Source organism: Temnothorax americanus, unplaced genomic scaffold, assembly GCF_048541705.1.
Source record: "Temnothorax americanus isolate GAGA-0224 unplaced genomic scaffold, ASM4854170v1 Scaffold7, whole genome shotgun sequence".
NCBI classification, from domain to species: Eukaryota; Metazoa; Arthropoda; class Insecta; order Hymenoptera; family Formicidae; genus Temnothorax; species Temnothorax americanus.
The window spans coordinates 6262368-6334456 of record NW_027509792.1 but is presented as its reverse complement, the minus strand read 5'-3'; the positions used below and the strand labels follow the sequence as shown (position 1 = coordinate 6334456).

The following is a 72089-nucleotide window of genomic DNA, read 5'->3' as shown; positions in this document are numbered from 1 at the left end:
AACATTTTCTACGTTGTTAGATACATTTCTCCATAAGAAGCACGGTAGGCGAAATGGTGAAATATTACTCTCATGTATTCTACATGAAGTTGAATTTAATTAATATTTACTACCTCAAAATACATTTATGCATTCAACCGCATTATGAGAAATGAAAATATTTTCACGCAAACATAATCTGTGCTACCGTCGTATGCAAATGTTTATTCGCGTAATCGTTAGTGTATTACCCGATCTGGTTTCGTGCAATGTACCATTCATTTTTCGTAAAAAAAAAACACGAGAGAGTTGAATGACCGGCCTATAAATTTTATATCTGTTAAAAGCTAGAAAATTTATTTGTGCGGATAGAATTTTTTTATTGCAGAAGTTAATTGCAAACCCCTCTCGTCTAAGGAAAATGGGACAAATTTCTTCGCAAAAAGGAACAAAATAATAAGATGTACATAAAGATAACTACACCGGCGAACGAACACGCATTAATGAATGAAGAAAGTATTTATTTTTCTTTCGTGACGACTACGGAATACAATTGTATCTTTTTCATTGTACAGATGAGTAATAAAGATTTATTTATTAAGAGAATTAGATGTGGCGAATGGTACCCTGAGTACCTCGGTCATTATCGCGATGCGCCTCGTTGTTTCAGCGCTTCTCCGAAAACAGCACGCCAAAACTAAACTGAGATAACGACGTGCTTTCGTAGCGCGCTTTAGACGCGAGCGCGACGAAGAGGGTTTGGAGCCCTTGGAGTCGCAGCCGTGTACAGAGCTATGCACCCAGCAAAACTACATTATGATTTAATTAAAATCAAACCTCTCGCTTGCCAAGCGATGAACGTGCGCGCACCATTTTGAGATATAAAAGGGTGGATGCGTAGCCGCTTTTTGTTACGACACTGCACGCTAGCTAGACGCAAAACTGTCGGCCAATTAGTGTATCTTTTCCCCTCTCCCTCTCTTATACCAGTTTCACCGCGACTCAATAAACTTTTCCATTATCAAATTTAATTAAAGCTCCCTGTATTCTATGCGTTCCACATCTAACCCCGACAAACCTTCTTGTAAACGTGATGAATTTAACAGGACGGCCACTAATGAAGCCAAGTGCGTAGAAATGAGTTACCATGCAGAAACGCGCTTCTCATAAATTCAAATTGCACTTCGATATAACGGGATTATTAAAAATCCCGATGCATAACGCTAGTGGGGATTGATATCATAACTTGTGTAAGACGATAAGAAAATAAAAATGGATGTCTATGTTGAATAACGTAGAGGAGGAGGAAGTTTAAGGAAACGGGAGAAGCTTAATCTCATCGTTATTCACGCTGGTAAATTTTTCGACCTCCGGATATATTGAGACCTCCATTATGAACACATTTATGGTATATCTTTAAGTTATCTCTTTCCATAATTTTCACCTAGTTTTCCACAATTAAAATAATAGAATCTTGCGCACGCTTCTATTTTGCAATAAAATTTCAATGATAGCGCATCCATATGTATGTTGCTGTATACGTTTTAATTAAATTATCGAGCGTTTTCAAATAAATTTAATAGGCGCGGTGCTTCCACCGGAGAATTGGAATTATAGCAGAACATCAATTTAATTAAAATATACACAAATAATTAAGTATTTTATTACACTGCAAACATTTTATTACGCTGTAACAAATATTTACGTAAAGTATCTTTTCTAGCCTCTATTTTTGTAACACGAAAAATTTATGGCGTGCGATACTTTTGCATATTTGCATTTATCGATACCCTAACATCCAATGATTTTGACGAACATATCGTTGCGCCACGTTTGTCTCACGAAAACCCGAGGTATACATGCGAGAACAGTTTCACGCGTAACTTTGCACGTTTAGGCATCCCATTTGTTTAATTTTTTTTTTACCACGCTCGTATTTTACACGCGTTCCACGCCACGGCCGTACCGTGCACAGCATCGACTACTTTTTCGTCCCCTCGCACGAAAATTACAGTTTCCACAGAGTTTCGTCGTTAAGTACAGCCTGCACATCCGTGTTATAATGTCGGTGCCTGTGTCCCTACTGACGAAACTTACGACTCCGGTAATACGTTTTCCATTACCAGTGTCCCCGGTCTGAAATGCTCGATTTACTTTTATCCCTTAGCAGAAAAAAAGAACCGATCACTCTCTCCGCAACATTTAGTCGGACAATTCCATATAACTATATATATTTTCGAATTAATTGGTTTAAGTACCTATGTAATTTATATATTTTTTTACAGACATTCGGCGCAATGATATTAAAATTATTTACACTGAATATGTGTAATAATATTAAAATAAATAATTTTCACACAATTTATTGTTCCGTGACACAATACTTTCACACAATTTATTTTTTAGGTGACACGTATATACGTCTATGGACACGTGCTTCGATAAAAATTAGACAGTTTATCCAATGATTTATTGATATGTTCACGTGTGATTATTATACCTAGGTGCTTTCAGACATTACAAAATAACCTCCATGAAAAACAAATCTAGAAAATCTACCATTACCAATAAAAACCAGAAAATACATAACAAAGATGATTGGCAGAGCGCGTTAGATTCCATATCGATTAATGACGATCACTGGTGGTGTATAGTGACGATGATGGTGGAGACAATTGTCGAGCACGGCCGCTACATTTTTCTCTTCAACGAAGCCGTTGAAGAAGACGAACAGTCGTGTGTTTATTCCCTTAGCTATCAAAAAACGATAGACACGGTGAGAGCGCTGTCGAAACAGGATCCAGAGAAATGTCTTGCTGTCGAGAGTATCTGTCATTACGCGAATATGGTCTTACGCGAAAACAATGGCCATCTCTCTACCTGGCTCATTGCACGGCTCATAAAGTATCTGATCTATCGCGCCAAAATCGAGCACGTTGGGAGACTTAAAGTACAGGTGGATCTAGACCGCAAAATCGACGAAGAATGTCGGACAATTCAGAATACTGACGGCTCAAGTAAATGATATATGCCAGTCGTTTTTTTTTTATTTCAGAATTTCAGACAATTCAGAACTTAAAGATAAATCCTTAACATGATGTAGCTCTGTTGTATGTGGTAGTAAATACGTCTCATTGATTTTTCTGTTTGATAAGTCACAGTTAGCGAAATGTATTGACTTATTTCTTTCCGTTCGCGCGTTCTCTCTTCGGCACAGCTTGCATAACGGTAATAATTTCATTATTCAGCTTCTTTGCGAAGCACTACCGAACCTCGAAGAGCCTACAGCAACGAGACCGAATACATGCTCAATGGCAAAGTGAATACATGTTTACATGTGGATAACGTACCTTTTGACGGAACGAAACTCTGCATTGTACTTAGCGGGTTTCGCAATCCCGATTTACTGCCAGAATTGTTAAACGTCGGAGTTCCTTTGACCTGTATATTAGAGATTAAGCATTCTGGCGAACAGTACGTTGCGTATCGCGAAACAGAGGAAAAGGATACAACGACCCGAGATAAAACGTATTCCTTTGAAGATTGTCGTATCGATAAAAACGAGCTGCTCGAATTTTGGAGAGTTACGCACGAACGATTTGCTAATTTGTCGGTTTATCCGACGTATTCCAATATAACTATCCTCACTGTTCGTCCATCAGTCTTTCTAAAAATGATTAACACTACCGAGAAAGAGTCTCTGAAGCGAGACATGTACGATAAAGTACTTCTCACTTTGTATCATTTGAACGATCTTTGCCGACAGCATGAAAAGTACCTTAAAAGTATGAAACTGGAGGAAGGAATTGATAAAACAGACGAGACAATAGACAGTAAGATTTACGAGGATACCCTAAATGGTATACCCAACGAATACATCAATGTTCCATTGATATTGAGCGCGATACTTCTGCAGGTCGAATACAATCTTGCGACATCATCCGATAAACGTTCCCATGTCAATCACGATACAGGATTTAACGATGCCGATACGAGGCACGAGAATACATCAACGACAGCTGAGCGAAGCCCTGTATTCAATACGCAGGATAAGCTGAAACTACTCGATCTTGAGCACGAGCTTACCGATGAATGTGTTGACGACCCTAGTCAGAGAGAGTCGTCGCAGCCTTCCGATCTGGATGTTATACCGTATGGAGACACTTTGAGCATGATTGTCCGTCATTTCCTCAATGGTAGACCTACTCATCTGGACGACGCAGTTCTGCGAGTTCTGCGGGATCCGAGAATAATTAGCGTTTGGCGGAATCACGAAGCGCCGACGAGATCGAGATCCGACATGTGTTTCCGCCATATTGACAATATCGCGCGCGCGTTTAATCAAGAGCAAGCGGTTAGTCGCGAGGAAGTTATACATTACTTGCACCTCTTGATGTTCGATCAAATGATCTTTTCCGAAGGCAGTCGCGTGGCAAAAGCACGACTCTCGGTGCAATCGCCGAGGGATGAATTGTCAGAATTAAAACACGAACGATCGAGGATAAAAAGAGCACGTAGCGTGCCAAATTTTACGTCGCTTCCGATCGCTATATCCAGTCCGCGTCGTTCTAAGAGCGACACCGAGATTGATTATTGTAAGTCGGTAGTCGCATTCGCCGAATGCCCGCTTTTGTTCGCGTTAACAGACGCTAGAGAGACATTGCTTCCGGAATATCTGCGCAAGAATGTCTACGAGAAGAGAAGTTACGAAAGACCGAGTCTCGAAGAATACGAAGACGTCGAGTTACTCTCGAGCCGAGTTTTTCCTCAGGTCGCCCACGAATGTTTCCAAAGTTTCGATCGCTTCGCAGCTAGATACTTTGAGCCGACGGATTCGATGCTGCTTTACTTCAGCGACAACAACGCGGTGGCTAGCGCGTCCGAGGAGAAGTGCTTATCAAGTATACGCACGCCCGTCGGGCTCCATGAATTCTGCAAATATATCGCGAAGGAGGAGGAAGAGAGTTGGATGAAACGAGAGCAGGAGACGCGCCAATCGCGTAAGATGGACCTGACAGGAAGATTTATGAAGAAATCCACTGAGGTGGAAAGCGACGCGATCATATTCGATGACGAGTGCTTCATGCTTCCGGATTCTCTGAAAACGCGTCATCTGAAGAAAGCCCCGAGTCGCGACGGGCGAAAGAAAATTTTTGAAACGAAGGAATTCGAGGAGGCGACGACGACGGCGAGGAACGTCGAGAGAAAGAAAATGACGAGACAGAAACGAAACGAGGCGCCGATGGCGAACAACGGAAGTAAACGGGCGGATGGAAGAGTTATGAGTGGAAAAACGTCAATGACGGAGAAAAAATCGGACACAAAGATAAATGATGCCGATACGTCGTCCTTCTTACCGGTGAAAAAAATTCTATCGTCCCAATGTGTCGAGACGAACGGGCCGTACGACTTCGTCGGATACGATCTCGGAGGTCTTCGTGTTCAAGTGATTCATCATAGCAAAAAGTTTCTTTTGGACGACGATACATCGGTGCGGGTCGAGCTCGAAGACTGGCTTCACGGGGACCGCGATTTACGCATCGCTGTTACCCTGCCACGCTGCACTTTACGATTGTCTGACGGAGTTAGTCGCCGTCAGTCGGCAGACACGTTTCACTTAACTACGAAAAGGGGAATTGTATTAGGTTTCCACCGAAATAGGAGGAAGCTAGGTAATTAATTACTTGACTCTAGGAATCATTAAACGTTAATCAAATAATGGTATATAGTCGGAAAATAAATATAATGATTTTCTCGCGCGAGAGCAGACAGTAGAAAAGAGATGTCTTTATTAGCTGAGTGATTTCTTTTGTCCTCCGTGTTCCGCAGTTGAAAACTCATCCGATTCCCATTGGCGAAATTTGACTTTCGACTTTCGGGCTTCACGGCCTTCGGGATTATTGATAGAATCAACCATCGGGGACGGCGCCAAAAATCCATTTTGCATTCGGCAATCATACGTTTCGAAACGTCCCGGGCGCGCAGGTGCAGCCCGTGAAATTTGCCGGAACTTTCTCAGAAACGGAACCGTCCTAAAGTATCTGGACGACAATACCGTCGTCATCTTCCGCCCCAATGGCGTCATCGTGACGTGCATGAACTTCGACAAGCCGCAATCGCGCGATGAATCCATCCGCGAGACGGCCCCAAAAAGTATATAACGGTGAACGCGGGTCAACTGCGGAGTGAACCAGAATTTTTCAGTTAAATTGAGGATTCTTCTGCAGAATTTAGGATCGAAAAGGGCAACTCGAGGCAATCGGTCGCAGCCGAGCGTAGCGGTAAAATCATAGATTCCACGGAGACGCGTTCCAACGGATCGATCGTCGACGTACAACCGTCGAAACAGCGTGTACCGCTAGCGAGGGAACTCGTGACTGTTAAGTCTCGTTCCAATTGGGACTTTGGGACACAAATTGAATGACTTGATAATTGAAAATTTTGAAGAAAGATTTAATTTTATCGTACAGTTGCATTGTCTTTCTCCAAAACACTGGTTTTTGTCCATCGGTATACAGTTTAATCACTAGGGATTAAATGAAATGGGTGATAAAAAAACAATGTAAATTTGGAGAAAGACAATGCAGTTGTACGATAAAATCTTTCTTCAAAATTCAATTATCAAATCATTCAAGTGATTAAGGTGGGTTATAAAAAACTAATTTCTGCAGTGTTGAACCATTTTCAAAACAAAAATTTAGAATATTCTTTTAGTGGTACAGAAAAATTAATTCGTATATAATCGTTGTAAAAAATGTTGTAAAAATTGAGATAAAAACGGATTATAATTGAAACACAAAAATATTTTATTACCTTTTCCTATCTCTTCTTTTATATGGCCTTAAGCCAGAAACTTTTGGAAAATTTGCTATATAAATCGAGATGGAATTATATGAAGCTTGCTGCGAGAAACAATAGTGTATATCATTTCTAAACGCTTTTGTCTTTAGACGAGCAACGAGCACGATTCATTGATAACAGGAGCGTTCGCCGCGGGTGAAGTGTTACGATACTCGGTGGTGAATTACGACGGTCGATGCTACGAGGTGCTGAACGATCTGGTCGTAAGTGAACACGATCGATTGCTCGTTAGGACAACGTTGGATTACGAGGTCAACGAGGTATTCACACGTCGTGCCGATGGTACTGATACGTTACTTCGTTCAAATGGAGAATTGGTCGTTACCTTCCCCGGTACACATATATATATATACGTTTAACGCGCTAAGAAATATATTTGGTATGCTTTACCGTCAAATTCCGTTTCTGCCGTCGATATTTCCCCTTCAGATGGCACGAGCATCATCACCGGTTATACGATAGAGGAACAACCGGTAATTTGCGAATGGACGGAAAACGAATTGCGGCGATATTTTGGAGTCACGGAAACGAAAGAATATGGTGATCGAGCTATCTCGGCAATATCCTCCGACAGTGAGTTCTCGCGCGTAGATTCCGCGCCGTACGTCGTCGGACGCCGAGAGATACCGAGGGGACTATCGATCGCGGACGGTTTTGTCTCGATCTTGTTGACTTTCCGCACGGAGCACAAAGACCACGCTACCGTGTCCTACGATCAGTCAGCAGTTGGCTGTACTTTATCGATGCCCGACAATTTCCGCGTCAGCATATCGAGAAGAGGTCATTACAAAGTTTCAATAGGGGACGAAGTTAATCTGAAGGTAATCAAAGTCGCGCGTACCGGTACGCGTATACTTGACGTAATAACGTAAATGTAGTATCGATACGCAACACTGAAGTTCCTTGTACGCTACCGTCGTCAGATGTAAACTTGCAGTTATCTCGCTATATTCTCCTTACAAGTGTTTCAACATTAATTATCACCTTTGTTTAAAAAAATCTCACGACGTCGTTAGATTTCCGACGACGACGTGATATTCTGGAAGACATGCGCTACTTGCGGCGGAAGCTCGACGTCGACTTATAAGTTTCGGGAATCCTCCGAAGTCGGTTTACGAACGATTCTCACGACTGACGATATTCTTGGGAATGTGCTTGAGGTTAAAAGTGACGGTACCACGCGTTATTATCGAGGCGACGATCGCCGATATGTACGAAGGGGACGCGAGTGCAACGACGACATTCTCGAACGCGGCGATGAAAGAAGAAGCAACGATGAAGAAGACGCCAGCTCAGGGGCAAGGATCCATTGCAAACACGAACGATATTGCGAAACGCTCAAGTTTCCTGCAAGAAGTCAATACAGAATTTTCGCGATGAATCGCGATCTGACAGCCTGTGAGTACCTTCATCGATCGGTTAGACGCGAGCAAGAGGTGGCGGCGGCCGTCTTTGGCGACGAGATGAGTATGATCCAATATCCAATTTCACGTCGACCGGAACTTCATCGTTTGATTACATTTGTGCCTGTGAAACCGGAATTGGGATCAAAGGAAATATTCTGTCAATACCGGGTTAGATAATGCTAACATTACGTTCTTTCATAATTATTAATAAGTTATTATTGCATCAGTTGGATTTCTTGCAACTATTCGATGCAATTTTATATATAAAAAATTAGTAATATAAGAACAATTACATTATATACATATATATAATATTAACGTTTATTAGAATATTCCTGATTTTTTCGTGATAAGTCGTAAAAGTGACTTCAGTAATATTAAAATCGACTTCAAGATAATAAGAGCTGGTAAATATCTTAACAACAAAACCGTGCGCAGGCTACGTCTGACAAACGGACGGATTACGATAGAATTGAATTACCGCGAAGCACTTATTCGTTTCCGTACAACTGGCTGTTCCCCTTTGGCAAAAAAGTAGTTTCTGAAAGAACTCGGAACGAAGTTTTAGCAAAGCGAAATGAGCAGTCGCTGCCCAAGTTATTGCGAGTGCGCGTTTTCTTCGGCATTAAAGGAGCAGACAGAAGCGTCCTGATCGATATGCAGAGAGCTATGGGACGCTATTGGATGTCCGTAAGTAAAGAAATTTAATAACGCGAGTTCGTTAAAGCTGCGTGCTCTCTCACGTATGTTTATGTTATAATAAATATAAAAAAAAGAGTTTAGAGTTCAAACAAATTCTACTTCTTTCGCAACTCTCCGACAATTGATCTTTGTCCGATAAGGATATTACGCAAGATTACTCGTTTCCTCCGATTACATTTCTCCCCTGGACTTTTCCTTCCACCCAGGTGCTACATGATAGTGACAAATGTCGGCTATTTTACGCGACTGAGAGCAGTCGACCCTGCGAAGTAGAAAATGATTACAGGAGTTCGGAGGACGGCCTACGAGAACTCGCTGTAGGCGTTAAGGGAAGCACCGACGTCGAGACGTACGTCAGAAGCCTTCGTGGTAAGCTCATTAAAGTGAGCACGAAAGCTCCTCGGCAGTCGAGCCGTCTTGCGGAGTTACTTCGACAAAGAGGCTCGATGAAGGAGGAATATGAGTGGTATAAACAGTGCATGAGCAAACGAATTATTGTACCGTACTTTAAAAATATTGCTAACTCGTGTTATTTCTTAATGAAAAACCGTACCGACGGAGCGGTATCGAGGAAAAGTCACCCGCGTGTCGTCGCGGAAGACGAACTTATCGATACAAATAAAGAAAGTTGTTGAAATGTATTATATAATACGGAATAAAGTTTCTTTTTTAATTAGATTTAACTGTTCGTGTTTGCGAAAATATTTCCTTTCTTGATGTAATGAATGTTTTACTGTAATTTGTAAAATCAAATTTGACTTGCTAGTTTTAATAACGTTACTAATAATTAGTTTAATAACTAGTTTTAATAACATTACTAATAACAGTCCCATATAACGTGACGTACCGTATCACGTTTATCATAATGAATTTTCTAAGTATTTTTCTTACATTTTTGACTTTTTACTTTTCGATTTTTCTACGGTGAAAAAACACGCTATGCGCTTGTTATGTTTTACGATCTTGCGATGATTTCTCAGCGCAAACTTTGCTTACATTGCTTAAATCTTTTATGTTACACTAAAGATAAAAAGTCTGATAACACACTTGAGACGTTTTTGTAATAATTTTTTAATATAACACTTCGACACGAACACATTATTGCGGCTCTGAGTCTCTTATCTATTCAGTTGAGAATCGTCTGAGCTTTTTGGTACTTACAGTAATTCGTATTTATTTTTCGTTATAGATTTTTGTTTGTTGATAAAATAACACGCAAAAATTATTTCTTACCCTTTTTCTCTTTAAATGCAAATCTTTTGTGTTTTTCTCTTTTCTTTACAACAACGGAAAATATTTGTAAATATCGCAACGTTTCGAGAGTCGTTGCACTCGTCTCTCATTCGAGTTTTTATCACCTGGTGATTTTGGCGCGCGTGGCCTGAATACCGAAAACGTCGAAGGGTAGAAGTAGAAGCAAGTGCTGTAAAGGATGAGCGACAGCCGCCACAGTGCCATATGCCTCGCACATTACGAAGAGTCGTAAAAATATGGCACGCATTTTATTCTTTCGTCACAACCGCCCCGTTCCCCGAGAATGCAAGTAGGTATATCCTTTATTCTGTCTTTAATGATAAATATTTGTTTGCGCACTTGTTATCTTTCTGACCTTCCGCATAATCAATTTTCAGCTACGTTATATTTCAAGGAACAATTGGAGAAGTTGATAATCGCTGAACAAATTTTTGGTTCGAGAAGAAAGGGACGAGATCAATCGAATTACATAGCTCGATATATCAATCTGCAGTTTGTATCGCTTTCCAATACAATTTCGCGCGCTGTCTTCTTACAATTACCTATATATAGTTGTGTGTTATCCAACGGACATCAAACGCAATTCTATATATATCTTCTCGTGTAATAATACGCGCGTGGCTTCTGATATACTGGCCATATATCTATCTCGGGGGAGATTTTTCGTAAAAGCGCGATATAGCTCCCCAGCTCGATCCTTTTCCTTTGCCGGAGTCTGTCGGTTTTCGTTCGAGAATAGGAACTCGCGACGAGATACTCCGTATTTCCGACTGGCTATGGGGACGCGCGTAAAATATTTCGCTCACGTACTTTTAACCTATATCATTTTCCCTTCCAAACGTTATACTCTCGCCAATAGGAAAGAGAAAGAGAAAAAAAAACGCGCTTGATGTGTGCGCTATATTATAGGTTTTTCCGCGCATGTTATACTGATCCCGCAGGGTCACCCTTCCATTCAACACAGCGACGTTCGCACACGTAAACGTCGCGTATGTTATAAGTTTTTGTCACAAAAGTATTGGTCACATTCGCAGTATTATCTTTGTTTCTTACGTTATTTTTAAGCCAGTGATGAGAAAAAGCTCGCGTATAGGGGATTCAAAAATTTTTACGGACAGTAGGTAGTTAATCTAATCGCGCGAGAAAGATATGATTCTGTCGGACGGAATATAGCGCGAAATACAAATAGAGAAGGAAACGATAAAGTTCTGATACGTGCAATTTTTATTCCAACATTATATCGACGCGACGTGCAACGTTAAAAGTTCCTATTTATTCTTTTTTTCATTTTCGATACCATTTGAGATACTAAAAAATCTCTTTGGAACTCGATGTACCTGGACAAAAAATATACGTGCATATGCACGCGAGGCTTTTTCATTTCGACGATGCAGAATTGGCCGAACGAGCCGAAAGCCGCGCGGACTGCTCTTGCTTTCCTATCTCGATTTTATACGATGTTTTGCACCCGGAGTCTCGTGAGCGCTCACCGGCGCTTCTGGTTACGACAAAGAGCCACTTTTGAAACGCATCGGCAATTCGCGAAAGAATAATGTCCACCGACTGTTCTAACGTATAGAGATCGGAGCCGAAAGGATATAGAGAGCCGAACTGGGGTTTTTCCCCAGTATTCGCACAAATATATCTATCTGCTCGGGATAGGTTTCGCTGGCCGTGTATATATACGGACGTTTACGTATCGCGTTATTGGACAAAAGTTGCACCATCGGTTTTAGACGCGACGCGATCTGATATATCGCCGGGAACGGGATTTTTCGTTACGAGAGGGAGAAACTACGAGACGGGTCATTTTTCTCAAACTGCAGCTGGATGTCGTAACACGAAAAGCGCTCTCCCTTTGCCTTGGCACCTCTCTTTCCCTCTTTCTCTCCCTCTTTCTCTTCCTCCCTCTTCCCCTCCCCCCCCCTTGCCAAGACAACGAAATATATGAACTCTATACACTTTACGAGCCATCGGATTGCGAATCGGTCTGATCGATGCTCCCAGCATCGGCTAAGTACGATCGGCGTATATGTGCGTTTTTATTTCCCTTACAGGTACATTTGTGTCGAGTGTTTCACCTTTGCTCTCTATCAAATTTGGAATAAAGCAAACACACAATTTTGAGCAAATTAAACATTCTTATTTTTCCATAATAAATGCGTTTTATGTATCGTGCGATATTGTGTATGAATAAAATTTATAAATACATCGAACATTTTATTTTTGTACCTGCATAACATTATATTGACGACGAAAAATATATATGGGTTATAATACGAAAGTTAATTAACGTGCTTGCATTATCAATGTGTTAGCTTTACAAGCGACGCGAGTGAGGAAAAATATAACCCCTTCGTTGTATATATATTTATACAGATTTCCATGTGTAAAACTGTTCCAAGTTATTCACGTACACGAATGTTCGGCATATTTGTATGCGTATTATTATTTACGTTCGATCAATAGCGTTTCATGTTGTTAGCTATATTATTTAGTGAGGCTGGGCGTGATATGACATTAAATTTGCGTATAACCCATAAAACATTCATTTGCAAATTTTCATTGTTTCACCCAACACTCGATATTATTTAAAGCGCAATTTATCAGCTTTACGCTTATTGTTAGGAAATATTGGGCGGTATCAATAAAGCCCGTCATAATTTAATCTGGTGCATTTACAAGTTCTAAATATATTTTTAACTGACAGACAGGAATTAATCTTTCCGCGAGTTTGTTTTTATATATAAGAGCAACTGTGTCACTTATTTATGGTATCAGGACCTTTGCCTTTATTATATGAATTTTTATTAAGCATATAATTGATACACGGAAAAAAAAGGATTAGCTACTAGCAAATTTAGTAGTAAAATATGAGATAACCAACATTTTTTTGCAGCAAGAGCTATAATTTAGCAATATAGTAGCAAAATCTTTCTGCAATTATTACTAACAAGTATTAGCAAAAGATTCAGTAAAATTTCAACAAAAAATTTTGCTGCTTTTCTGCTCCTTTTTTTCCGTGTATACAAGCATCGATTTAATCTGATTTAAGCATCGATTTTGTTTTCTTCTCTTCAAAATTCGACATCAGCCGAAGTACACCTACGAATTCACTGCGCAATAAAAATCGGCGCGGTAAGACATTTCCAATAACTGCGTGTTAAAGCGGACTACTTCAATCCACAAATTCCTATTCCACCGTAACAAGTTTGAAGCAACCGAGTTTAGTGAGATTCGAGCATGCTCCAAGTCCAAGTGTTTCGGTGCGTAATATTATAAATGAAAGTATTTGGAGTTAATTCGAGCAAAGTAATTAGAGAGTTAATTTGCTTATGAAGACAAGTGCCTCGCCTACTGCTCGTTTTTCGCGGCGCAACTCCGATGCCTAAGCCGATTAATTTTTACTATATCCCAGCAAAATAATGGCGCATTGCGGCAGAGGAAATAATTTACTCGTTGATTGGCGATTACCTACTTAACTAAACAGCAATGGCAGATACCGACGTCATTATTATATCGTATTGCGTTGTTCTTAAGCATCATAAATCAAGTGTTAAAATTTTTAGAAAAGGCGCTTACTGCGGAAATGTTAATAGAATTTAGAATTTTAATACAAATTGAGAATGAATTTGATAAAATATATATAGATTTTTATATAAATTATTCAAATACACTGAGAAAAAAATATTTGGTCGAGGTTCCTATTTTTATAGTTATTATTGCTATATTAGTAAATATAATCTTACACTGAGAAAAAAATAGCTATAGTTATCACAATTTCACTATAATTCTTAGTTGTCTCCGCCGGGAAGACACCCTACCATAATTATTTTACTATGCAATTATAGTTGCAAATATTAAATATTTTTCTCTCAGTGTGTAGTTCATATCCTTTCGTAACGTAAGTGAAGTCATATCAATCGGAAGCTATTTTAATTTAATAAGAAAAAAAGCTATTTAAACGTATAAAGAAGGATAAAGGGGTACGTCAGTAGAGAGAGGTTTATTGTGATTGGACGATTAGACCGCATTTGGTATCGGCGCTTGCGTTTCAGCAGTAATCTCGTCAATCAAAGATCCAATAAAACGCGATTTCCGCTGAAACCAGGACTTTAATGAGAATCCGATTTCGAGGTGCAGCGATAGCTTCTCATTTGCTTCCAGCGCACGTAATAAGCGTGCCCGCTTTCCCCGCTTTTCTAGGTGCCACGGTCGTTCATGCGATATTCCGGGGAACTACCCCCTCGTGGCTATACACGCCTCAACCCCCGAGAAAGAGTACGCTCGACCGCAGGTGAATAAGGGATGAGAAAGCGGGTTGGGATTTCTGGTGAAGCGGGCGACGACGGGATCGGTCTTTGTGAGGTGAACTTGGCGTCTATAAATTTCCGCTGAGTTGAACACGGGTTTTTAAATCGCGCATCATCGAGTAACACGAGAGAAACGTAAGCGTAAGAGACTAGAACTGAAATTGAAAGTATTTAAAAAAATACATCGTTCGGTCGCACTTAAAATGTTGAAGAATGTGATTCGGATATGTGCCAACGAGAGCTGTTCAGCGTCTTATTACAAGAATTTCTTTACTGATTGCGTTTCTGATTCATGAAGAAAAACATTCGCAAAGCTATGGTTTGCCGGGAACGAACTTTAAACTCGCCGATAAAAGTTACGATGTGAAATAATGTAGAAATTTCATTTTGCCGTTTTAACCCGGTTCATATAATGAACGTACTGCGGCTGTTCTCACGCGTTCTTCTACCTTGATATCACGTTTAATTTTTTATTTCAGCTGTACTTCTTTAGAGATATTTGAAAATAATGTTTCTTATATTGTCTTTGTTTCAATTTCATATTTAGATAGCAACAACGAAATTGTTTATTAGCAGATAATTTAATGGGATAATTTAATGGAATATTTTAAAATAATAATTATTACAGTACATTATAGTTACATATCTGTTTTGCGAATTATATAAACATATATTTATATAATTATTTCTATATGATTGTTGATCATGGTAGAGAAAAAACAGCAATGGATTTAAACAATTATTAATTTGAAAGATATAAATTATGCGAGAACAGAAATACACACATTATACGGTACATATTTTATAACAGGCGCGAGAAAAGTGACGAATACCTGTTCGCTTATGTCACTCCGGATATATTGAAAATCCAAAAGAACTTAATCGTGTGAATCGAGCTAAAACGCAGAACTGCATCGATTTTACGGTTTGAGTCGATTCCAGAGTTTTAAATTCTGCGTTATTGAAGCATGCAGGGTCGAGATCGGATTGGCCGGAAAGGTACTGAATCTGAAGTGAGCATTACGTGGAGTAAAGTCCCTTCAGAATGTAAGCAATCTCTAGCAATCGCTGTTACAACGTAACATGCACGGAAACTTCCATAGAAGTAATTAAATAATAAGGTAAACGCATCCTACCAGCATTGATGGGTTTGCGAAAATTGTCCAAGTTCTCTACGGCTTCAATTATATTCATAACATTCCATAAATAATTAAAACAATATTGTAAACTTCTAATGTAAAACTGCGAGACACTTTACTTAGGAATAATTACAAGATGTCTTGTACTAATTTTACAAATTTAAAGTACACATTTTTTCAAATACTTATTCTAACTTATATCTTCTTTTTTATTAGTTAATTTTTTTTAATCTATTCAATCAATTACATTATTTAATTTTTTTTCACACAATCCCAATTTATATACAAAAATTTCCGAGCTTTCTTGCAAAAGTCTTGCATCAGTTTTTACGCTTATAAAAGTATAAAAGATCATCATTGGAGGTAGGTTACAGTTTAATAAGTCAAAATACAGGTTTTATATTCAATTCGATTATTTTATAGTTAGGAACAAACTTTTCTGCACGCTATTGAAATTTTATGGAAAATTTTATCCATCAACTAAAGCAGCTGGTTAACTTTCGAGATCTTGCTCCAACCGCCACTTCTTTCCAGCTAGCAAAATAAACAATTGCTACCCGATGAATGCGACGGATCGATAACTCCTCGAGTGCTCTCGAGATTGAATAAATTTTATCTCGATAAGAAAGTTCTGACTTCTATCGAACTTCCGTGCTCAAGCTTTTAAATAAAGGTTGTTATCAACCAAGTATTTTATTTCCGGTGAGAAGAAAAAAATATGATAATGCAAGATTGGAAATTATTCGCTTAACAGGTTTTATATGTATGATAAATATATCCATATACAAATAAATCCAACGTATTAATATTACTAATAATGCACATATCTTTATCTTTTAATAAGCTTTAATAAATATGTAATTAAAAATTAAAGAATACCATATGCAGATACAAGGTAAATATATTTTTAAGTAATTACAATTAAAACAAGTAGAAACTTGCACATTGTTTCCTCGTAGTTTTTAATTGTGCAAGTAGAAACTTGCACATTGCTTCCTCATAGTTCCTAAGTGTGCAAGTTTTTATTTTATTCGAGGTATAATTATCGGTATTTATTTGTTTTGGCTTCCTCATAGAGGAAGCTTTGTTAGCAAAGGTTCTGATTTCACACTTAACTCTTTTGGGGACTGCGTAAATAATTATATACATTCACTAAAAAATAATAAAAATACTTGTCCACTTAAAACTAAAACAATACTTTATCGATAAAAAAAATCAGCCCGATATTATAAATATTTGAGATAGCGATTTATTTTTAATTCTATTATATTTTCCAGTCTTTTCTACCCCTATTTCATATATAATTGGTTAAAATTTGGTTGATCAGATCAAGTTTTATAAAGCTTCTATGTATGTACGAATTCTTCGAAATTTCAAATGTGTGTAATACGAGATCTGATCAATCAAATTTTAATAAATTATATATGAAATAGGGGTAGAAAAAAAACTGGAAAATATAATAAAATTAAAAATAAATCGCTATCTCAAATATTGAGAAAGCGGCAGCGTAAAACACATTTTTCAAAAAAAGGAAAATCTGCATAAAATCTATACCGGTAGACCGATTTCAATAAAATTTGAGGAGGACATACTTTCTATAATACTCTATTTGTGTGCAAAAATTCAAACTGGTATCTAAAAAATTGTAGAAGTAGATGCGTGTACAAAAATCCGTACACACACACACACACACACACATACATACATACTTCCGGACATTTTTTACTAATATGATTTTTCGACATTTTAGAACATTCTAAACCTATTTCCATCAAAATCTCGAAAAAAAAATTTTTCACCATTACAAAGCTTCCTCTATGAGGAAGCAAAAGTAAAATTGAATATATTATTTTTTAAATATATTATTTTATTATATAAAATGGCGTGTTATATAAATAGAAATCGACGATTCAAATATCCACTAATAATCTTCGGACTTTTTCAAGCAAAAAAAGGAACGCCGTTATTAAAATGAAACTTTAACCAGAAGATAATAATATCATTATGCATTGGGATAATAATCGTTTCTCGATAGCTCATTTTTGTCAAAGAGAAGAGTTCCGATAAAACAAGGTTGAATGAGACTGGCAGAAAAATCGTTATCGAATAAGATCTCGTTCCGTCCTACCTCGAAGGAAAATAGGACAACAATATCGTGAAACCAAAAATAATTCTGTGTATGTCCTACGGTCGCGCGGGATATAACAGATACGTAATAAAGACGATGTCGATAAACTCCTAAAAGTAGAATAGACTTTTGGGCAAACACACACGCGCGCGCGCGCGCGCAACTGCTAGAAATCATTCTCGCAGGTACGTGGGATTTGAAAGGAAATATTTCGAGAAATTTTTTTATTTCAAAGCCCCCCAGCGGAGACACTTTCAGAAATTATTCGAAGCCGTTGGAACTGCATTCGCTACAATAGAAAAGAACATACAAAGTGCGAAGGTGTGTCAAGTTAGGTGAGATTTTCAATATAGCACTCCAAGTATTGGATATATGTATCGTACGTGGGTTTATGTGTAAGTGTATACGTGAATGCACGTCCTTGTTGGTCCATCTGCCTTATCCTATCCGCACGACTTGGCGTGTTCCCACGCATACAAATTATCAGACGTGTCGTAGAATATGCCTGACATAACTCGAAGCGCATCCTCAAAATTCGAGGCTTATAGCGACTTAACTTCAAGGAGATGAGAAACTCATAAATGGACCGCGGGCGAAAAATGGGAAAAGCCGCGAAATAAAGCTGCTTCTTTTTCATACAATTTTGACCCACCTATTACGCTCTCGCCTCGGAACAATAAAACGATCTCTCGCGAGCGGAGTAACAAATAAAATGATAAACCCATAAGTTTTTTGTAACAACTGCAACATTCTCTGCTGCATCCGTGCTATTTTTCATGACGGTCTGGTGGCTGGAAAATGTCACGAAGCAATGTTTCCCACGTATAACGTTCGCTGACAAGCACAGCAGTTAAAAATTCTGACTTATATAAATCGTTGCAGTCGGTTCGATTCGTGATTGTAAGGTGCGCCGTATAAACTGGGATGACACACGACGATAACGTTAACGTATGAGAAACATTTCGTTTCTCACTTGTAATAATCGTTCTTTTTTTCTTTTTCGAGGAGCAATCGGGAACCTAGCGATTCTGCACACGTATCGACATCGGCGTGATCGGCACGATATTTGCATAATGATTGAAAATGATCCGTTTACAACCGTATTTGTCAATTGGCAAAGGAATATTGGAACTACAGCAACGCAAGGAGACAGGAGCTCTTCTTGTTCGTCATCGTCACTTTCGCGCACGTGTGGAATTGGGACACGGAATGTAATTTCGAGGGAAATCGGGCAACCCGTTCGTCGATTGACTTCGACGTGACTCTCCGCTCCACTCCCACGTAGACACACTCTCTTTCTTTCCTCCGCTTCGCGCACCCGTTTGTGCAGGTACTGTTTCTCCGGCGCTATAACCGTCGGACCTTCGTTACACCAACTAATTGGGACCTGATTAATTAGGGAACTTTGGTTGAATTACAGCACGACTCTACGCGTCGCGGTCTACGTCGGAAGCCTCGAAAATGCGAAGAGTATTGCGGTTCTGCCAAAGCGTTGTGCATGGGGTGAGAGTTAATACGGCCGCGAAAGGATTGCTGAAACAAAGAGGAAAATTAGGCCAGACATTCCTGAATTAAGCATAATAAGGCAGATTAATCCTGCAATGGATTAACACCATTGCTGGCAATAGAAAAGCAATAAAGTAAGAAAGAAATTTTTATTTTATTGGAGGAGATATCAGTTAGATATAGATAAAATTAGTGCTGCCGCTAGACAAACAAAGAGTCTATTGATATTGGTATTGATGTTGCGTTAATTATATAGATCTATATAAATGCGCGAACTCCTACGCATTGTTTAATTTTTAATTAATTCACGTGCATGCGTACTACTTTCGCGTGTTATTGTTCGAAAATAAACAGATTTCATGCTTTTCTCAGAATTTTTCCAATCTGTGTATTTCACAAGAGACTGAAATACAGAGGGACAAGCTTTGGATTTTACGCAATCGTACATTTGTAAAATGAGGTCCCTAGAGGCCGATATTTGGGTATCTTCCATCGCACGGTGATGGTCTGGGCGTGCCGCACGCGATATCTCTTCTTCGATGTCGCAATATCATAATATAACGCATATATTTTATGGAAAATATTCCTACATATTTATTTATTTATTTTTCCTTACGATCAGATATCAACGATTTTGCCTGCTTTTTTTCATATATACATATACGGAGAAAAAATATTCTGGATTTTAGTAAATATATTAGTTTGCACACAACTGTGACTCTATATGTTAAAATAAAGAAAAAAAATTTTTATTAGTACATTTTCTTCTTATTGAATACACATATACTAATAAAAAGGGAAATTTTCTTCATTTTAGTCACAGTCACAGTTGTATGCAAACTAATATTTACTAAAATCCAGAACATTTTTTTATAATATACATATATGCAACAAATTTTTTATTTTTTCTTTATTTAAATATACAAATATATATATATATATATATATATATATATATATTGAAGATTATATTATATATATATATATGTAGGTCCAGAGGTATGTTCCGGAACTGTTTACGTTTTTTGAAATGTACAGTCCTGGAATATAACGCATATATATGTAATCAGATTCAAAAAACTGTCCCGAAAATTGCCGTAGGACATCAATTTTTTCCAGGACAGTCCTGGAAACTGCCAAATGTCCCGGAATATACCGATATCAAAAATAAAAGTCCCGGAACATACTTCCGGACCTACATATATATATATATATATATATATATATATATATATATATATGAAAAGATAGCCCACTGTAGCTTTTTAAAACTTATTAGAACTAGTTTTTTAAAATTAGTCAAAATTAGAACCAGGTTATTTTCCATTTTAAAAAGCATATATTCCTCAGTATGTATTTTTGTTTTACCTCTAAAAAAAACAAGATTATATTTCAATTTAAAATTTTTACGGAAAACAACTAAAATATAATACGGAAAAAAATTATAATATTTTTGCTTAACTAATGTAAAATTTTTAGAATCTTGCATGAAAACTGACAGAAAAAAATTGCAAAGATATCTTGAATTAGATCAAGTCTCCTTTTTACAGCTAAATAAATATCAATGTATATATAAGTTCTTTCTTTTTAAAAATATTCAAAAATTATTTCAATATTTATTATACTGTCAGAACCAATTTTTCTGTAAAATTAATTAATTTTTTCGTAAGATTAAGTAATTTAATCCATGGCACAATTATCTATAAATTGAAGACTCAACGATTCATCAAGCGTCATCAGACCGCTCCGAAACACTCGAGCTGCCCCAAGAGAAAAAGGAAGAAAGTCGAAAGGAGAAGAGAGATAGGTTAAAAGAGTTTCGGCCCCGTCGTGAAGTCCAAGAAATATAACTGGACATTACTCAGCCTCGAGTTTCTTATTATACCGGGGCTGTTTCTAAGGACTCGAGGTACTAGCTCGGTCTAGAACCACGTACTTCAAGCTAGACGACGTATAGCTCTTGACAAACCTTAAATTTCATGCGAGAATTTATCGCGTCGTCAAACGAGAGAAAGGCTTATCATTTCATCGTATACATTTTGTTTGCTTAAAATTCAGGATCGTATCGCAACATCCTTTTACAAATCCACCGTTGATCACTTTGGCGACGGTCCGACAGTTTTTATTCCGTTTCAAGTAAAAGCTTTGGCAAATTTGCGGTGTGTAAAATCGAAGCGGCATTCACCGTAAGTACTCCTCGAAGCGAAATCAAGATCTGGCCGCTGTCCAGTCGTCGAAGACTCGGTCGCATTGATTTCGTTAAAAACACAAAATTGTGACTGGTCGATACACGCGGTGTACTCGAAATCATTTTACAATTTTCTGAGGAAAGGATCGGGCAAATCAGATTTCCTGGACGCTTCTTCGCAGCCGCTAGAAGCTTTTTATTTCTCATTATGCAGACTCGCTTCCGTTATAAGATTCCACTTTACATTCCTTTAACTCGGCCCATTCGTAGCGATTTTTCTAATGGGATAAGGAAATAAGTAATCAGATGAAGTAGGTAAATCTGAATTTTTATTCGCTGGGCGGGACACTTTATTTCTCGATTTATTTAAGAAATTAGACGGTCCGTTGGCTAGTTTAAAATTCCCTTCGTGTATTTTTTCAAGAAAATTTCTTGCAGATTACATCTAAGCTCTCTAATCTTCATATTCCTCACATTTTTTGAAAAAAATGTGTCGAAATAATATTGATTGATTTTCATTCTATGTGATAGACTTTAATGACACACTATTCTAAATGTAGAATAATACAGAGAAATATGTAAAACACATGACTGAATGTAGACTTTCGATTACATCTCCGTTTATATCTCAATTTGTCGCATGTCCGTGCGTCACGGGAAATATTAAATAAAATCTTTGATAGATTTTTAACAGTAATTATTCGTAAATGAGAAAGTACACGTTATCTAGATATTAACTATAAACTGTAACAAGAGTTCGTCGCTATTGCAAGATTAATGAAGTTGGAAATAGATTATCGGTAATCTAGCGAAACTTTGTTAGTTGCGCACGAACTTTCTCACAATTAACGCATTTAGGTGCCATTATTCTGTAATTAATTTTTAACACACTGGATAATCTTAAACATAAAAATATGTTTAGTCAGTTAATAACAATTAAAATAGATAATAGTAATAGAGTATGATTTAGCATTGTGTACACGATAAAACTTGATAATATAACTGGTTTCTTTTTTATATAAAATCTGTGAAAAGAATTTTAACAATGACAAAAAACTTGTGTATAAAGAATCAGCAAAATTTGTTAAAATATTTTATTTTATTTTTGATTCTCTCGCTTTTATATTTTTTAATTCAAAAGGCCCAAGAACTAACTAAAGAATGACCTTCAGATAATGCTCGAATCGGTATACCTGATGATGTTGGATTCTGCTGTAGTTATACATATATTCGTGATCACAAGGAGAATTATAAAGATCCGATTTATATGTATCATTAAATTATCAACAAATGAAATATTAGGAAACATATGTGATTTTTTATCTTTAGAGACAATATGCCGACAATATATACAGATTCTAGTATCTGTATTCTATTAAATAGTGAATGTTAAATAATGTTTTTATGTAGCACAATAAAATTATTTTGTATAATAAAAATTAAATTAGACTTGTTATCCAAAATTTACCTTAGTTCGGTAAGTTCTTGTTCAGTCGGGGTGTATTTACCAACCACAGAAAAGCTTAATGCTTGATGATGCTTATGATACAAAACGCGAATGTTTATCTATGTTAGTAGTTTCGGAAAGTAAAAAGTTTGACTCTTTTCCTTGGTCAGGGCCTTTTGTTCTATAAGAAAACTGCGAATAGAATCATTCAGCGGAAACCATGATCGTGGATCATTTTTATCAAGAGAGACGGATGTATTATCTAGTTGCAAAGCTTTGGGGATTTCAGGACTTCCGTCTTGCGAAATAAAATCGTCTAAATCTAAATTAGTTGTATCTAAAAGTTCGGTCTCGTTTGTTTGATCATGATGTGATGTGGTAAGTTCTGGTTCTTGACATATTTCATCTACTATATCGCCTGCAGTTTTTATATTACCCATGTGAGAGTTGCTTAATACCTTTATGTTATTCAAGGGTAAGATAAAATATATTGAGGAAATTTAATTAATTTTTTTGGCAATAATTGTTTGCCAATTATAGAACTTTTGCTATATGTGCTCGAGTATTCCATCATATAATAGTATCGCAAAATTAGAATTGATAAAATCAATTACAGATTAGCAGAAATCTATTTTTAGAGAATTTTTAAAGATAAATTGACCGTCTATATCTTTAGAAGTATAATTTGTTAAATCAATATGTATGTGTGTTCATTAAATTACAATTGTATTTCTTTTTTATGTTTTATCTTTTGTATAGTTAATATACATATAGAATATTAAAATGTTAATTATTTCTAATTAATTTATTGCAGAATATTAATAAATAATACAATTTAACATTAAAATTACGTATATTAAAACTTCTAATGCACTGTAAAGAATACAATAATAATCCATTGTAATTAAGGTTATCAATTGTCATGAAAGACTGTTAGCATATACGAGATATGGAGACTCTCGCATTTCGAGTTCGTAATACGATATCGTTTGTTATTTCAACGTCATTTACGTTGCTGACAGTTGTTGTAAATCGAAATCGTCGCAACAGATTTACGATTATCGTCGCCGCGGATAAGTACGTATATCTTTGACCTAAAAGTGAAAAATGTAAAGTGTGGAACAAATAAAGCATTAATCACACAAAATCAATAACTAATACAACGTCTTAATATTTAATGAAATATATTGAACATGGATATTCTATGGTAAACTTTTACGACATGTTTTATTTAAAATAATGCAAAAATCTTGGAATGTATTACGAGATTCTCGAAAGAAAGCAAAACTCATGAACTTTAATGAAAATTGAATACGTAAGGCGACACAATAAAAAGACAATTTAACAAAATTTTCCAAAAAAACTGCATGGTTTTTAAAATAAATAACTTATATTATGGAATATTTACCTAAACAATCTCTGAGGCCCGTACCAAACGGAATAAACGTATAACGAACACGGCTGGACGAATTTTCAGGCGAAAATCGTTCAGGAATGAATTCCAATGGCTTATACCAATACGCAGGGTTACGATGAATAGCAAATACTGGAATCATAACGTAACATCCATCCGGCAAAGTACATGATTCTGAAATGGGTAAAGCTCCTTTTCGTAACTTCAAAAAATATTACATTAATCTAAATAATTCATATTAATTTTATTCATAGACTTAGTAGATAATGGGATGTATAAGAATACCAAGCTTTATATCTCCTATAAGTTGGCGCGAAATAATAGGTACTATAGGAAACAATCTAAATGTCTCTTGGTACACCATATGAAAATACCGCATGCTAAGAAGATGTTGAGCATCAACCTTGTTATTATTAAAAGTGACAGATATTTCCTCTCGCAGTTTTTCCTAGGGAATCAAATGCAAAGACAAAATAACAAATAAACATCTAAAAAATAGTATAAGAAATTAACTTAGTGTTATTCCGAATTAATTTAAACAGTAAACTGAACAAATGATTGCTAGAAAATAATTATTCTCCTACAATACATAATACGAATAAAACATTGTTCATCTTATGTTGTTTTGTTTTTACTGCACAAAGCGTAGATATACAATATGAAAATATTTCCATACATATCAAATGTTCATATTATATTGTAATATTTGTAATAATTTTACTAACTTGCACTTCTGTATGCATTGCCAGCATAAGTATAATGAAAGTTGTCAGTTCCGTAATATTATTTTGAATCTGCAAGACATAAATTAATATTAATATAAATATATACTCGTGTAATATTAAGCTTTTATAAAATAAATGAAATTACAGCAGCAAAAAAACTTCTAGCATCGTCTAAGAAATTCTCGTCGCTCACTTCGCAGGATTTGCTCCTAACATTATTACGTAGTTCTTCCACACGATTCCAGTAGTTGGTGAAAATTGGTTTTGGTCTTTGAGAAATCTCATTATTATCTTGTAGAGCAGTGTGACTTATTGCCTTTCGTGTTATCTACATTAAAAAGTATATTGCTTTTTAAAGTGGATATAAATACCAATACTGCCACTAAAATTCCTATTTGGAATATAATCTTATTATAAAAATACTATTAAACGGTATAGAAATATCAATAACACGATGTCTCATACTAAAGTTCGCGAATTAGTGACATAGTTGAATTGTGACTTTATTTAAAATAATTCCTCTTGGAATGCCATGTGAAGAATGTCAGCGTTTTTTTACCCCTATATTTTACTTTAGCAGTATATAATATTTTTCAAATTTGCTTTATTATTGCAGTTCTTAATGTTTCTATCTATATTGCTTTTTAACCATTATATTATCAATATTTCCAAAATATGTTTCTTTTACGTTTTTTTTTTTGGAAATATAAAAATATCACAGAAAAAAGATCTAATAAATAAAAAGAATATTTGATCATAGTAATTTATTTGTTTAGTCAAAAGTTTCCCAATCCTTGTGTGCACAGTACACACTGTCGTAATGTAAGAACTATTTGATGAGCTGTAATACAAACTGAATTTAAAATGATATAAAAGATAGAGGCCACTTTGGAAAACAATCACACTCTAGCTTAGCAAGTAAATATGTACTGGCGCTTATGTTCGCGAACTTTACGTGAACATATGGGTACTAATTGTAAGTATATATGAGAACGCATCTCTCTCAATGTAATGCTTATCGCATTAATGAGAGCTAAATATCTCAGGAGCATATATGTTTCGATCGTGCAAGATGTGACAATCATATTTTCTCGTATGTCATAAACTTAATGACTTATATCAAATAGTTATATAAAAGACATTTGTGTGAAATTTACATTGTAGATGAAATCTAGTATGTTCTCTCGAGCGATACGCAATTGTTTTCGGCTTTCAGTCAGGGACAAAATGGATTCCAACTGTAGCCACGGTTTTATTGATCTGTTATGTGCATCTTTGATCAATCTGCAATAATTATTAAAATTATTAATTAACATATGAATGATAAAGATGCTACTATAAATACATACTTTTCCTGCCAATACACTATCTCGTCGTCTTCACGCTTATGTTCTGATCTTTGAATACCCATCATTGTCACTGTAAATTAACATTTGTCAACTTTTGATCGTGCGTAGCATAATTAATAATAATAGTAATTTGTATCTCAAAGTAGCTTATTGTTAAAAATCAAATTATAGATAAAATGTTTTTTTTTCAAGTACATACGGGGGTACCATAGTTCTCACCTAAAAATGTATCAAACACGTATTGAACCATGTATGGTTTAAGCTCAAACATTGGGCCATCAACATTTTTTTCTATAGTGCTTGCACAAAGATTGCTATAAGTATCGAAAAATGTTACATATTCGGATAAATACTTGAGATTCAAGAGGGGCTCTATTATTTTTCGTCGAAGCCTCTGAGGTGGTCCTATCAATATCAAAGACAATATTAAACATGAGAAAACAGATACCTACATCATATCAATTTAATACTAATTTTTTACTAAATTAAATCTACATATATAATGTGTTATTGTTGCATAAAATTAAATATTTAGTTAAAAAGATAAGTGTACAAAAAACAAATATTTATCATATTCTGATATAATACCTGAAGTTCTGATAAGTCCATCACCAAGAAACATCTCCCATGTTTTGGTCACTGAACTTTTGTAGGTGCCATTTACGTTCGCGAGCACACACTGCATATGTATAATACATCATTTTCTGTCGTGGTTATTACTTTTTATGAAGTTACCTTATAATCCTCGGGTTTCGCAAGTACTACGAACACATCAGTTCCAAAAATAAAACGAGTAAGGTTTCCATATTTTTTAATTATTGAATCTACATAATTTAGTAAATCTGCAAAATTATACATATAATATCGTTTGTAAAATTAGCAAGATATTTTTGAAAAAATAGTTTTAAAAACTTGCAAATTATAAAATTATTTACGTGACAAAAAAATCGGTATTTATATAATATATAAATAAAAAAATATATATTTACTTCAAGTATTTAGGTTCAACATCAAGCTCAACTTAAATAAATATTACACCTTAAAATTATAATTAAAAACATTTTTAATCACCTTTATAATTGTAAGCAATTTGCAATGAGTTGACAAAAGATGAAAGTATAGACACACCAGGCAGCGAAAAAGCAAATTCTAAATTTCTTTTTAATTTGTAAATTTTTTTCCTATTTACTTCGAAAATAAATATCATAAGCAAAATTGGAACAATTGCTGCTAAAAGTATATCTACAAAAATAAATATATTTTAACTGGTTATATGTTTGATATACACATTAATTTAGTAAGAATTAAAGACATATTAATTTCATAAGAAATAAATTGCCATTTTCACTCATTTACCTAACCATATATTGTTTATATTTTGTATTAATACTAGAAAATGTCTGAAAATTTTATACATGTCATTTAAAATATAACGTAACAAGTTTTAACAGTAGAAAAAAGGTAATAACAAAAATATAACTATTAGATAATTATCCAGAATAAAAAAATTTCTTCGCATTAGAAAAGAATGGTCTTCGGGAGAAGTAAGAATGAAAATAATGATTTGCTGCAACTGTATCACGTATTATTTAAAAATTTCGTGGTCTGTCAGAATAACAATCAGATGTAAAACTTGATATATTAAATATTAAGCTAAGATATATATAACTATTATCTCTGCATTACTTAATCTCTACATTAAAAAATATAGTATAAAGTACCATTTTTTTAAATCTTGTATCTACTTACGCATGTTTCACTGTTTCTCCTTTATCCTTTCGATTTTCAATATTCGAAAATATTCTACGAGTTAATAGATCTCGATTATATTTATTTTACAATTATTGTTATTATTCTACTTTTTATCAGCTAAAATGCAACATATTTAAAACATATCAGGTAAATTGCAACAAAAAAAGTACATGAGTAACATGAGTAGGACCTTATATAAAAAAAGATCGATTGTAGATACATATAATGTATAACAATCGATTTTAAATTTTAAATGTTACGATAACTTGTACAGATATTAGCATAGATAATTTAACAAAAATATATAACATGCCAATAAAATTTACTTATATCTTATGATAGCTATACTTTAAAATATAACATAAGTAATAAGCGTCTTACATCAGTAAAGTACATCTTGATCAAAATAAAAAGTTTAACTTTGCATCTCGGTATTGTGCAATCAAAACTTTTCATTTTTAGATCAATTATTGTTATTTCTATGTTCCGCTTACATATTCTCTCCCACGTTTTAAAATTGTTTTAAGGAATTTAATATTTTACATCTTTTAACGTATTTATCTTATTGTTAGTCCTCTAAAAAGTCATCAAAAAGTCTTTCCAAAAAATATATTTTTATTGTAATTTATGATTGCGATATTAAGTTGTATTTTCTAGATCTAAAAAATTTTTGTCATTTCATCCATCATACTTTTATTTTATATTTTTATATAATTATATTGTTCGATATATTGTAATCTGAAATTAAATTTTCTGTAACGAATAAACTTATTCTCGTCGCTATTGATTCTATTAACACTTGATATTTAATACTCGATAAGCATAGCGTATAATGAGAAAATCAATTAGAATCGATAAATTAAAATACGAGTATTTTGGCTGATATAAAAAAAAATAGATGGATAAAAACACGACATTGGGGTGTAGTCTTATTGTATATAATTAAAAAATAAAAACACTTTTACTATATAAATCAAACTCAAGCTATATCCATTAAGCCTACTTAGAATTTGATCAGCAGTCCTAAACAGTTATTAAACACGGTCACGCGTTGCGCGTTTACTTAGCGCGAGACACTGCCGTGTCTCTTGATATAATCTTGTTGAAGTACAGCATTTCTTTTTTCTATAAACTCTTTTATAGATTGCGTCTAACTATTAATTATTTATAGATTATAGACCAGCGTAATCTGTACTTACCTTTTTTTTAAAAGGTAATTTTTTAATGATATATTTTTTTAATATGTTAAATATTTTTTTAAGCAATATATATGATTTAAAGACCGTATAATATTTATAGTGTTTTTATGTATTCTGCAATATTTTATTTATTTTAAGACTGTGTTATTACTCATCTCTTGTAATCATAATATTCTTAATAATCTTTTCCATCCACAAAATTACGAGAAATAATTTCGCTCACTTTTTTCCAATACCTTTCTCTTTCTAGATCTCTATTAATCTCGTAGAATATTTTCGCTTATTGAAAATCAAAAGAATAAAAGAGAAACAGTGAAGCATATGGAAGTATAAGATAAAAAAGTGGAATTTCTAATTGGGAGACGTGTGTGGCGAGATATCGGAGAGAATGATGTTGTGAGGTTTTAAGACTGTCCTGCGGGTGACGATTGCGACGACAATGGCGACGATAGTGAGAAAAGTGAACGACGAGAATTGGTAAATGTCTTGGGTTCACATTATGTAATAGTGATATATTAGAAACGCATATCATCTCTAAAATGTATATTATATACAGTTTTGGTCAGACGAAAAGAAAAGCTAAGAAGATAAGAGACAACTAAACCAAATAAATATACTTTATCTAAAATATGGAGCGCTGTGAACATCTTAATGTTTATTTTATTTATATTTTTCAAACTGCAGACTAATATAAAGTACTAGTATAAGTTATTTAAATCCCGTTGATACACATTTGATAAAACGAATGCAACTACGATAGTTAACGCACTTTGTACTGTTGTACGCTATGCATTAGAAAGATTATTTTCGAAATTCTTTTCTGATCTAAATATCAAGAGTGATAATCAATATAATTGCATATTATCAGACAGGCGACATAAATAATAAGAAATTATAATTTCAATGCACATATATAAGCTTAATAAATTCTTTGACGTCAATAATTTCAATTGTTAAATGAAACATTTTTTTTCTACATAAATTAGGAAACTTATAATTACATTATACATATGAGCATATGAAAAATGTTTCAACGATATGCACATATCATCTTAATTCATTGCATAAAACATTATGCATATTCTTTTTATTATCTATAAAAATTGAACATGTAATTATTATGTTCTTGTAAATTAAAAAAAAATTTTCCGACGACGCATATAAAACTTTCCATCTTAGGACTTGGATACGTGATAAATATTAAATAACAAATATTAAATGATTCGTTCATGTTAGCTTAACTTTAGCGATATTTTGCTTATGTAATTATCAAATAATTGTAGAAAATAAAAGTCTAATAAAAATCAAGACTAAATTTGGTTTAGGTTATCCATGTGTACATTATATCTATGTATTTTTTCAGCTATCGTAGCGTGTATTTGCGGTAACTTCCGCTAAGGATACGATAATGCTATAAAGAATTACATATATATTACGTACATATAATTTAACGATTACTCATCCGCTATAAAAAAGAAGATGCATCTTTAGAGGCAAAAGAATGTGATTTTGATCTTCATTATTTATATTAGAATACAAATTTCATGCTGATATAATCAGTAAGTTTTATATTTCACTATTTTACGTTTTCTCGTAAAAATGTATTTAAAATTAACGCTACACTATTCTGAATTACATGTCAAGTGTAGAAACGAAATTGTTTGAACACTGAGAAACCCATTTGGTTGAATAAAACAATTAAAGTGAAATTTTGAGCGACACGTACAAGCATAAAAACTTATAAAGCTGGATCTATAAATCAATCAAATCTTAAAGAATTATATTTGAAATAGAAGTAGAAAAACTGAGAAATATAATAGAAATAAAAATAGATCAATATCTCAAAACTTGTGGAAGTTAAAGCAACCACAGACATTTTTCCAAAAATTACAAATTTTATTTAAAAAGAACGGCTTTACCGATCATCGCCAAATTCAATACCAGCTTTCCTTACATAATACTCTATCAATTAAAAAAAAAAAAAAATTCAACCCGATATCTCAAAATTTGCGAAAGTTATAGCAATCACGGACATCAGATCCCTACACACACACACACACGGACATTTTTTTAAAATGCAATTTTTCGACGTTTTATAACATTTTGAACACATTAACAGCGGCAACTAAAAAAAATTTTCTTCACGAAAACAAAGTTTCCTCTATGAGGAAACAATATGTTCTGAACAACAAAATTATTACATTTTAATTTTTTAGCATATGTGATTCTTTCTGCTACTCATTTACCTTAGTTCGATAAATTCTCGTTCAGTCGAACATTTTACATTTACCAACCACAGGAAAGCTTAAATGTTTGTAATATATAATACGAAAGTTGTCTATAAATTGCAATAAATCAATTTAAATTTTATTTTAGGTTAATAGATGAGGCGCAGATATTGAAACTTTTCTTTTAAAAATATTGTAAAATTTCTCGAATAACTGCATGTAATTATAGGGTGCGTTCCACTTAACGCTCACAAAGCTCGCGAGCATCATTCGTTCTTGTTTAACATTTGACAAACAACAAGGATGAAATGATTCCACAAGCTTTGCGAGCGTTAAGTGGGGAACGCACCCATAAAACTATGGAAAATCTAATCTCTAGATAATTTTATATTATATTAATCAAAGTTAGTACATATATATTTTACGGTTAGATAGTATAAGTTAATTAATATGATGTAATAACACTTGAAATTACAATTAGCAGATACCGAATGTTTTTTAAACTATTCCAAAAAGTGCTGCCATCTTTGATCGGACAAATAGGCGAAAAATTTATAAATCGATTAAAACCTGCGGTGCCTTCTTTTAAGATAAATTTAATTTAAAGTAAAGCTTATTGATAAAATAATGATAAATACTACAATTAATATTAACTGTAATCACCAACAAATCAATTTGGTTTTTATTTCCTTTGGATTGTTTTACTACTTAAAAAAAACTGTAATATTTTTATTATGTTATAAAAATTATAAGCTCAACCGACTAGTTGTCAATTAATTACGGAATTGTAAAATTTATTTGTGGTAATGTAGTCACAAATTGTACCATCAAAATCCGAGATAAGTACGCATAGTTTATCAAAGATGTCACAATCACATACCTAAAATTATAAAGGCAAATGATATTTTAACTTTTTCACATCTAATTAACACAATTTCACATCTAATCATCAAGATATAAGTACTTGACGTGCAAATTGACAAAAAATTCTATTGATTTAGGCTGACTAAAATCAATCATAAAACCGCAGGCGCATTCATTGAAAAATGACTGTTATACCTACATACTTTTGCAACTTTTGTTTATGGCTAGTTTATTGTTATTGATATCTCTTTACATATACGTATGGACCTATTTATACCTAATATTACTAATTAAATATAATATAAGATTGTTTGATAAATTATTCACTATAAAGGCAATAGATAAAAGTATAAGTTTACGCATGTATACAACGTGTTTAGAAAGTACCGAGATAGCTGAAAAACGGCAAGCGATTACTACCTCCGTATTTCGTACATATTGCGCATACCAGATTGCGGTCGAGTCTACGGTTCTATCCTGAAACGACGCGATACCGCAATCGTATCTTTTTCCAGCTCTCTCTCTCATTTCGCATCCATCGAAAACTAATTTTCCGCGAAAATTGTTTTTTTGACGTCAATACGATGCCGATGCAGCAGGTAGATAAATTATCTGATTCCGATGACCGCCCATTTTGTCGCTGAAAAATACCTATTGTTCGAATGCTTTGATGTGCACGAGAGCTTGTTATTAATGCTTTCGTCGAAAAACGGATTCAATGTGTCACTTTCGATTGCTCGACATGGCCCCGGGCAATATTCGATTTTCGCGAGACTATAATACCTCTCCTAGCGTCAGCATAACGAGTAAAAGTATAAAGATTGAGCCACGTTCACCGCAAAGCTTACTCGCTGATTTATAGCTTTGCATAATAATAAAATATATAATGGTCACAAAAATGCAAACGGCGAAAAATGCGGCAAGGAGTGAATAACACAACTGGTTTTATATACAAGAATCGCGAAGATTTGCTTTGTAGCAACAACATCGCTATAACTACTGTTTGCCAAAGTCGATATCTTGCAGCGTACAAATTAAACACAGCAATTTACAAGCGCAGATAGCATCGAACGCGCGGTAACGAACATGGGTTTTCGTGGGCAACGATGTCCGTATATAATCTGGTAACAGTAATCCAAACCCATCAGCCTTTCGTCATTTGCGATACGCGTTGCCTTTCTCGTCCGATAGTATCCGCGAGTATCGGACGTCCGCATGATTCGGGAGAACGCATTTGCCCCGGCACATGCGTGTCCACCGCGTCCAGTGCTCATGGCGGCTTTATATACACGCGTATACCCTTTATGGACAGAGCATATGGGTCACTGCCGGTGACAGGGAAATACTGCTGCCATGCTGCTAACCACTGCCTTTTGCTCTAAGTTATAGCGGTGCGTATGGAACCAATGTCATATTGGCCGTGCCGTTCATAATTTTTCCATCTTTACCCGCGCCCACCTTTCTTTATCGAACGGATGCTACGTGCGCAAAGTTTTAAAGTATTCTCAAAATTCTCTTCGGTAACATCGAAGGAAAAACTCAGTCATGATCAGCGCAAAATTTGCAGAAGAGTTTGTGCCACGTCTCCAAAGTTGCCGACTACATTAATTTGACGATGCAAATAAAGATACCTTTTAAAACTAACATTTTTTATATATATTAAAAAATACTCTAACTATATTTCTAAATTGATCATTATATTTCCCTTGTTTTAAATTCATATTTATAAGAAACTAATAAGTTCATTTTCTCAGTCAGAGATTTTTAAGTTTAATTGGTCGTTGATTTATTTAATAATTACGAATTTGTTTCATCGGATTTAACTCAGTCTATTTAATTTTCATGAAACCCATCCTCTAAGGAAATGCTGAAAACTTATTTCGCGATAGTAATTTGTCTTTGATTTTTGCATTTCATATAGAACACACTGTTTATTATTAAAATTTTGAAGAGGACTTAAACAATAATATATATATTGTACAATAAAGTTATATTGTGAGTATAATTTCTTAAATATTAGTAAATTTTTATTTTTCCATTTACGATGTACTAGATCAAAATATATCGCTCGCTTTTGAGGAAAGACCACAAAGTTAAAAATCCTCAAAGTCGATGAAGAGAAAAATGTACCTTTCCACGTAAGTTGGTGATGACCTCTTCAACTCGTTTGCTGTCGTCCGTTCTTTTTTATTCTTTAACCACTTTGGTGAAGTCGCCGATATCGGTCGCGTCGATTTGGCTTTTCTACTTGGCGTCGCCTGATCCACTCGAGTGTCCTTTGAATTTAAACTAAGTCGCGAGTTTCGCGTAATGAGGAAAATATGACTAGACTTTTGCGCGCCGAGTCGCCCGAGCAAGCGTTCAAATTATCGTTATGACGGGAACATGACGAGAAAGAATATGCACTTTCTATCCGATATATATACTTTACGCTAATTACGCGAGTAATTTGCTTCTGCAATCAGAATACATGTTCAATTAAGAGGACTGAAAAACGCAAAGTTTATTATTATATATACGAGCGAGTTCAACAATATGCCAGATTACATGACATGATAAATACATATCTTTTATAGTAAATTATTAATTGGTTTTTTTTAATTGCTAAAACGCTCTACGATTGTCAAGATTTTTTTGTGGAGCCATAAATATCTAAAGAACACAATTAAACCGAAGTAGTCAGCTTCCTATTTTTGTGAAATATACAAAGTTATTTATTCTTATTACATATACGCTCACAAATTTTCTCAGCAGTTTTTCCTTATTGTCTTTTCGCGTAAATTCGCGAATATACATATGTCAGAATTTCGCGACATTATTGGAACAGATGTTTTCTCTCGCGACTATATTATTCCAAAGGCATCACCTCAAAATCGTGTTACGCTTAAAATTTCGAGCACGCGTGAGATAGTGAATTGCTAGGTTTCCTCGCGAATATGCGGATTTATATATGATTCTCTATTCACGCACCACAATTTGCACATCGTATTATAATTACAGAAAATTGTGTATGCATTTAACTTCTTACAGTTAATTTACTTGATCGGGCTGGATCTTGGGAGCCTAATAATAATAATAATAATAATAATTCTATAAAAATTTTCTGTATTTTTTTCCAATTTACAATCAGTAAATTGAGCGCTGATTATTTGTCGGCCTTAAAACACAGCTTTTTGTTGGAACAGTAAATCCACATACTTAAATCGATAATCGATTTAACCTTTAATGCTAATAAGCATCATCTTCAAAACACTGTAATAAATTTATTGCAAAAAATATCTCCCTAGCCAAGATTCGAACCTAGAATTCCCTATAATCCGGCGTGACGGGCTGTGTGACAAGCTTGAAAGTTCTGTTTTAAGGCCGATAATCTTTAATCTATTTCGCTAATATCAATAACTGATATACTCTATTCTCAAAAAGTCTATGTTTCTTATTCAAGAAGTTGCAATATACAACCGTAAGCTCGTACTCCGTTCGCGTAGGCGTGGAAGAAGCAAACAGACTCTAATGAGTAGATTGCACGCAAGAGAGAATTATAAAATGTGATTTGCTTGCGTTACGTGCTTGCGTGGTCTATCATATAATAGTATCACATGCAGAATTAGAATTGATAAAATCCATTACGGATTAGCAGAAATCTGGGATCTTAAAACAAAATCAATTGCCTGCTTTCGATGCATAACTTGTTATTAAATAGCAATGTATATATATATATATATATTTTTTGTTAAACATATTTATTAAATTAGAATTGTGTTTTCGTGTAATATATTTAAAAGACATACAGATTATATTAAAATATTTTGTTACAATTTTGTAATACGTAATATCATAATTTAATTCAACTGACTTAAAATCTGAGGAGAAAGTTGCAAGAAAAAGCAAAAAATTCAAATTTTTTATTATTAATTAATTAATTACAGTATATTACGGTATATTAACGCCATTTTATCATATTGAATAGATCACGTTTCGATTTAACAACTAAAGATGTGTTGGCACTTTTGTACGCTTTATATACGTGAACATATGAGTATCATGTATGAGTACGCATCAATATAACGTTTATCACATTAATAAAAGCTAGACATCTCAGATACATATCCGATTTTGACCGGCTAAGATGTGACAAATTATATTTCCTCGTATGTGATAAACATAATGACATATCAAATAATTATATAAAAACATTTAAAGTTTACACTGTAAATAAAATCCAGCATATTCTTTCGAACGATACACATTTGTTTTCAAGACAAAATTCAATCCAACTGTAATTACGGTTTTATTGCTCTGCTATATATGCAATGTAGTATATATATATATATATATATATATATATATATATATACAATGAAATTGTGTTATTCTGATAGATCAAGAAACTTTTAAATAATGCATGACACAGTTGCAGCGAATCATTATTTTTATTCCTGCTTTTTCCGAAGCTTATTGTTTTCCAATGCAAAGGAATTTTTTACACTGGATGGTTATATAACAGTTATATCTTTGTTATTACCATTTTCACTAAAAACTTGTTATGTTTTACAATCAAATTATAATAAAATGCCATTTACGATCTGAGCTTAAATCTTTAGTAGCCTAATATTAATTTTTGTGCACATGAAATATTTGAGATTTGTTATAAGTATTGTAGATTTGTTATAGGTATTTCAGATTTAATTAATATTAGGCTACTAAAGATCTAAACTCAGACAGTAAATGACATTTTATTCAAATTTAATTGTATATTATAACGGTCTTATTTCTTTTATTGTTATGTTTTTTAAGTTGCATATAAAATTTTCAGACATTTTCTAGTATCACAGTACAAAATATGAACAATATATGTTTGCGTAAATAAGTAAAAATGCCAATTTATTTATCAAAAATTAATTTCTAATGAAATTAATGTTTATCCGTTATTAATATGGAGCTATCATATTGGCACGAAAAGTATGCAATTTTAGTAGCATTATTATCATTTACATGTAACGCGATAATTTTAATAATTATTGTAGATTGGTCAAAGATGTATATTATATACATAACTTTATGTAACAAATCTAAAATATAATAACCTTTATCAAAAATAATTATTCTCGCCATTAAAGAATATCTTTTCAAATCTTTTTGATATATTTGAAATGTGTAATATTATTCCCTCTATATTATTAGTTCGTAGAGTAGGTTATATATGTGTGAAGGAAACAAAAGTTTAATCTGTAGTTGTAGATTATTACAGCGGAAGAGAAAAAAGATTTGACGGGAGTTTGGTGAAGTTTTTATCGATGGAAATTTAGAGAAAAAATGACTGTATTGATCTTGTCAAATTTTGAGAGGCGTGTAATATTCAGTATATAAATTCCTTTCCTCCGCCAATAGTGGCATATCAAATTTTTTTGCTCTGACAAATTGTGAAAGACGCAACTTTATCACAAACTCCTTTAAAAGAGGGCCATACTCCCTTTCTCTTCGTAATCTTACAATACTCATTTTCACCCCGAAAGAAATTTTTTAAGGGGAAATTTTCCGTCAGACGTAAATTCTATTTATAGAAGCTGTAATTTATAACAATATAGATTAATCTATTATTATAATCTATAATTTAATAAAGAAGGACAGATAATTAATTAGATATGAGTAAAGGAATTATTTAAAAAATATGGAGTTCTATTTCGGTAAGACTAATTGTGTATTATAAAACTTTATTTAATGTCATATCTTTATCCGTGCATTTTTTAAAAGACATCGATATTCGCATTTTATTACAGCAATGTTTAGTCGTCTCATTGTGTGCTTTATTTATTGATGGATTAATTTTAATGTTAATAGAATCAGTAATGAAGTGAGAATAATTTTATTCGTTACAGAAAGCTTATCAGCTTGAAAAATTTTATAAATAGCGATAAAATGTTTATTAATTTGGGTACAGCATACGATATTTTATTTTATATTTTTTTTCACAAATATTTCGCTGTCTTTTTACATTTGCTGTGTAGAACGATACGCATAAATAGTATCAGATATTACAATTTAAATTTTTTTACAAACAACAAATTCTACGTATTAATAAAAAATTTAATATTCAGAATAAGGAAACAAAACTGAAGATTAAAAATTGAATAAAATTTGACAACAGTTCTAAAAATTGATAACAGAAAAAACTGGTATACAAATTTTTTGTTAAACTTTTTTGGAAATTAATCATAATATGATATCTACAACAAGTTTTACGAACTCAAGCTCTTTTTATTAATTTTCCCCATTGCAAATGTATAATGTAATACATTTATAAATCTTACAATATTATAATTTTTAATTACAATATTATTATGGAATACAATAATAAAGTCGTATTATAATATTAATAATAGAGTTTCTTTAGTTACTGGGAGCAAACCTACTATGATCCAATAAAGCAAATGTGCATAGCGTATACATTATCAAGTATTCTAATTCAATTAAATAATATATCGAGTAGGTACAATTGTAATAGAATAAGGGTGTGATAGATAATAACCAAAATTTGAGATGTAAAAAATATAGCCTAATATCGCAATTGCAAATCACAACCAAAATATGTTTTAGAAAAAAGCATCTTGACGAATTTTAATGACTAATACTTAAATACATTAAAAAATATAAAATAATATATCCCTTAGAAAAATAAATCATTAAAACGTGAGATATAACATATAAGTAAAAAATAAAAATAATAATTGGCTTACGAGGAGAGGTTTTTACAGTGTCAAACAAATTTAGAGGTAAGAAAAATTTCTTTCAACGTATTTTAAATGAAAGAAACAAATCTAGCTTTTAAAAATCTCTCCGGGAAGCGGAGTAAAAAACCTCTCCTCGTTAGAAGTAAAAGATCGATTACACAACGCTGAAATATACAATATTTTATATTATGTAAATAAGTTTTATCATTTATATTATGTGTTAAAGTATAATCGTATGATATAGGCAGATTTTTATATTATCAGAAAATTATTTTATCTATTTTAATAACTAAACAGAAATTTTATGTTATATGTATAAATATAATGCATATTATAATGTGTACATACTTTTTATATTTTAAAATGCATTATTTTCATAAAACTTATTTTAATATTGTTCATGTGTACTTTAACTCATTCCAGTTACTAAATGTGCTTAGCTAATGCATTTAGCAGATAATTCGAGCAATAATCAAAAAGCTTATTAAAGCTCATTAAATATAATTTGTACAAGTTATTTAATTTAATAATTACTGCAGATTTTTATAATGTACCTATGTAATTTATGTGAAACATAATATATACACAATTTCGTGGAAAAAAATTTCAGTATATTGCAAACAGAAGAGAGATCAAAATTAAAAAGCATGCAAGCTGGATAATTCTCTTACAATGAGAAGAAAAAGAATCATCTTAAAACGCTTATATATATAATTTCATTAAAATACTAAACAAATAAAACTGCGGTTTTGTTGAGCACGGTTTTCCTTTCAAAGTGGTCATTTCTTTTATTTCAAAAGAAGTCAAAATGCACCACTAGTATATATTGCGATGGCGCCAGTGCGTGTCCATTGTAAGCACGTGGAAGTTACAGAGGTCGCCCTGAGAATCGCGAGCTTTCAAACTCCGCAGCAGTCAGTCGCCAGCCGCCCGTGCTGTATCAACCGGGAGTGGTATATTCTTTATCTCGCAAAATTTGTTTTCTATCATTATTATAATAAGGCTTACATGTAATATTAAAACCGTCAGATTTTCGTTGGGGTGAGTGACAAAGATAATCGATTTGATTGATTAGTTCTTATGGAAAAGTTTCACTTATAAGACACATGAGCGAGAAGACGTACGGATAAGTTAATCGTGACGTATTTTATTTTTTGCAACGAATTTCTCGTGAATTTCGATAGATTCTTTTTATCAAATGTGAATGAAAAGAAGAACAGTTTGTAACCGATAGTGAGTAAAATTACAGTAGTCAACAATGATCACATGCACACACACACACACACACATACACACACGTGGGATCAATAAAAACGTTAACCGCATATGCACTGCTTAATTACGGTTTCTCCTTTTGTCCAAGCGCGTTGCTTGTTACGAGTTAGTTAATTAGTTGGCTGAGCGTTAGCAAAAAAGTGCAAGACAGTTCAAGTTGTAATAATTGCAATTTATATCTGTTAGTTTTTTGTAATAAACTAAACAATAATAATAAATATTAATTATTTATACTTTGACCATGTATATATAATTTATACAATTTAAAAGCAGGACAAAAAAACCTTTTTAATTCTAAAATTGAATAAATAATTAAGATAACAATTTTTTTTATCAATTCAATGTACAAATAATAATTATTTCTCAAAGGTTGTGCTTGATCAATTTACTTATTCGAAAATTTTAGCGCCTTAAAGATTTAATTTTTAAGTACTTTTCGATTTTTCTGTAATACTTTACTGTGATTGTTGAACTGTGACTGTTTTTGTTAAATATTAACATGATAGCATAGCATAGCATGTTTTTGAAAACGACGATGTAAAATAGTCGAAATTTATACAAAATTTAAATATTTGAAAGAATATGTAACACGGTCTCTCTAGGCAATTTTGCAAATTGCGTATGTTAGAACTCCGTCAAATAACACGTTTTCAAAAATTTATTCAGCTCCAGAGACTACTATAGTTTAAATGATATGATCGAAGAACGTCCGAGTCTGCATGATAATAATTTGATGTTGAAATGCATTTATTCGAGACACAGAGCAAAGCGCCAAACGTACGATTCTGCATTTTCTGAAAATTCTATACTCCTGAATGATGCATATCTGCCGATAACGAACATTGCAGCTTCCTATAATCGATTTCACGTGCCACGACGAATAATGGTTGACACGATCAGCGATCCGTCCTATCCGTCTTCCTATATGTAAATGATTCGGTACAAGGGACGGAGATCGTAAGCCATGCAGCCGTTCAATTTCCATCGTAGGTGTGCACGCTTACGAACGATCCGAGTTAAATGACAACGATGAAAACAACGGCATAATTAAAATTCATCGATTGATAGATCGCTCGACTATATACATAAATTGGACGGTGTTAAAATAACTCGAAGAATTATGACGACTGAAATATAATAATGCTTTATAAAACTTTTTTGTCATGTTCTCAAGGCAGCTATTCGCAAATTAAATTAAATTATTATGCGACAAAATAAATTTATTAGCTTGAAACTGCATTATTTCGGGTATTTATCTTTTACATCTCTATATAAGATTACCTAGATATATAGCCTTTCAATCCTATAGCTACGCAAGGATATCAGCATTTTCCAACTAATCTACATTAATGCGCTTAGGAAGGGAAAGTTCTTGCAGTCAAGTTGTGTAACGTAGTCTCATCGGCAAAGTTGCTTTGTTACTCATTCGAGTTGAGAAATGACTAAATTCCTAATTTCGAGAATATGAATTATGTGGATATATATTCGTACGCATCTTAATAATATATTTAATAAAACTTCTCATAATTTTTTTAAATCCTTTCTATTTCGTTTTTCGAAAATGTGCATAAAATTGATAATAAACGCGAATAAATTGAGATAGTTTTTAGCATTTTTCTTCCTTGGACCCACCAAAAATGGCTTACGCGCTGTGAGCCTCGGGTTCCTGATAATCTCGACGATAAATTCGATGTACTATCAAGGAGACGGGATACGTGCCAGCCTTGCTAAATGTCGGGCATATACCCTGGATACAGACGAACGAGGCTCTTTCTGGATACGAAACCGATTCTGCTCCGTCTTGCTTTAAATGGCAAAGGATTGACCCGGATCAACCTTTTAAAGTTATACCCTGATAAACCACGCTCGAACAAAAGGTCGGCTGAGAAACCGTTCCGGTGATTCGATTGCACGTGAACGAGAGGTGTCCGTAAGATTTCTTACTCCTTACACTCGCTCTTTCCCTACTTTCTTTCTTTCAACTCCTACTGCATACGTCTTCATCGCAGTGGAACCCATTGTTCTTTCGCCTGCTCGCTAGATTTTCATGCCTGATCAATGTAGTTCGCTTTTAAATGTGCTCCGCGTGGAGCACATCGATCAGGCATTTCAGTTTGCACACGGATATCGACAGATTACGTCGACACATATTTCTTAAAATATACACTGCAAGAGAGTCGTTAATTTTTTATAAATGGGGCATGATTTCTTTCAAATATCAATAAATGCGCTAAATGTAATATAAAACGAGTAATGCCATGCATTTTTATAAACTTTTTATAAACTTTATAAATTTCTTTTTATTTTTATATATCAGTTATTTTCCTATCTATTAACGTTTTTCACATTTCTTTTATTCCAGAAAAATTGTGCAAAATATAAAATTACGCGTGATTCTTAATAAATGCAGACGTGTAAAAGATATTTAAATACAAGATTAAAACATTGAAACTAATATCGTTCCGATTCGATGCGTATAATGTTAACTTCGACCATTATGGGAAACTATACCTACAAACTAGGAACCGTTAATATCGGGGATCATGTCTTTAGCGCAGCGACTTACGACTCTCTAGTGGATTACCTATAATATGATTCGCCGATAAGTTCATTAATCCAACTAGCTTCTGTACCCAGGAAGAACACGGTTTTAATTAAAAATTTAATTCCACGACATTTACCCGAGGCGTAATCACACTGAATACGCGTGTATATACTGTGTATTTGAGTTAGGCCGATATCCAAATAACGTAGTTATTATCTCGCAATTTTGCCGATAATTTGCCCACATTGTATAAATCGGGCATGCAACAAGCCTCTAGCCTCGTCCCAATCAGCTCGTGATGGATGACGAGATCGCCACTAATCCGCGGAGGATACTCCAATACACTGGCTACTCTAATAAATTGCGCGTATAATCAAATAAATAATCTTCGACATTACGAACGTCGCGACAACGTCGAACTTGACGGTAATTATTATTACTGCGAAAGCATCAACTCGATGAAGAATATCTCAACATTTTCACCGACTCGTAAATCGATGCTCTGATGTAGCGAGGCACTATACAATTCTGGCACTGAAATCTCTGCAGCTTTCATAAGGCGGAAGTTTCTCTCTTCACGCTACACAAGGAGCGGAGATTGAATTATTTTTCTTTTCCCGTTATACGAAAGGAGAGTCGTTCTCAGAAAGTAAACAATTACGTGAGAAAGTATACGACTCGCGACTGTGACAATTGTACTAGGTTTATGCGAAGATATTTTGAGAACCTTGACATCGTGCCACCAACGTTATCAATAGTCAAATTGTTCGTGTAATTCACCGTTCACCAATAACCGCTTAGCTGACTTTTAGCTTTGTTAAACCGACAGCCGCAAGAAATCGTGTTAAAGAGTTAAAGTAGTATCTCGTACGAACTTGGAAAGCTCATTTACTTTTTGTTAACACGCTCCTTTTGATGCTTGAATGTGTTTGCGTAAAAGTCGTGTAATAAAACGTGTAAGAGACATGTAATAAGCTGCGCTAGCATTACAAAGGGATTCTTTGTGCTAATGCATATAAAGCAGAATCTCGAGCCGAATTTGAGCGACAAATACGCTGACAAATTTTTCTCTAGCAAAAAAATTTTGCGATAAAACGAACGGATGATATAAATGGCTCTTCCGCCGGAACGTTACGTCCGGAAATACTCGAATTTATGCGCCCTACTATTATACATATATAGCAATTAGTTGTCATTTGCGAGACTGGAATAACATACGATCGTAACACATCCCCTTTTGTTCGCGAGCTTCTCGTACCATTTCACTCTCCCGTCATTAACCCTTTCCTCTGCGTTTCGCGTATTACTATCGATCGCAGCATTTGAGCTATTTAGCGTACCTACCAAATCGCTTTTTCTTTCTTTTACTTTTATTCTCTCTCCCTCTCACTTTTTCTTTCTTTTGCAACATTCAGCACATCGCTCACGACGATTTATCGAGAGTCAATGCTTACCTTACAGCTACCTTATTAACGTAATTCAAATAATCGTGATTATTTCCGTTGAACGTAAGCAAACATCACCATTCACCGCCGTAAACGCCAGAATTGTACCTCCAGTTTAAAGAACAAGGCTTTAAAATTACAAAACTCGCTACCGCGCACGTGTAAGTCTCTCGCTTGGTCTCCTGCCGCGTTTCTTTTCCGGTATCGGTATAACCTGACGGCTGCAACGTGACATCACGAGCGGCGAGCAAGATCGATCGATCCGGAAACGCGCGGATTGTACTCCCGCGAGATCCGAGTCGAGTCCTCTGCAGACCCTTTGCTACACAGAGAGCCCTCATAGAACTCGAATCTCTTGAAGCGCGTCTCGAGGAAGGCCGATATACAAGTGCGGGGAGACGAATAGAACAATCGTTCTTTTGCCTCTCAAATTCGCACAATGTTTTCCATCGTCAGACCGTATAAGAGACTATTAATACGAAGAAAGACCAATTTAGAGAGAAAAGGATATTTTAGTTTTTTAAATCCTTTATTATCCTAAAGTGAAGCTAACGTGGGGAATGTAATCTATATTGTATTCAGAAATACCGGAAATTTTTGCTCATAATCTTCCTTTCATTTTGTCGAGGAAGATTTGATATTACTTCAACAATCGCTAAAATGATCTCATATCTTAATAATGCTTTTGTCTTCACCAATCTCATTGTTAAACTTAGGTGACAACACGACATGTATATAATGTTAAGCAAGTGTGTTAGACACAGTTTATACAGAAATATCGTGACAATTGCGTCGTTGAGATATATATCGCCTTGAAGCTAATTCAGTGTTAAATATATATATAAATAATATTTTACATTTATATATATTATTTTCACTGCATAACTGAGGATATCATAGAAAAACATCTGTATAGGATGTTTAAGATTGCAAAATGTAAAAAAGTATTAAAAAAGTTAAAGGAATAGAAAATGATTAAAAAATAAGAATCTTAGAATTTTCTTTAATAACTTTTTTCTATTAAGTTGCATAATTGCAAACACAGTTTCCAAAAGATATATAAATATAAACTTGATTTATTAAAAATATATTTATATTGTGTGTATATAATAGAGAAAATGTGTGCAGCAAACCACTTCGTTCATATCAACTGCGGTTTCAACAATAAGTTACGTGATTCGTCGCATCATAAATATCAGTGGGAAACGACTTCCTGGAACGTTATAACGAATTCCGCACTACTTCCAAAGCCGAAAAGCAGTATCGTTACTCCGGAGGAAATCTTTGGGAGTCGCACATGTTGCGACGCCACAGCTATTGGCAATATCTCGCTGTTGTGCGCACGTGAATTATTTTACTGAACCTGGTAAATATTTCATCCGCCGTTTTTGAACGTACCGAACTTTATTCTCTCTACCATGCTATAAAAATATGTAAGAAAAATAAAATAATAATTATGTCGTGTACTGAAAGCCGTAATAATGTAGATTTTCATGTTATAAATATTTTAATGCACATTATAATTAGCAGTAAATTTCCCGTAAATGGCGTATAGAATGTTATTGTTAAGTCAAATCTTACTTTTGAAAATTTAGCAACATCCGGAACACCCTCGCAAAATACAAGCAATTATAAAGCAATTGCTCTTAAATGAGTAGCAATTAAAATTAAAAGAGCGTGCTTTTCGCCGCTCTTGATAGGGGCAAACGTGCGGAGAGATTTTAGCGCGCATTGAAAGCACGCCGGATATCGCTCGCACAATAATGGCAAGATTTGCATTGCAAATCCTCTCACCTTGTTATTCGGACACAATAATCCAGCCGCCTACCAGGCCAGATTGGTTGCGCATATCTCAAGATGAAAATCCCGAAGGCGCCCGATCGCCTATATCTTCTTTCCTGGATAGAGATATAGCAATTTCTGCTTTACGGTCACAAACTGGCTGCAGGTGAATCCCCGAGAAACTGCAAAAGTTCCGCTGCCTAGCTCTGGTGTTACCATTCTCTTCCCTTCTAACTATCCGATGTATTACCTGCTTGTTTCTTCTTCGCTCCGTATCTCCTCTCTTCCTCTTCTCCTCGGTTTTCCTATATACTTCCATTTCTCTCCCGCTCTTGACAAATGTTCTACATCTCTGCGGCCAGGAATATGCCAATATTCTGTCGAAGAAATCTAACGAGCTAAACTTCATAACATCAATTCTATTAGATGCGTGAACGCCTTCGAAAACAATATATCCAAAGTTTGTCGAGAGAGTTGGCTTATATAAGTTCTTGCTTAAGTTCAAGAACTTACGCGAACATCACCGCGGCGCTTGTACCTCAAATTGTTGCGACGTGAATGGTAACAGTCATCCCTAAATACTTTTGCATTATTTCGTTAGTTAAAATTAAATTAACGAAAGCTATTTAAAATTTTTATGAGACAGGTCGGACTACTTTTACGTAACAATGCGCCGTTTAAATATCCGCCGTTTACCAGTTGAAAATTTTATTACAGCGATCAAACGCGGTGTTCCGAAAATAATTGCGCAATTATTTTATAACAGAGCTCTCCCTTTCTCCCCTTTTAATGCAAATTTTATGTTCACGTTGAATTCGAACGACACTCAATTTTTGTGACGTACATATTTTAAATTGGACGCCATAAATTAATTATTAGGTTGTTTTGTTGAACATATATTTGTTGTGCACTTAACGTAATAACGTAATCAATATTACGCCAACGACAAACTTAAGTGAATCTACGATACTGATGATCTGTCTCTTGATGACACCGTACGCAAATGTTATGCTGAAATAAAATTCTCTTTCATCCACTTTATTATCCTATCCATCGTATATCGAGATAAAAAACACGCGATACTTATAGGTAAAATTGTAAGAAAGTTGAGCCGAAAGCGACACATTTTCATTTTTCTTCAGTAAATTTCCCGTGAGAAATAAATAAATTTTTTTCAAAAGACAAACTTGCGTCCCTTTCGCGCGTTTTCCTTTTCGTTTGCTATTGTATATCCCGCCGCGGCCTTTGAATATGGATTTAGGAAAAGGAGGATGCCTCGCAGGATAATAAAATAATATATTTCTAGAGCGCGCGCGCGCGCACACACACACACACACACATCTAAATTCTCACTTGTTTCGGATGTCATCATCGCATTTTTCTTGTGTGTGCGTTGTCCACAGTAACTTCTATTTTCGTTTATTTCCGCGCGTTACTCGACGAGAGGTGCACGTACACAAACAAAAGCAATATAGAACAATGTACGCACTGCGGCAGCAACGACGAGAAATAACATAATCGATTCAGATTCTGGTAGTCTCTTTGTTAAATTTTAATTTAATAAGAAAAACAAACGTAATGTTTCCAGTTATTTAATTCTTCTCTTCTTACACGATACAAAAAGCTAAATTATTTGTTAATAACACTGTCATTATTAATCTCGCAAAATATATTGTACAGATAATCGTAAAACTATAAAAAATAAGAAACTCTTACATAAAAAAATAGTTTACGTTGTGCAAACGTAAAGTGAAAAAAGTGATAGTGACGCATTCTGCTTAATTTCTTGATTATTTCTTGATTATTGATCAGTTTTTTCAACGCAATCGTTTTCTAACTTATCTATTTTTTATTTATCTATTAATTTTTAATACACACATTACTATATAGTTGTACCCTTTATTTTTCAAGAATTTAATTGTGTTTTATATTCACGGCGTAGATTGTATGGATGCGTGGTATCCCTTCAGCAATGTTTGGATTTCAGAACAAAGGGGAAAAAAAAGATCGGATACCGTGCGAATACATCATAGGCTTTCCAACAATTCCGACTGCATTTCAAAAACCACGGGGAATGCGAAGTCCGACGGGCGATGACAGGATCAGCGTGGGGGTCGAGGTTCTGCCTCGTATTGGCGGCAATCACGATCGTTATCGCCAATTATCCACGGCATCGCGACAGACACCTGCGCGAGCAGCTCGTTAACAGCCACAAAGTCACCAGGAATATCACTCAACTGCAAGGTAACTGCGTTACACAGCGATACAATTCGTAGGTTCCACCTGATACGAATACCATAGTTTTTTCATACATACCAAAGCAGAACGTAATTAAAATAAAACATTACCGACGAGTTGCTTTGTTTCTCATAGCGTTTCTACTGAAAAAACTATAGTGATAATTTGACTATTAATAAAAATTTATTAAATTAAACAGTAGAACATTGAACACTGGAAATATGTAAACTGATTTTCACATTATGGGACAATAAAATTGCCCTCAGTGCGTACCAGTGTTGCACTGGTTTTCTCAATAAAAACCCGCTATAACTGTTTTTTCTACGAATGTAGTTATTATGTTTTTATCTGCGAATTTAGTTCTAATAAGGAAAAGAAAAGAAGAATTCAATTGGATTTGTGCTGTGTAAATGCGTTAGAGAATTGAGGCACGTGAATGTCTTAAGCATATTGGCCCACGAATATATTTCAGACTATCGCGCCGAATAATTTCCTGCACGTCGTAACATAATAAACGTCGCGCAGAAATTTGGAATCAAAGAGCAGGAAACTTCGAGTTTAATTACCTACTCTGAAGTTGAACACACTACGTGGCTAAGCCGAGAAACCGAGCCGTAAGAGTGATTCGTTTAATGTTAAAGTTAGTCGGACTTTCATGCACCTCGCACTTACACCGAACTTGCGAGGGTGCATGGGAAAGTTTCGATAACATGTAAAATTTTACGACGTGATGCGGTTTGAGGTGATTAGGTTTTTTTTTTACACACTTTGAAAGCGTATGTCGAATTATCGTGGTTCTATCCGAGAGCAAAAGCCGTTGATTGACGATGAGCTGCAAGGAAAAAAAAGAAGAGAGCATCGTCAACCTATTTCGGATCTTTTTGTTCGTGAACGAGCGTCGAAATTATTCTCCGTTATTTGCTGCGATTGGTAAATTACACATCAAATGGCTACATTGTCGATTTCCGATGGACTACAATCTCGTATCCTATATTAGCTTGACCGTGCGGATATTTACTTTCTGTGAATGCTTGCGCTCGGCTTTTCCGCCGAGAGCCAGTAAGAAGATGTACATTTGTCCTACATAGCTTTATAGTAGTTCCCGGATTTCAATGTTGAACCGATTAGACTTTAAAGAGTCGCTCGCTGCAGTCGACCGTTGTGCAGAACGCTCATGCAAGTACAATTTCAGGCTTTCATAGCAGTATGTGAAAAAATTGTGTACGCCCGAGAGACGAGCACGTCATTTAAGTTTCTTGTTTTTTTTTTTTTTTTTCGATGCTTACTAAAACGTCAAAAAATTCCGAGCATTAGAATGCTTGAGGCAAGGTACACAAAAGTATGTAAAAGTGCGCACGTATATTTTCCTATCAATTCTTCTATATCAATTACTAATTTGTTTATTAAAACAAATATCTATTTCTTTCTCTGTAAAATATACCAACACGTAAATTCTGCTTTGTACGCGAAAAGAACAATTTTGCTGAAGTATCTAAAAATTTAGCTAAATACAGATCTGAAAAGAATTTTGTTAGACCATCAAAATAATTATGTGGAACACTCAAATTGATTGCTAAAATGTCAAAATTTTTTACAGCATTATCATCATACTTCAGCGACCTACTATAATTATTTTGATGGTGCAACAAAATTATTTCAGATTTATATCTAGCTAAATTTTTAGATATTTCAGCAAAACTGTTCTTTCCGTGTAATAATTCGCATCATATTAATAATAAATTGTTTAAAGTGATACATACAGTTGCCCATTCTCAAAACCTCATGAAAGTTTAACCTTGTCGCGCCGTTACGACCATTTTTCTGAAGTCGCACTTGAAGTAATGCAGCGCAATCTTGCCAAGCGCTTTGAAAGAATCATCACCACGGTCGCTGTAAATGTAACTTTATAAGTTCAAAAAAAAATTGTTCTAATGTTTCTATCCTAAAAATACAATCTCCTTCACCTTATGAAGTTCACTTTATGCAGCTTTTATGTCTGTTAAGTTAGCACTCCCTTCCCCACAAAAAACCGGCATAACACATATGCAGAAATTAAGTGCCTTTATGTGCTAATTATGTGCTCTATTCACGATTTTTGTGCTCAAGCGGTTTCGCGGAAAATCGCAATTGAAAGTGGGGATTCTGGCTTAACGTAAGCTAGCACCCCCACTAATTAAAATTACATATAAAATAGAAAACTCAATATGCTAGAATTATATGGTTTCAAATGCCTCAAACAAAATTAGTCTATCTGTAATAGTTTAAAAGATATAGGGGAGACCGGGGCTAGTTGTCACACTTTTCAAATACTGATTTTTTAAAAAATGTTAGCAATATTTTATAATATCGTATACTATAATACTTTATAATGTAACTACATCCTTTAGATGTAAAAAAAAATGTTGGACTTGTATATATTTATACACAAAATGGTTATTTAATTCTAAGCAAAGCCGTGAAAATGTGACAACTTACCCCATACCCAGGGTTGATTGTCACATGACTCTGGATTGATTGTCATGTATCGTTTATGTAGAAGGAACATACGACAAATGGTTCCTGTTTTAATATTTTATTAAAGTTAATGCCAGTTTTTGGTAAATTTAACTTAATAATATATTGCAGCATAAATTAAACGAAAAATTAATAATTTTCATAAACTTTGTAATATAATTCTCATAAACTTAGAGTAAATGAAAAAATAATCATTCTCATAAACTTTGAATCCCATCTCATTTGAGACAACTTACCCTGAACGGTCATTTTGAACAAAGAAGATTATATTTATAAACTAAGTTGCAATAACTCTAAAAATACATGAAAAATTATCTAAAACTATAATATTTCTTATGACTAAACAGAAATTACGACTAGTCGATTGTTTGTAGACATAAATACTAAAATCTGATATTTAATCTATTAAACCCTTGTATAAGATATAAATATTTAAATAATTTTTTAATATTTTAATTCTTTTATTAATATAATTATGCTATACATATTAAAAGTTAATTAATCTTTTTCTTAGTAACTACTGACATTTTCACAAGATTAAATATCATTTTTAACGATTTACAAATAATTATTAGTGTACAAAATAACGTTACAAATATGGCAATTGATAAAATTGCTATAACATCCATTTCGGATTTTTTATACCAAAGTTCATCAGCGATACTGCTACGAAGATGAGAAGCACCTTTATGACGAATGACGAATTCAATCCACCAAATTACATGCTCCAAAGGATCATAAGGTTTATCTTCATTTAGTGCTTTAACTTCGAGCATTCTTTCTTTATATCTAGAGAAAAGTAATAATTTTATATAAAAAGATCATGAAAAAAAGTAATATATTTTATATGAAAGTAAATGCATTACTTTACAATTACATTTTGATTATAATTATATGAGAATTATGTATGTGTAAGATATAATGTTCCGTAGAAAATTAGACATTTATCTAAAATAATTAGATTTCTACAAAAATAAATAATAATAATATATAATAATGACGAATATAATAATGACATAACACAAGAGAATGCTTATGTAAAAAAAATGATTACCTTTTATCGGTCAATAGATCTATTATGGATCCGTTCAAATGTTCTCTTGATATATCCATAATATTTAAACGTTTTGCAACTCCTAAAGATACCATTTTATTAACTTGAGTATACTGATCAATTAGCATTGGTAATCCTAAAAGTGGTACTGTATAATAAACGGCTTCTTCTGTACTTTGAAGTCCACCTTGATATATGAATAATTTAATGTTTGGATGAGCTGCAAAATGAAAAACGGAGCAAAATGGCTAATAAAGAGATACGTATAAACATATATTTTTATTAATCTGATTGAATTATGGCACTATATATTTACCGAGAATGCTCTCTTGAGGAACCCATTTAGCGGTATAGATATTATCAGGTTTATTTGGCAATTCGCTGTCATATTTCCATACAACTTTGTATGGTAAACTTGCAAATACATCTCGAAATACGTTTCGTATATGCTCTGGAAACGTTGATGTTAAGACATTTGTGCCTAGGCTCATATAGATAAATCCATTCGGTGCATCTGCTATAAATTCTTTCAAGTCCTGAAACGAAATAATTATTCGATTTTTATACTATATTTGAGAAGAAAAAATATATTGTACATATGGAAATTGATTTTAAATATAAAGCAAATAAAATGTATAATTTTTTAAACAATGAATTTTTAAGAATATACATAGTTTGAAACGTTTGAAAGCAATGATTACCTTCGGTAAAGCCGCGGGTTTTTTTGAAATATGAAAATTTCCAAGTACTAAAATATTAGGCATTGTCGGTCTAACAAACGAGAGAGCTTCTTGTTGACTGTGGAAAACAAGACTCATGTTTCTTTCCATATCTCTTATGTGTGGTATATTTTTTCCGAGATATTTTTCTGCTATCGCTTGCTGTTTAGGGTAATGATAATTTATTGAGTAATATATGTGATACCACTGACGAATAAAATTCTTTATCCTCCGCCACAATGACAGATTTAAACCGGTATCATCTCCTATTTCCCAATTCGAAGTATGTGATGACAGAACAGGTGCACCGAGTTGATAATAAAGTGTATTACGCAATCCGAATGATGACACACCTGTAAATAAATATAGAATAAGTTATGTAAACGTGATTAATTTAAACAACATTTGAGTTTAGAAAATTGTGTAAATAATATCTTTATAAAGATATACGCACATGTCAAGATAACTTTTATGTTTCTTTGGATTATATAATGATGCAAAGAGAATAAAAAATATCTTGACATTAAACCAGGTAGATAATGACATTAAATTTTTTAACTAATTTTATGGACATAAAACTTATTTAAATAAAATATAAATAAGTAAAGTAAATAAGATAAATAATATGGGGTTTAAGTGTACGAAGGTACAGGATATTAAAAATGTTTAAGTTAAAATAATTTATGGCTTTTCTTCAATGTTTTTGCTAATATAAAATAAATTTTAAATAACACATTTGTAAAATAATTTCATATATATCATTATTCTTACCTATGAGAGGTGCATTAAATCTATGCGCCAAGGTATAGAAGCTAGGTACTTTTACAGTTTCTACAATTACTAAGTCGAATTTTTCATCACTATCCGGTGCATACATCTTACGTACTTTTGGATGCTTAAAAATGTTTTCTGCTACATCTCCACACGCAGGCCATATTTGTGTGCGTGATGTACTTAACCACTCATGAGTCCCCGCTATAACGTTTTTGGCGAAATTTAATTCCATTAACTGGTAGTTAGACTGGACGTTGATTTCTGTCAAATTGGTCAAACTAGGATCATTGAACGGATCTGTTGTTATAGAGACAACTTCGTGTCCTCTTTGGCTCAAAGCGATCCATAATGGTCGATAACAAATTTGGTGACTGTAGGATGGTATTGGAACAATAGCCAAGATCCTTGCAGTTTTTACTGGTGCCGCAATGTATAAAAAGCTTATCCAAAATATCGTTTCAGCAATCGGCTTCATTTTACGTCAATAATAAGCAGAGCATAGTAAACTTAATTATGATTGATAATAATTCAATAAAATATTCGTTTTTATTTGTATAATTGTTCTATTTTTTTATTCGTATAAAGTTCACATATTTCTTTATTAATAATGAATAATGATTTGTACACACGAAATATTTATTGCAATAAAATTTTGAGCAATATTGCAATGCGCTTATTTTCAAAAGTGCATATTTGATATCTATAGCAAATAATCCATTCCGCAAATAGGTTTCTTTTGCTGCACTAGACTACACTAAAACTTCTCTTCTTGCTTTTGCCAAATATCAAACATATACCTATTTCACTGTAAGTACAAAGTTCACTTAAGTACAGAGCAGTGTTCACTAGTTTAGCTAAAAAGCCGATCTTATTTGTTTTCCCAAAATAGATGAAATAATTAATTATTGGTACGAAGTTGTTTCTTACCTATCAAGTACGTATAATCAATTACGTATCAAAAGTACGTAACAACTTCAGAGATCTTCATTCACACTTTATGACGTGCAACTGCGCGCAAAAATATATTTGAATTGTACAAATATATACTCATCTAATTACTAGAATGAGGTTTTAAGTCAATCATGCACTACTTAAAAGACTTAGGCCTGTATTTATAATCGTTATTCACATCTCAAGAGCGTATCAGGTAAGATACTCAAAATTGCGTTTTACATCTTGAAACGAAGACAGTTCAATAGTTAAGTTTTGATTAGAGATTAACTGAGACTGTATTTATAATTATATTATGTTAATATTAATAAACTCAATCTCTTTTCAAGTTATCTATAAACCATACTTAAGTGATACACAATTTTCTCCGACTCAATATTTAATTGATGTGTTTTTTTTTTTTTTTTTTTTTAATGACTATTAAACTGTCAAAAATAGATTTTAGATCACATCTCAAAACAATCTACAGCTAAGTTTCTCTCACTTGAACTACGATTACAAAAATAATGTATCAAATATCTCAATTTGATTCTAAATCAAGATTCATCTATTAAAACATATCACGACTCAAAACTCACTTCAGGTGAGAACACGACTTTAAATACGAGCTTGCATTTACATTTAGAATACATATTCAAAAAATGTATTATTAATAATTAATAAATCTAAATATATTAGCAATATTGATAGTTGATATATTTAATTATAAATATTCAATATAATGTTATCTGTATAATCTACAGCTTATTAGTAGTCTCGCTGAATATATAATTATACATACTGCTGTTCAAATACGATTTTACGTATATAAAAAAAAATGTTCATGTAGTATTGAATTCTATATTATGACAATTAAGAAAAAGCATATTTCGGGAGCACATAAATTGAGAAACATTTTAAGACTAAAACCAATTCGCTATCTGTATTTTAACTGGTACTTTACTCTTGTACGTATGGGGTGCTCACGTTCGGGTCGGCCGAAGGGGATGAACACGGAAATCTCATTGTGCATATTTCGAGAACACATTAATCGAGAAACATTTTAAGACAAAAATTATTTCGCTTTCTGTATTTTAACTGATACTTTACTCTTACATCAGTAGTATATAGATCTTTTTTTTTTGCGTATATCTTTTAAACTATTATAGATAGACTAATTTTGTTTGAGGCATTTGAAAGCACATAAGAAGCACATAATTCTAGCATATTGAGTTTTCTATTTTATATGTAATTTTAATGAGTGGGGATACTAGCTTACGTTAAACCAGCACCCCCACTTTCAATTGCGATTTCCCCCGAAACCGCTCGAGCACAAAAATCGTGAATAGAGCACATAATTAGCACATAAAAAGCACTTAATTTCTGCATATGTGTTATTCCGGTTTTTTGTGGGGGAGAGGTGCTAACGTGACAGACATGCAGCTTTTACTGTTCGCCATACATTTTATACACGTTTATTTTTCAATATATATTTATATCCTGCTATCTCGTGTGTGATACTGATGCTCCTGTCAAGACGGGAAAGTCGCGACGAGTATAAGCCCGGAGTTCACACGATGAAATATTCAATTCAAAACTCGTTTGGTGACTTGTCATTCGACTGTAGCACATGGCTTTGCACGCGTGAATGTTGGCTGCACACACACACATACACACATACAGACTGTCTCATGCTATTTACAAAGTTTGTCGTTGCCAATCCACGCCATACATTTTACGACTTCGACATAACACCGTACTGAGAATCGTAAATGAAATCTTCCCATTCTTTCTCGCTGAAATCCCCTTATACCTACGAGCTAAACAATGACTTCTTTTTTTGAAAATCACGATCGCGAAAGATCTTTCAAAATAGAGCAATTTCCCAAATTTTTTATACGGTCTTATAATTCAACTAGATCTAATATTTACTCAATATCGATTCCTATTCGCATTGACATAACAATTGGTTTACAGTAACGCTGACGAGAATCTCTGTGTAGTATTTGATATATCAAAGGAAACAACGAGACACCAGGTACAGACGGTTATTGTGTACCGAACTTCTGGTTTGTAATGAAGCGTATACAGATACGAGACACGTACGTGGATGCGTAGCAGGAAGCGAATCTGACCATGCACGTTTGACCTATTTGTCACACTGCAATGCGGAATTACAGATCTCTCTCATATGCATGCCATTTGTTATTAGGCTCAATCAAAGTGGAAATAGACATAGCAAGCATAGTGTTATAAAAAACATATAAAAAATTCGAAAAAAATGACAAAGTGAATTAATAAATAAAAATAAGTCACCGTTATCTCACCGTCAATTTGATAATTAAAAATTAAGACATTATGATTAAAAAATTCGACAAGATTTCTGTAAGAGACAAGCAATGTAATTTTTGAACCTTATTAGGATATAATTAAATATTACGCAGAAATTAAACTCTTCCTTCCGTGCCTGAAGCACATTTGTACATTGAAACTCTTCCTCCAGTGTGGAAGTAGCAATCTAATTACAGCAGCTAATTTTAATAGTGTAAGTTATACATTAAAATTGCATAAATACTTGGATGTGCAACGTCAAGGTACCGCAATGATAGGGGAACGGGGAAAGGACCGCGCACAGAATTACAAACACGTTGGGTTTAATATCGTTCGAGGGGGAAGGTTACCTACCTTGCGGATTACATACAAAGTTTCGTCGTTGCAGGCAAGCATGTCATCTTGCTAGATTTGCTACCTGCCCGCGAGTATCCTTTGTCGAGGGATAAAACTCGCGAAGGGGATAACTTGTCATCTTAATAAACTGTTGACCCTGCGATATTGGTTTTCGCTTGATTGATAGGTCATATCCTTCCATTACTTATGAGAGTAATTACAACTTTCGCGACGGTGTCCTTTGTGACCTATAATTTAGGAACAACGTTGCTGCACCGCCAAGTTTCTCAACGTCGTGCCTTACCGGGCGAGCAGCCGGCGTATAATTTAAGAAAGAAATTTTTGAAAGAATTTTATAAAATAATTCCGTGTATAAATCAATACATTAAAGAATATTAAATATTATTACGTGTAATATAAATAGCATAAAATGTACGATAAACTCAAATATTGTTTAAATTATGGTTTAAAAACTTGAGCTCAAAACAGTTATTGTACGCGCATTTTCTTTCTGCACGAAAAGTCATCGTACAACTTTTCGCAGTCGAACGCCATAGGTCCAACTTATACGCATTCCTCCGACCCGTAATTGGATTCACGTCGGGCACAAAGTACGAGAAACTCGCAAACGTCGTCTCATTTCGACGGTGGGTTCGCGGGCGGCCCGGAGCATCAACAGAACTGGTGCTGGCCGATGAAAAATGAGCGACAAGACGAATGGTAGCATATCTTCGGCGATGGTAACATTCTTGCCATAAGGCGATGTAGGGAAACAAATGGTCTTTTGGATGTATATTTATTACGTCGCGCACGACCTCGATTGTAGATTGCAGTCGAAACCGCGCATCTCGGATTCGCACAAGCGGTGCCGCGCCGCAAGGTAAACGCGGGAGAATAGGGATGAGACAAAGGGGATCAGAGACTTCTCCTCAAACGAACGTAGCGTGATGCGCGCGGCGTTTTTCGTAAAAAACTTTGTAAAATTTTCTACAAAAAATGGATGGAAAATGTGAGAACGATCAGGTGCATTTATACTCGTTACTTAAATTAGTAAAAATCGTATCTTTTTCTCGTGATCCAATTATTGAGCGATTCGATGAATAGTATCGTGAAAGTGAGAAATTTCTACAGCATGCAAATAACGTTGTGTAAAAGTTTGCACAGGCACAATGAATTAGTAATTCTGACGACAAATATTTTCAGAGATCCTATTATCTGGGGTTATGATTCGCATACTGCAAATATTATTCGAGCCGATGGAACCCGGAGGTCGTTTGGGGACCTGATTTTCCCCGGACAACTGCAGAATTTATATTCGGCCACTTTAAGCGGCACATTCGTTCCGCGTCCCAATTAAGACAGTTCTCGTCGCAATTAATGACTGCGAGACTGCGAGCTATCGTCTGAAACAGAGGGTTTGCGACACTCAATTAAGATTGCACATAGATCGATAATAAAACACTTTTGCAAATACTTCAGTCCCGGTGTGTCTCGTAAAAGAAAAAGAAAGCAGATTCTCCGTTTGTGGGTTCAGCTGCTTCCCATTAACGTTAATGAAAGAAGTGTATACAGTGATTTCAAACTTTTTCCATTATGTCAGATTCCGGATGTCTAATGGGCACACTCTTAATTAAAGTTGTTTTACTTGATTGCAGATTTTGTGATCGCGAAGATCCATTTATAATTTCATCGTCAAGAGTGTGTTTCGGGTTATTAAGAAGCATCTTCGTAGGCATAGGTATTAATACTGCCATGGCGCGTAATATGGTTTTCCTGCCTACGGGAACATCGATCGTAACACAAAAGCGCATTGTGATGCACCGCAATATTACCGTATCTGCCGAACGCCCTTCGGAAGCCTGTAATGCTTTTTTAATACCGTATTCGATGTGACCTGGATCCGGCCTCTGGTATATTGGATTATTTTACAATTTTTCATGTCGATTTTTCTTTATTATACGTAAAAAACGCGGTGTATACGGTGTCCCCACGCGGCGCGTATTATCGGAATTCGTACAACGCAAGACTTCCTTTCATCAGCAAATTAAATTAATGCATTGCCGGATATAAAGACTGCGACTTGTAAAATATTCCAACTGCAGATAACATTAAATTTTATGGCAATCGTTTAGGAAATCTCTCGCTCGTGCTTCTTTGCGCCTGGATTTACGGAGCTTCCCCTCTTATTCTCTCGCCTATGTATTTTTTGCATTTATATTTCGTCGCGAATGATTAATATCACGCACCGAATGGAGCTGCGGAAATCGTCGTTTGCGCTTAAACTGAGAAAAAAAGGTTTTATCCAACGCAGCTGTCGATACGCGTTTACGCGAACTGGATTATACGCGGAGCGTGTAACGCACAGCAGTCGCTTTAGTGGCACTAAAATCTCGGCGCCGGCTTACACGCACACATTGCATTCGAGCGGCAAGGCACAATCTGCGCTCTTGTAGGGATCGCAGAAATGCCCGGTTAGCTTCCGCGAAGCGCCAGAACACAATTAAAAACGAAGACCCGTTATTCTCAATTGAGAATAACGCGGCGGGTAAGTGTTCCCACCGCAGGGGACATAAATCACGCGCGAATTCTTTCACGCGCCGCGTTTCGCAATCTTTTTGTTCGCATACGTGGCATAACTTAATTAATCTGAATTTTAAATAATCGTCAAAATGTATTTCAAAAACACATATTTTTAGAAAAAATAAAGTATCTTCTTCTGTTTCAGTATCGGATAAAAACTTTATTTATCTTAAAATAGTGAAAAATCTATAAATAAATGAATACCTAATCAAACGTTAACTATATGAATAAATAAATAAACAAATATTTGCAACGTATGTAAACATCGTATTATATAAAAGTTAATCAGGGCAAAATGCTAAAGAGAAGATAAACACAAAATTTAACAAATGTAAAATATTATTAATTAACTACGAATAAACAAATAATCAAATATTTGTAATGTAACAATATTATTTCAGTATATCGGATACAAATTTTATTTTTATCTTAAAATAATGAAAAATCTATAACTATTAGCTACAAATAAATACATATAATCGAACATTGACTACAAATAAACAAATAATCAAATCTTTGTAATGTATGTGAACATCGTATGTATAAAAATTAATCAAGAAAAAATAGAAAAGATAAAAACAAGATTTAACAAATGTAAAATATCGCAATTGCTGCAAAAGACATTTAATTCTCTGCTCCAAACTGCGCTGTCCTGATTGGCCGACAATAAATTGATAGAGCTATCTAAACTTTTCAAAAATGTGCGTGCTTCATATTCGTTTGATCTGTCCGACCATCAATTTGTCTGCTATATTTCAATCAATAAATTAAATTTACCAAATTGTAGTCACAAACTTGTAAAGATACATAATTGAATTTTATTTGTGCTACCAGTGATATCAATTCAGATTACGTAGTTTTAATAATTTGTGCAGTATATTGATAAAAGATGTGTAAATTGTGCACAAATTAATAAAGATGCATTAAGTTAGTTTCAGCGAACTGTGTGCATTCAATCAATAGATAAACAGATTAACATTTTCTGCTCTTCAATCATTAGTAATATATTAACAATAGCAACAACAATATAGCGATAAACATCAATCAAATTGCAGCGTACACTCATTTAATTAAATGCAATGTTGTTGATTTGACACGCGACAAACTGCACCGTTCCGAGAATTAATAAATGAAGACGAATGATTTGTGATATTTCAGAATGAATCGAGCATTCTTTGAGCTTCGATCCTTTAACTTTTTCATTTGATTAAGGTGCGATCTATGAAATCTGAAAGGGACAAAGGTAGTCATTGTGTCGCAGACATTTAGTCCTCTCTCTCGTTAACCCCGAGCGCTCCCGCATAATCGAATCAATAACGGATGGATAATTTTCTTTGCCGACCGGAACAGATCAGATCAGTCATGAAATGGCCGGGATTCCGGTTCTAAAGATGCATAGCGATGAAATCATTTATCGCAATCGCACCCGCACCGACAATAGGATATTTGACAATATCTTAAAAAATCGAATATACACATTCCCCTTACAGAAATTTAATATGTAGGTGATTATTTGGCTAGTGATTAATTACTTATTTCGAGTATTAAAAGCACTGTTTTTAATGCTTTTAATATTTAAAATAAGTAATTAATCACTAGCCACAAATAATCACTTACAATATTAAATTTCTGTATAAGGAATATGTATAATAATTATCTATGGACATTTCAAATAAATATTATTTTCTGTATAAATATATTGCAAATCAATACAAAGCTTATATATAATTTTATTATAGGGAAACCGAAAATATATAGAAAATAATTATATGGAATATGTAAATTAAGAGAGAAATGGAGCACACAGAAATGAATCTGATTGTTTGGCTGACCTAGATTAATTCAAAAGGTCTTTTGTCGTGCAGTCTGCCAGAAATTCAGTACTTATCCCCCGTCTTTTTTTTTCAAGATCTTGAGTTCGCGATGTTGTCATCATCTCTTGACAATGTATTACCATTCTGTATCTCCTTTGAACTTTCATATTTCATCCTTTCTCAACTGCTGTGAAGATTATTCCGAAATTGCACGAAGTAAGAGGAAATAGGTTTTCAATTTCCGCGATCTCGCAAAGGGTGTGTATACGACGGCAAAAGAATCTGCTTTTGCAGTGTCTAAAAGAGAACGAAAGATGAACTTTTCGCTGCAGTGTAAAATTGTACAACTGTATCCCTCTACGCAACCTCGCAGTATTGGATATCCGATTTTTTCGATAGCCACGAAGAAAATCAGGGATTGACCTCGGTGGACTTCCGGATCGTAAGAAAGCGCCGTTACACGCTCATCGAGAACATATCGGTCGTTCACGGATCCGAAAAATTCTCTCGCAAATGCCTTTTTCAGGATTACGAGCGAGAGAGAGAAAAACTGAAGAGTTATGGGCAGTTTTACCGTTTTAATAGGGTTTTACCTTCTGCTCATGGAAATTTTCGAAGATATCACAAATTTCGTAGCTAAATCACGGTCTCGTAATTAAGAGGCTTAACAAAAGGGTGACAAAAATATTTATAATAAGAGAGAAATAAAATTAATATTATATCTTTATCAATTATATTAATCGTATTTTTGCCATATATATTCTCTCTAAATATTCTATTCTTTATAGTATTTGGATAATTGATATTTGGTGTCGCTTTTAAATAATGCAAGAATTTCAAATTTATACCGGGCTATAGAACAATATCTAAAGTGCAATAAAGAAATGATGTCAGAATAAAAAGTATGGCAGGTACCTTCTCCCCACAACTTCCCAACATTGTATCGTTTGTTACGGTAAAGCCACCTGCTCACCATCATAGCATAATTGTACCTTTTGTGTTTCAAGTATCCGTAAAATTTCTGAGTGCTTCGTAAGCTCGAGCGAAACCTTCGCGCGGCGCGGTTACGAAACGTGCGAAATAAAGGGTCAAAAGGTTACGCGACTGCAATTTTATCTCGCGCCTCTTTATTCTTTCGCGCTTGTTTAATTTTCTCATAAAAAAATGAAATTTTCCATGATGATAATTAAATATTATTTGTCTTATCCCACGTTGTTGATAAAATTTAAAAAATGTAGAATAAAGGGGAAAAAGCGTCTTTACTCCCTAGTAAAATCATGTACAGATTTTAAACTTGTTATAAGGATATAATCGAATTAAGATATACTCAAATCTGGGTATTTGGATACACGCGCAAATCTGAAAGCACTTCGATATGTAATGTTTTTCATTCTGAGTGAATGCTGAGAAATGCAGATGGTGAGGACATAAAACGATCAGCAAAGTGAACAATTTATTCCAACTTATATGACATACTCGAGTTTTTCGTGCTTTTCAACAAGAATTTCACATTTTTACGAGAATCCCATTCTAGCTGCGCCATTCAAACTGAATATGCCGGCGGCTCACGTGAAAATCTTGCCAAGATTGTCTCTTGAAGAACACAGTTCGAGGCTTTATCCTATATACGCTTCTTACAATGCTAACGATACAACCTTTCGCCATTTAAAGGCTAAATCGATGCGTTAGAGTACTAATAACAAGATAAAAACGTTGAAACGCAAATATTGAAATACAAATCGTTATTACGTCATTTATACTAAAAAAAAAAATATTTTAATAATTTAGAAGCAAGAGAATAATTTAACAATTTATCTGACGATATGTTTCAGAAATAATCGCCAATCTGCCTCCTCTGCGAATTCCGCGTTTGAGGCATCACCGTGTCACGGATTGGGATCCGTATTTCGAAAATGCAGATGGTCAGGGTATCAACGGCTCGCAAAATGTGGCATTGCACTTAGGTGCAACAGCCTATCTTGACTGTCGCGTCGCTATGCTCTCTGGCAAAAAGGTGTGTGTTATGTTAAATTATTCACGATCGAGTCGACACTATTGCGAGTGACTAGAATAACAACACGTAATATATCTATATAAGTAATTTAAATCTATTTTTTACTATTCTCTACTATCAGAAAATAATTATAAAATAGTCTAAGACTAGAGTAATTAATCAAAATAGCAGAATAACGGTCAGTAATAATTATTTTACCACTTCATTACTTATCTTTACTATATTTAACTATCTTATCTAATCGTACTTGTATCGTAACTGCTTACTTACTGATGCATTTCGCGCTACATGATCTGATACTAACACGATGGATAAATATTTTCGCGGACTCCAGGTAATGTGGTTACGACGGAATACCGATTGGGCGTCCCTCTTAACTCTCGGGAACACTACCCACATATCGGACTCAAGATACAGCGTGAGCTTTCAGTATCCAAACAATTGGAGATTGGCCATCTCCGGTATACAGAGGGAAGATCACGGAGTGTACGTTTGCCAAGTGAATACGCATCCGCCGAGAATGCTGATCACGAACGTTACCGTTCTTGGTAATGACATGTTTTTACAAGGGAATAAAAGAAGTCGTCGACAAAACTGCAGATATGTACATAGATACAGAAATGGTTTACTCGATACGAGCATGTTATATCGATAATGAGAAAAATGTAATAACAGCGCAGTCGTTATAACTCTTGAATTGCGTAAACGTGAGAGAAGATAACAGTATATTTTGCCAATATCATAAAACTTTTTATTGATAATATTTCTTTTGTATAATTGGCCTTACTTTGCTCTCCTAGCTAATCACTATTGCTGTGGGACTCGCCATTATTTCTTTATATAAAAAAAATCCGCTCATCGCGGCGGTGATCATCCGTATTTTACATCAAACCGCAGTTCGCGCCAAAAAACGGAAGCGCTCGAGATTGTTTGCTATGTGTACGCTCGTGAAATATATAATATCTAGCACAGTACATCTACGTAACGAAATATAAACAGTTACGCGCGGCAGTGCGGTATATGCATTAACCCGCGGGTATAAACATCGGAAATGTGGTACGATTTGGCGAATATTACTCAACGAAACGTGACGAGAAATTAAAGTTTCGGTATAAATAATGCTAGAAATAGTAGAAATATAAATTTTTAACACTACGGTGGGAGAGAAATTGCCTTTTAAGATAAATTATACATAAATTTTCTGTCATATTCTCATCTCGTATTTTATTTGCTTCTGTAATATAAACACGTGTCGCGTTTTATTTCTGTCTATATTTTAAAGAGAAAGAAAGAGAGAGAGGGAAAAAGGGTGATAAAAAGCATGAGAAAATAAATCATAGAATTCTATCGATTTGTAGAGGATACTTACACTTTTTACGCGTAACTCCGACCTGAAATCTACGTGTGCCCTCCGGATATATTTTTGAGTGATATATTACCGGAGCATCGGTATAATACGGTGACATCGGTAGCCGCGAGATACATGCATTGTTTTCCATTTCGGGATACACCAAATCCTACGTATACGTTACGAATTGCTGGCTGTCGCGGCGCACCTAAACGGAACCAGTCGCGAATTTAAATTCCTCCCTCGTAAAGATTCAATTACCGTGAAAATATCTTACGCCATCCCGCCTGGAAACAAGCCAGCCGCAGTTGTATCACGTAGTGCGACTCTTTGCAATAGCAACGATGCAACTTTATTTCATCTCTCTTCTCTCGCGCATCTCGACAAATAGATTTATACATGTGCCAATATCTCTGCGTGTTACTCGCGGGTGCCTTCCAGCAATACTAGCTGTCTCTTTACTCTGGTTCAATTACGATATATAAATATTAATTACATAACTCGATCTGCAAACTGCACGAAATATAACGCAAACATGAAAGAAAGCAAGGCTTTTCGCAAATTTTCAGGATAAGATTTACAATATTTGATATTATCAAATATGAATTTCATACGACCATAACGTTTTATATAAGTTTGATTATTAAATTACACGTGTTCTCCGTAGCTATGCGTACGTAATCGAAAAAACGAAAATGCGTGAAAAGCGAAATATAGAAAAATTCATCGATCACAGATATTATTCAGTAGTATGTTTGTGCCTTTGCAGCGCCGGATATTAGAATCATCGACGAAGCCAGACATGAGTTACGGGACCGATATTACAAGACCGGAAGCGGAATCGAGCTAGCGTGCGTCGTCCGGCCGTCCTGCCCCGATTCGAGGGTGCCGTATCCCGTGTGGCGAAAAAATGGCGAGACGTTGCCGGATCACGTCAACGCTTATCACATTAATGGGTGAGCATATATCGCGAGGTAGCGATGGATCGAAGAGGAGCTCGGCCCGCGGAGACGGATGTACGACCGAGTCTAGATTTACACGCGCGCGCGCACGTGTGCGCGCACCACAGACATTGTCTACTCGCAAATACACGTAGCTCGTTCTCTCATCCTCTCGTAACGTCGACGGTATTACCTTCTAAACCCGGAGGGCGTGCGCGTTGACGAGCGATAGCACGCTTTGTGCGACTCAAACCGCCGCGATTGATCTACCTCGAGATTCGCTACGACACACGCATTCAAAATTTATCTCTCTTTCAGTTTAGACAGAACTGGAGCAATCTTCCCGCGAATTTTATCATTCTCGCAGCGAGCGACAGACACGCGCGGAGCTCAAGTTCGGTTGAATTAGTATTCAAAGGTTACTTTTTGTGCCCGCATTACATGTACGTTTATGTGGCATTTTGTATTATCATGCAATTCTTTATTCAATGTCCGTAAGTCGGTTGCGCTCGGTATCTCGTAGAATATTTATGCATCGTCACATTTCCGACGCACATAAATATACGTATAGCTATACAATGTATCTGACCACGCTGCAAATCCAAGTGTGTTATTTTTACACGCATAAACGTATAACAATGATACATTATAGACACATTAGACTCTTTTTACATGTTTCTTTATGTGTTAAATTACGTCGCTTAACACGTTTAATCGTATTAAATAAAAAGTTAATACGTTCAATCGTGTTAAATGACGTGATTTAAAACGGCAAGAAATGTATAAGAAAAGCTTCAGCTAAAATAACTTGGATTTGCAGTGCATCTCCAAAGAGATTACGTACCCTAATACATTTTTTTAAATTTTTTTATCGTTAAAATTCAGAAAACAATGCAATAGTGTTATAGATATCATGAAAACATTGCGCGTATATGTATACGTCGAGTAAATAGCATCCAATTTTTCAGGTCAAACGAAGATCTGGTGACGAGGCTCTACATCGAACGAGCGAAAAAGACTGACAGCGGGGAATATACGTGCTCAGTAAGCCAATTCAGCACAACCGCGGTGCATATTCACGTCCTAAATGGTAAATTAAATAAAGAATCACCAAACACATACGGGATTAGCGAACACAAATATCGTTATATTCTCGATGTCATCGAGTATTCTTATTTTCCTTAAATAGACGTTTCCAAAAGACATCTGATGTACATGAAAAATTTATAATTTCCAAGACAAGTACGTCTAGAATTCTAGGTAGTTTATTTTTTATATTGAAAAAAAAATTTAAGATAAAAATATAAAATTTAAGACAAATAAGTTAAATATAATTAATATAGCTTCAACGAAACATTTCTGTTAAGTAGACATAATAATATATTAGATGTAAGTCTCGGATATCGTATTATTTGCCTATTTTGGATTGCAGGTGAAAAACAAGCTGCTGTCCATCACGATCAGTGGAATGCGGCACGTACCAATTGTTACACAGCTTTTACTGAGCTCTGCGTTGTGTTTGCCAGTTTACTTCTTCACATGTGGCAAAATTATTCTCTGTGAAACTCCATTACTAACGTTAAGTTTGCATCGCATCAAATTACACGTACTTCGACGTACACGTACTTCTGATGTATATATTTCTGTATATTACTTCGAGCGCAACAAAATACGTGCTTTTGATTAATACGATAGTATACTGTTATGAATGCGAATCCGTTGAATAAATTTGTGTCGGTATTATATAAGATCAGTATTATAAGATTATAAACGAAGAATAGATATTGATATTAAAATAAATATTGTATTTCTACGTTGTCGGAGTTCTATTATTTTCTCCTATTATTTGTTCCTTCTTGAAAAATTTAATTAAAACCGTTCTTTTTTTACGTTCTTTCTAAGTATTCAGTTTTACGTATTAAACTCGTACATGTATTAATCTATCATTTTCGATAGATTAATTATTATTAATAGTTTTATTATTAATAGTTTATTAATCTATCTATTTTTATTTGATATTTTTTATTAAATAATTTCTTGAATATCATAGAAAAAAATATATCTACAGCAGATCAGTTAAAAGCAAAATGTTACCGGCTGATGTAAATAAAGCTTACGAAAGCTTCGCAAGCTCGATGGCTGTTTCTATATGCCAGTAGTAGAAAATGACGATATCGTGCCTCAAAAATCTCTGTTTTATCAATTTTAGTAAAATATGATCGCTACTATTATCTATAGAGACATAAATATACATGCATCGATATATGTTATTGGGCGAGATTAAAATATTTTGGAGGCTTCATTAAATTGACTTCATTATTTTCATTAAATCTATAATATTCAAAGTATAGATGATAAATATATAAGACCGTTGTTCTCCATTCTATTATTAACATGCATAATGTATCAATATAATGTATCAATTAATACTGTTTTAAACATTTTTGCATTCTAGATCATCCATTATATTGAAGGATGATGATAGAATAAAAGCTTTGTTGCATCGGGATGAGGGACGAGTATGGCTTGTTAAAAGTTAATACCGCGTTAAAAGTTTCAACGATATCCATCATCATCAATATTATTAATAGGAAAATACGCCATAAAATCTGCCTATCGAGTATATATATAGTAAAGAATACAGTGCCCGTACAAAAGTTGAATGCGTCGAAATTAAGTAGATGCGCTTGCTTCTGGATGCGATGCTTCATTATACACCGTATAACGTTCTCGGTACATCATATTTCTTACTGTCCATTATCCGCAGCGCCTCTCCCGCTACAAAATCTCAAACAAGTAAGTTATGAAAGTTCTTTGTAGTTAGGCATAGACTCTCTCCCAGAACAAGTGTCTTGTACAAGGAGCTTATTAAAGGTTTGCCGCAACCACTGACTCTCGCGAAATTTACAATATTATGAAAATACATAATAATTTTCTCTTTGGCGATTAACATATATTTGAATTCATTTGGCGATAACGTGTATTTTAATTCACGAGATGTTATTGACTATGAGCATTGATCATAGTTGCATAAGCTAATGCATTTTTTATTGCTTTTTTTTAAATTAACTGTCGTGTGAGTAAATCCTCGATAACTAGCCTCTACCTTTTTCAATCTCCATCAACAAAATTTCGCGACTCTTTGAACAGAAACGTATCGATCTATAAGATACAACGTTACTTCCCCTGCATCTCTCGGCCCATGTTTTTAGCCTTTCAGCCTTAATGGTGCCTTCAGATCCACTTAAAAGAATGTTTATAAAATATGATGGGCGCGGTGAAAAACTTGGACTGTAGTCTGCGGTTGGGTTATAGGTAGTACGGTATATGCGACGGCGACGCGGCGACACCCATAAGCCAGCTTCGTCAAAGTTATCGAAGAATTTATCGCGACGACGAGGTGAGATACAAACTTTTATATAACGACGTGTAAATCGCTAGTCCTCGATCGATCGCTTTAGTCCGATGGCTTTTCGTGGCTTATGAATATTTCTAACGATCACCTTAAGAATTCAGATCGCGCACTTACGTCGAGGATTCCTTATTTCTGAAAAACAAGTTGAGACTAACAATAGATCAATTGTGGAGTTTTAAATTTTAGATATTTTTTTTTGACATATAGAAAAAAAATTTAATTTTAATAGACGAAATAGATTGCTTTACAATGATTACCTAGTACTTGTTTAATAATTGGCTTTTAGATTATTTTAAAAACTTAGGAATATTACGTTACGATCTTGCTTACATAATTATAGAGAATTTGATCCGTGAAAAAGATGTGTAAGACGCAAATTATCTCTCGGTTGACCAATTTTTGGCTACGGTTAGAAGTAGTAAGTTATCAAATTGTAGATTCAATGGCAGCGTTTTACTGGCTGCCAATCGTAACGAACGGATACGGTAAAGCAGAAAGACAGGGTAAGCAATGATAGAGATTAGAGCAGATACATTGGTATAAAACTTTCCGTTGGGTTTGTCTGCATCCGAAATGCGCATCGTATAATTAAATTCCTCTGGTCAATACGGATCGACGAACAATCCAATCGGTAAGACGGATACAGTTCTTTTAGCTGAAGATAAAACCAATGTTGGAATACCTAAAATTTCTCTTCTCACTGCTTTCAGCAGGCAGAGAATAATGGTTGGAACGGCAACGACAAATCTATTACAGCGAGAAAAATCCCACGTTTCTTTCCCGCCGCGCCGGCTTCCACGTGGATAACTCAAGTACGACGATTAAACGTTAAAGAAAGTTATCGATCTTCATTCAGCGTTATTACAGAATACAAATGGAAAAACTAAAGCTTCAAAAATTTTGCTCATTAATATCTCTGTATAATGTTTCATATTTTAAACACGTCTATTCTATATGTTATCGCATTTTTCTTTAAACGTTTTTATATTATACAACAAATACGCAAATTATCTTTTCCGTCCGGGTATTTTCTCTGGTAAATTCACCATGAATTTACTCTATCCGATGTCCTCTTTCCCTCGTAAATTACTTGTCAAAGCAACGTCCGCGTCTGCCAGAGACTACGTCGTATTGTTGCTCATAAACGGTTCTATTATTTTCTCTAAATTATTCCACTATGCTCTGGGATTAATGCAACCGGTTAGAATAAATTTCAATGCCGGTAGACAGTTTTAATCGCCGTCTTTCAGCGTCAGTCTTACTTCTTTTGCATCAACGTAAACTCATAGGACCAAAACACAGAGCATCCGACCTCCATAGCGTTCTTTATAACGTCGCTTATTCACGTTTCTTGCAAGTCATTGATGTGAGAAAGAGTAAAAATCTCTTTTGATATAAATTATACAAAATATATATCGTGAACAACGTTATTTTTATACAGCTAAACATCACAAAACATTTATAATGATACAATATTAATAATGATGTTACGTAAGTTAATAATAATACAATTGCATATTAGCTTAAATATACATGTACAATATCATAATTTTTTTTATTAATATTTGCAACTATACAATTTTTTATTATTTAATTAATTTTTATTATTAAATATAAAATCAGCAGATTTGCAATCATCACTACTATCACTTTCTTGCCCATTAGTTATTCAAAACAAAATCACTAGATGTGATATTTTGCGCGGTACAAGCCCATTCGTAATGCATAGCAATCATAATCATTATATTATCAATATCGCTGTGTCGGGCACGAGGGAATGATCGTATATCGCTTGCATGCAATGCGATTTAGTGCGCGAAATGGACATCTGGCGGGTGTATACACAATACAATCGTAAATAGCCACGCTTTCTCGCCAGCATATAATTATCTCTATTTAAAATCGCTTCTGCTACAGCAGTAAAATCTCTGATTTTTTCCCGTTGATTTCTGATCTTTTTCGCGTGTGTATAATAGTAACCGAAATGTAAATAAACACACAATTACACAATGCCCAAATATCTTATCGCATTCAATCACAGTAAAAAATTTTTGTAAAATTACAACTATTATAGTGGGTAATTTTATTGAGACCCACTATAATAGGTGTAAATTTCCACACATCTTTAATTTGTGTAATTGCAATACAAAATTACTTCTTCCTTCCGTACTGCAATTTTGTAAAATTACAACTATTATAGTGGGTCTCAAAATTACCCACTATAATAGTTGTACTTTTACAAAATTTTTTAAATTTAACGCTCTAAACTACGCTTTTTCATTGATACAAAAAAGATTTTTATGCAAAAATTCCACTCGTCTCGTTTTCAACATTATAATAGCTATTCGAATATTATTACTTTTCCCATTAATTATTATCAGTCCTATGCGCAAGATTATTTAGTTGTAACTGTAATTCCACCATTGGCGCTGCAGAGATTCACAGGAAATGCTTTAAAAGTGGAACGTAGCAGTAACTCGACCGCAAGATGGGACGGGACGACTCGGTTTCTATGTACAAAAAGGCCTCTTGAGTATGGCACATCGCTCCGGGGATAGGAATAAGAAAACGTTTGATTTATTGCCGCTGCCAGGACGTCCAGGTTCAAAGACTTCCCCTTTGCTCGCGCTATTAGGATCGCGCTTTCTCGCGCACGTGTCCGCTAAAAACCCTCCCGGTATAATCGAAAGGCCAAGCTCTCGTAGTTTCCGGCTTTCCGTTTCCCGAGCCAAGACCCCGGTGGCGATTGCGCGATCCTTAATTCTCAAATACTTCGTCTTTGAGTTTCAAATGCGGGAGTTTCCAACATTCTTGCGCTCTTCCCTGATGGCAAGCTGGTATTTTCGCGCGTG

At 34.4% G+C, this 72089-nt stretch overlaps 4 protein-coding genes across 14 annotated transcripts; 2 read left to right on the top strand and 2 right to left on the bottom strand.

Moving 5' to 3' along the window:
• Nucleotides 1-2512: 2512 nt before the first annotated feature.
• On the top strand, nucleotides 2513-13117 carry LOC143906109 (uncharacterized). Its single transcript, XM_077421910.1, has 7 exons — nucleotides 2513-2996; nucleotides 3228-5651; nucleotides 6207-6358; nucleotides 6930-7173; nucleotides 7270-7661; nucleotides 8685-8936; nucleotides 9155-13117. The coding sequence occupies exons 1-7, from the start codon at nucleotides 2513-2515 to the stop codon at nucleotides 9581-9583; spliced, it is 4377 nt and encodes a 1458-aa protein (XP_077278036.1). The 3' UTR covers nucleotides 9584-13117.
• An 8531-nt stretch (nucleotides 13118-21648) lies between these two features.
• On the bottom strand, nucleotides 21649-28335 carry LOC143905989 (cytochrome P450 4C1-like). Of its 3 annotated transcripts, none has more exons than XM_077421695.1 (12): nucleotides 28161-28335; nucleotides 27483-27653; nucleotides 27147-27253; nucleotides 27000-27090; nucleotides 26631-26816; nucleotides 26412-26481; nucleotides 26220-26346; nucleotides 25208-25390; nucleotides 25063-25131; nucleotides 24623-24785; nucleotides 24332-24511; nucleotides 21649-21754 (listed from the first exon to the last, which is right to left on the bottom strand). In XM_077421695.1, exons 1-12 carry the CDS (start codon nucleotides 28162-28164, stop codon nucleotides 21717-21719), a joined length of 1389 nt encoding a protein of 462 aa, XP_077277821.1. In that variant the 5' UTR covers nucleotides 28165-28335; the 3' UTR covers nucleotides 21649-21716. The 3 variants fall into 3 exon arrangements, with proteins under 3 accessions (XP_077277821.1, XP_077277819.1, XP_077277820.1); XM_077421693.1 differs by lacking the exon at nucleotides 21649-21754 and adding an exon at nucleotides 21789-24017; XM_077421694.1 differs by lacking the exon at nucleotides 21649-21754 and adding an exon at nucleotides 21789-24017 and having other exon boundaries at nucleotides 27147-27172.
• An 11765-nt stretch (nucleotides 28336-40100) lies between these two features.
• Nucleotides 40101-67707, top strand: LOC143905936 (zwei Ig domain protein zig-8). Of its 6 annotated transcripts, XM_077421610.1 has the most exons (9): nucleotides 40107-40223; nucleotides 40367-40415; nucleotides 45561-45813; nucleotides 48217-48473; nucleotides 63352-63533; nucleotides 63868-64081; nucleotides 65651-65837; nucleotides 66791-66912; nucleotides 67255-67707. In XM_077421610.1, exons 4-9 carry the CDS (start codon nucleotides 48323-48325, stop codon nucleotides 67383-67385), a joined length of 987 nt encoding a protein of 328 aa, XP_077277736.1. In that variant the 5' UTR covers nucleotides 40107-40223; nucleotides 40367-40415; nucleotides 45561-45813; nucleotides 48217-48322; the 3' UTR covers nucleotides 67386-67707. The 6 variants fall into 6 exon arrangements, with proteins under 6 accessions (XP_077277734.1, XP_077277736.1, XP_077277737.1 ...); XM_077421611.1 differs by lacking the exon at nucleotides 40367-40415 and having other exon boundaries at nucleotides 45576-45813; XM_077421609.1 differs by lacking the exon at nucleotides 40367-40415.
• Nucleotides 49720-58058, bottom strand: LOC143905933 (UDP-glucosyltransferase 2-like). 4 transcript variants are annotated; one of them, XM_077421596.1, is made up of 7 exons: nucleotides 54964-58058; nucleotides 54456-54536; nucleotides 53526-54333; nucleotides 52737-53107; nucleotides 52352-52571; nucleotides 52036-52255; nucleotides 49720-51770 (listed from the first exon to the last, which is right to left on the bottom strand). In XM_077421596.1, exons 3-7 carry the CDS (start codon nucleotides 54001-54003, stop codon nucleotides 51476-51478), a joined length of 1584 nt encoding a protein of 527 aa, XP_077277722.1. In that variant the 5' UTR covers nucleotides 54004-54333; nucleotides 54456-54536; nucleotides 54964-58058; the 3' UTR covers nucleotides 49720-51475. The 4 variants fall into 4 exon arrangements, with proteins under 4 accessions (XP_077277722.1, XP_077277725.1, XP_077277724.1 ...); XM_077421599.1 differs by having other exon boundaries at nucleotides 53526-53789; nucleotides 54964-58054; XM_077421598.1 differs by having other exon boundaries at nucleotides 53526-53997; nucleotides 54964-58051.
• Nucleotides 67708-72089: the final 4382 nt, after the last annotated feature.

What these genes read in the sequence shown, in the direction of transcription:
- LOC143905936 (XM_077421611.1), top strand. Translation starts at nt 48,323, where the DNA reads ATGACAGGATCAGCGTGGGGGTCGAGGTTCTGCCTCGTATTGGCGGCA. An exon ending in AACGCTTATCACATTAATGG is followed by an intron (nt 65,838 to 66,790) that starts GTGAGCATATAT and finishes CCAATTTTTCAG; the next exon opens with GTCAAACGAAGATCTGGTGA. An exon ending in GCATATTCACGTCCTAAATG is followed by an intron (nt 66,913 to 67,254) that starts GTAAATTAAATA and finishes TTTGGATTGCAG; the next exon opens with GTGAAAAACAAGCTGCTGTC.
- LOC143905989 (XM_077421693.1), bottom strand. An exon ending in CAATGCATACAGAAGTGCAA is followed by an intron (nt 24,786 to 25,062) that starts GTTAGTAAAATT and finishes TTGATTCCCTAG; the next exon opens with GAAAAACTGCGAGAGGAAAT. An exon ending in GGGCCTCAGAGATTGTTTAG is followed by an intron (nt 24,018 to 24,331) that starts GTAAATATTCCA and finishes TTTCACTTTTAG; the next exon opens with GTCAAAGATATACGTACTTA.
- LOC143906109 (XM_077421910.1), top strand. Translation starts at nt 2,513, where the DNA reads ATGAAAAACAAATCTAGAAAATCTACCATTACCAATAAAAACCAGAAA. An exon ending in TCAGAATACTGACGGCTCAA is followed by an intron (nt 2,997 to 3,227) that starts GTAAATGATATA and finishes TTCATTATTCAG; the next exon opens with CTTCTTTGCGAAGCACTACC. An exon ending in TGGGACGCTATTGGATGTCC is followed by an intron (nt 8,937 to 9,154) that starts GTAAGTAAAGAA and finishes CCTTCCACCCAG; the next exon opens with GTGCTACATGATAGTGACAA.
- LOC143905933 (XM_077421596.1), bottom strand. Translation starts at nt 54,003, where the DNA reads ATGAAGCCGATTGCTGAAACGATATTTTGGATAAGCTTTTTATACATT. An exon ending in AACCCGCGGCTTTACCGAAG is followed by an intron (nt 52,572 to 52,736) that starts GTAATCATTGCT and finishes ATTTCGTTTCAG; the next exon opens with GACTTGAAAGAATTTATAGC. An exon ending in TCCTCAAGAGAGCATTCTCG is followed by an intron (nt 52,256 to 52,351) that starts GTAAATATATAG and finishes TTCATTTTGCAG; the next exon opens with CTCATCCAAACATTAAATTA.